The 72089-nt window shown below is 34.4% G+C and overlaps 1 pseudogene; it reads right to left on the bottom strand.

Moving 5' to 3' along the window:
- Positions 1-20882: 20882 nt before the first annotated feature.
- Positions 20883-21259, bottom strand: LOC112908922 (small ribosomal subunit protein eS25 pseudogene; annotated as a pseudogene).
- Positions 21260-72089: the final 50830 nt, after the last annotated feature.

The raw sequence follows: 72089 nt of genomic DNA, 5'->3' as shown, positions 1-72089 counted from the left end.
AAATCCTTCAGGTTAGGAAAAAAAAACAAAGTCTCCCTCAGCATTTAGGTTTAGAATTTTAGTCATAGCATTTATTAATACTTGAAATGATTGCATGTATTTGTTTATTTTATTGCTTGGTAGTTAGGTTTCGGCTCATCTGTCTCTCTTTCTAGAATAAAAGCTGCTTGAGTCTTTGTCTTATCCTTGTACATGAAAGAGCGCCTAGTACAAAGTGCCTGTTCCAAGTGAGTAAGTTTCGGCTGTGACTGAATTATTTTTTTGATGTTGGAAAATTGCCTTTGAAAATATACTTTGTTTTGAAGCAAAGCTAGGAGTTTATTATTTGGGCCTCAAAGTGTAGAAAAGTAATAGTAACCGCCAGAAAAGAGATTCCCCAAAGAATATAAATTAAGGCAGTGCTTTCTACGTACATGTGAAAACTTAGGAAGCATTTTCAGGGTTTCAGCTACTCTATTTGACGAACTCTGTTAAGTACTCTTCCCCCATTAAGCAAACCTGGTAACCACTATAACTCAATATGCTCATCTGTTAAATAAAGGGATTGAATTAGATGATCTTACTGCTCTAAAATTTTATCTTTGTAGGACCAGCTGGACAATAATCTGAGCTTGCAATCAGGTATTTATGTTCTTGTTCAAGTTTTCTCTTTAGGTTTATGACTTTGGGCCCAGTGTTTATATTTGGGAGGGGGGTCTTTAATTCCCTCATGTAAAGTGTGAGAGGGTTTAAATAGATGATTCATTTCAAATATCTATGAAATTCTGTAACATTTCTATTTCTTGAGTTCTAGCACGGTTTAAAGCTACGAAAATTAATTAATTGCACCGTCTTGTATTTTAGTTTTTGTGGTCTGGAAAAGTTAGGGAGTTACAGAAAAAGAAAGCTTTTTCAATGCACACGTTCTCAGGATCATTGTAAATGTGGTTCATGATTGCAGAAAAATGGTAGTTTATGAGGTAGAAGGGTGGTCTGACAATAAGTTTAATTCAGAAGCCTAGAAGCCCTAAAGATGTTGGAAACCAAAGATTAGTACTCTTAAACCTGGGGTTCTTTTGTTTCTGTTCCAGATACTCTGGCTTTCTCATTTTGACACAATTAACAAAAGCACTTGTATTGATTTTTTTTTTTTTTTTAGCACTGGTATTGATTTTTATTTGTCATATAAATTGCAGGAGTCAAGACTTGAGAAGTTTTGCTCTGAAAGCCAGGAATTTAATCCAGTGTAAAACCCTATTGATAAACTATTTAGAAAAGACGGTGACGGACACCAGGACTACTTTATTATAAGCCACAGATGGTTAACTTGATCTTGATTAATGTTATACTAGGACCAAAACCCACAAATCTTTATCAGGGAACCCTTGGGATTATGAGAAGGTATGGATCACAAAAGCTTTTGAAAACTCAAAGCTCTAAGTTATTATTGTTGAAACACAAAGATAAGAAAGCACGTATTTACTTCCCAGTTACAACAAATTATTTCCTCATAGTATTTAAGACAAATTTATACTTCTATCTTGTCATTCTAAAGTTGAGTTTCTGGTTAAGTCTGTTCACCAAAATGGACAATGGACCTTTCTCTTACAGTCAAACGTTTGTTGTTATAATGGCTATGGAAATATAAACTGGAAGATATGAAAGTTTATCATCAGAAACAGCATTTTAAAATAATGGCTTTCTATAAAAGCCTAGAAAACTGTTTTCATACTTTTTTATGTAATACCTGCCATTGAAATTGCTTATAATCTCAGAAATTGAGGTAACTAACTCACCAATTATTGTGTTGTTATCTTAGCTCTGGTAATCTAGTATAGGACTGTATAGAGTCCCTAAAATATAAAGGCATCTCCCTTAAAAAAAAAAAAACTGTCATTGAAGTAAGACAAGTAGCTCGTGATTAAATTTAGAATATAATGCAGAATTTTGATTATCTGTAACACTCAATTTTAAGAACAGATTTTTGCATCAAAATAGCACAAAGAATGTGGACATAAAAAGTTGGAAGAAAGGTTGAAATTTTAAAAAGAAAAAGAAATTTGAATCTGAATACAGAGTCAAGACATGTTTTGTACTGGTTATGGTCCTCATAATTCTTTTTCTCTAGGAGTTGGAATAGTATTTATTTCTATAGAAATATTTTATTTTACTTTATTTACTTATTTTATTTTATTTTAGGTTTTATTTATTTATTCATGAGATAGAGAGAGAGAGAGAGAGAGAGAGAGAGGCAGAGACACAAGAGGGAGAAGCAGGACTGGATCCCAGGACTGTGGGATCACGGCCTGGGCTGAAGGTGGCGCTAAACTGCTGAGCCACCCAGGCTGCCCTATAGAAATATTTTAAAATTTATTGAAATTAGAAATTCATATATTCCTCATTTTACCAGTGCTAAACAATATTTCCTTACATTGTAATGTTAGAAGTTGATCATTTATTAATGAATGTCTGTATAGCATAGTGCCAGAATACTTGGTAATTACAATGTTGATCCAAATACTGAATTCAATATTTGAAGTTTATATGTTGTTACCAATAGTTTAACTCAACTATATTCTATCATTTAATTTTTCAAGTTGTATTTATGTTTTCCTCAGATCAATAAGGTCTTTAGTCCCAAGAAATCTTCTGTGGTATCTGTAAAGAATAAAGTGCTATATGGGGAAAAAATGTAATGATTACAGTACAATTATAGGTGTTACTTGCTTTTATTCCCCTCACCAGACACCATGAGAAAAATCACCAGCTATTGTTGCCTTCCTTTCCTTAGAGGATTCCTCTAGGCTGTACCTCTCACCTTCAAATTTATAAATTTATTTTCATTCCTTGGTCCTCCTTTTCAATTCCTTTGTTTCACTGGTGATCTATTCTCTTTAACACCTTTAGATTGCCTTGGATACTGGATTCCCTGGTTAGATACTGTTTCTCAGGTCGATCCTTTGCACAAGTACTCTATTGCTGATAGATGACATTTAAATCTGCCCCAGATTCTCTGGTTATTTCATCCCTGTTGATGGCATCACTTTTCTGGGAGGGAGCACCAAGCATTATTATGAATTATGCTTCCCATCAGTGATAAATTTAACCCCGAGTAAAGGTCAATAGAGAGAAAGCACATAGGTGTTAAGCATACATTTTGAAGAAATGGTGAATTTCATGTATTATTTTGTCCTTAAATAAATGTATCAGGAAAAGAAGGTAAAGTCAATGTGTTTTTCATTGTTGATGACATAGTAAACTACTACTTGCTAGAGATTGTGTTATTTTCTTCATTTCATAATGAGCTGGACAGTCAAGGTTCAATCAAAGGAATAGGATGCTATGACTGATATGCATAGAAGACACTTAATTTAAGAATTTGACCTTGTGCTTTTGTGGAAGCTGCTTTAACAGTCTTTTAAAGCTAATGTTTTGTGTTTGGTATTGGAGTTTAAGGTCAACGTGGCAGGTAGTCAGGAAGAGATGGTATTACATAGGATAGAGAATGGACGGGCAGAGACCCATGGGGACAAACTAAACCCTTGTCTTTTTTGCCTCTAGGTCTACACATTTGATGATGAGCATATCTTCTGGAAGAACATGGTGTTCTTCCACACAGGGCTCATGAGTACCCAGCCCAATGAGAATCCTGCAAGAGTCAGAAGAGCCATTGGAGGTGTGGGCTGACTAGTGCCTCACACCACCCAGGTGAGTCAGCTGATAAGTGACAGTATGTGTAAGCTGTATCAGTGCTCGGTATTCTGAACTGATCTTTCAAGCATGAAGAACATAGCTACTGCTTTACTTCTGCCTACCAGCCTTTTATAAACTGTTTCTGGTGGCCTACATTAACTTGTAACTGTGCACGGGGACAATGTTGGGAAACATAATTCCAGTTTAGCTAAGTCAACAATACACATCCACCCAACTGCATACACAGTTTGCCATATAAATTTACATGGCCACAGACTGTGTATGATAATTTTTATTGTGCTCCCCATTCTTACCAATATTTGGTATTATCCAGCTTTGGTTTTATATTTTTTGCTATTCTCTTCAGTGTAAAATTGTATTTCATTATTCATTTTGGTTTTGACTTGTGTTTTTCTAATTAGTGAGAAGTTGTATATGTATTCATATATTTACTCATCATCTGTATTTCTTCTGTAAAAATGCCTGCTTATATCTCTTGCCTCATCTTTTATTGGATGATCTGTTTATTGATATGGTGAAGAACTTCATGTATTCTTATAATTAATTCTTTGTTGATATTTAATTGGCAAGTATCTTTTCCTAAATGTGTTTTATCTTTTCATTTTTAAAAAGTCCTTTAATGAATGCATTTCTTTTCAATTATACAGTGGTGAATTTTTGAGTTCTTAATATGATAATTATTTTCTGTTTTCTTTAGGAAATCCCTATACCAGGGCTATGAAAACATTCTAAAAGTTTCACACATTTGTTTCATACTTCTTTGTTTAAATGCATGTTGTGAGAGTGCCTGGGCTCAGTTGGTTAAGCATCCAACTTTTGATTTAGGCTTTGTAATATGTTTTAAAATCCAGAGGTGTGAGGAGGTTTTCAGTTTTTTTTTCCTTAAGAGGGTTGTTTGTTTGTTTGTTTTCTGGCTATTCAAGGTCTTTTGTGGTTCTATATGAATTTTAGAGTTGTTTAGAATTCAGTTTCTACCAAAAGAAGCGATCCGGTTTTGATAGGGGTTGCATTGAATATGTAGATCATTTTGAATGGTGTAGATATTTTAATAATATCAAGTGTTCTGATCCATGAACTTGGAATGTCATTCCATTTATTTGTGTATTTAATTTCTTTGAGCCATGTTTTATAGTTTTCAATGTACAGGTCTTTCATCTCCTTGGTTGAGTTCATACCTAAGTACAGTAAGTGCTACTGTAAATGAATTTAAAAACAATTTCCTTTGTAGATTGTCTTTGGTGTGTAGAAATACATTTGGTTTTTGTATGAATTTGTTCATTAGTTCTAACAGTTTGTGTGTGTGTGTGTTTAATCTAGGATTTTCTACATATGGAAGATCATCTGTGAACGCAAATTTTGCTTCTTCCTCCTAATTTGGATTCTTCTGTTCCTTTTATTGTCTAATTTCTTAAGCTAGAACTTCCATTACTATGTTGAATAGAAGTAGTAATTTGTTTAAGAAATAAATTCCACTTGTTTCTGGTGATTAATACTTTTAATGTGTTTTAAATTGAGTTTGCTAGTATTTTGTTGAAGATTTTTGTGTCAATATTCATCAGGGATATTGTAGTTATCTTTTTTTATTGTAGAATCTGTGTCTGATTTTGGTATCAGGGTAATTCTGGCCTAGTAAAATGATTTTTGAAGTGTTGCATTCTCTGTAATTTTTTAAAGGATTGATATTAATTCTTCTTTAAATGTTTGATGGAATTCTCCAATGAATCCATTTGGTCCTGGGCTTTTCATTCTTTTTTTTTTTCTCTCCCCTTTGATTTAAATGAACATCTGTAACTGGAAAAAAAAAAAAGTGTCTCTGTAGAGCATACCAAGACGCCTGAGAGATTTGTTCATCTGTGTACTTACAAGTGAATGGATGGGACGATGGAGGAGGTGGCAGAGCTAGAAACAGCAGAGACAGTGATGGCAGAGAAAGTACAGGTTAGTCTAGCAGTAAGTCAGCACAACTTTTCTGGCGGAGGAGGTGAGGGTAAAGGTAGTGAGTGGGGGTCTTCCTGGCCATATGTGCTGCAGCTGGAGGGACCATTTGCTCTCTTTGAAGAGAGACCAGAGTGACTGAGGGGAAGGAAAGGAAAGAGAAGTAGATAGACAAAGAAAATTAAAGAGAAAAAAAAAAAAGAAAATTGAAGAAAAGCATCTGCTGTCTTCCCTGGGAGACAAGATGAATCATGGACTTTTGTTCCCTTCCTGCTTGAGGGTACCTTTCCTGGGCCTTGGGAACAGCCAGCGCCATAGGCCATAAATACACATACCTCCCCCATTCTGCCACCATGCTTTTTTTTTTTTTTTTTTAATGTGTTAAACTCTGTAAGCTCAGGTAAGAGAAAGCAAAGACTTATGTTATAGGGTCACCTTTTGGAAAACAAAAGGAAGATTCCTATCAACTGGTTGAACAGTTGGAATCCAAATAAACAAAATTTTGCCTAAATAAGAAAGGTGTTTACTACTTCAAATGCAGTGAAAAAGGCACTTCTCAGCAAATACCATGAAAAATCATAATAATATGATATCACAAAAATAAAATTAATTTTCAGCAACTGATCCCAAAGACATGAAATATTGTGATATAACTGATAAAAAACTTAAAATAGTTGTATTTAAAAATTCAACCAGCTGTAAGAAAGCTTGGAAAGCAATACAGTGACCCCAGGAATAAAATTAATGAAGAAAAGGAGTACTTTATAAAAAAGATTAAAATTCTAAGAAAGATTCTAGAGCTGAAGAACTCCATAAATAAGATGAAGGTTATATTAGAATGCATTGGAAATAGAGAAAATCATATGGAAGAGAGATTAGTAAGGCCAAGGATAGAAACAGAAATAATTCAGGTGAAAGAGGGGCAAATTATGACTTTTAAAAAGTAAAGGAAAAAAAGATAAAAAAGTAAAGGAGCACTAGGAGAACTTTCTGGTTCCATTAGAAAGGCCAACATAGGGATAATGGGTATCCCAGAAGAAAATGAGAGGGAGAAGGGAATTGATCATATTTAAAGAAATAAGAGGTGAGAACTTCCCAAACCTGGAGAAGATATGTAAGTCCATGAAGCTTATTGAACACCTTGTTATCTCAACAAAAAAGGCCTTCTTCAAGACATTATATTAAAACTGTCAGAAGTCAATGGTAAGTAATTTTAAAGTCATCGTAGGATAAAAGGCAGGAACCTACAAAGTTATGCCCACCCATTAGGCTGTTAGCAGATTTCTGAGCCAAAATTCTACAATCCAGGAGAGAATGGAATGACATATTCAGAATATTAAAAGATGAAAATTTCTAGCCAAGAATACTCTATTTGGTAAAGTTATCTTTCAGGTATGGAATAGTAATAAAGGCTTTTCCAGACAAAAAAAAAAAAAAAAAAAAGAGTTCACCATTACTAGACTTGCCTTCAACAAATGTTGAAAGGAATTCTGTAAGCTGAAATGAGAAGACAAAAGTACATAAAACTTTGATTAAGGTGAATTAGAATACTATAAGCCTTTTTTAGAATATGTATTAAAGAACATTAAAAATAACTTGGTAATAAAATCACATAAAAATAATTTGTGACATCAAAAATACAAAAAGAGAAGAGTAAAAGGCTAGACTCCTTATAGGTTAATGAAGACTAAATTTCTGTCAGAAGAAAAAGCCTGTTTTATCTATGAGATGTTTTGTGTAAAATTCGGAGTAACCATAAAGCAAAAATTTAGAGTGGAGATGTGAGACATTAAAAGAAGGAGGAGGGGCCTAAGCATATCACCATGGAAAACTGCCAACATATACATGTAGACAGAAATAGAAGGAAAATGACAATGAGAGACAAAATAAACCAAAAGGCAAAAGATAAAATGGCAGTAGTAAATCCTTACATATTAATAATCACCATAAATGTAAATGGTTTGAACTCACCAATCAAAAGGCACAGAGTGGCTGGATGGATTTTAAAAAATAATAATAAAGACCCAAATATATGCTGCCTATAGGAGAATCATTTCAGCTCTAAAGACTAACATAGGCTCAATGTGAAAGGATGGAAGATGAATTTCCAAGCAAATGGAGATGAAAAGAAAACAAGCAAAGTCAGACTTATGTTACATAAATTAGATATCAAGCCAAGAAGTATAAAAAGAAAGTCTTCATAGAAGGATAAAAGGAGTCAATACATCAAGAATATAACAATTATAAACATATGTACTCCCAACACCCAAGCACCAAAATATATTAAGCAATTAATAACAGATCTTAAGGGAGAAGTAGATAGCAACACAATAATTGTAAGAGATTTCAATATGCTACTATTGATGGATACATTGTCCAGGCAAAATTAACAAGGCAAGTTTGGAATTGAAACACATTTTAAAAATGGACACTCACTTCTAAATAATCTTTGGGTCAAAGAAAAATTAATAGGGGAAATAAAAATATTTTCTCAAAACCAATGAAAATGAAAATACAATATATCAAATATTGTGATGCAAGAAAAGCAGTTCTGAAAGGAAAGTTTATGGGAATGAGTACATATATTAAGAAATTAGAAGTCAAATAAATAACCTAACTACATTTCAAGGAACCAGAAAAAGCAGAATAAATTAAGTCCAAAGTTAGCAAAAGGATGGGAATAATAATGATCAAAGCAGAAACAAATAAAATTAAGACCAGAAAACAATAGAAAGTATCAATGAAAATAAGTTTGGTTCTTTGAAAAAATAAGCAAAATTGATAAACCTTTAGCTAGACAAAGAAAAGACTCAAATGAATAACATTAGTAATGATGGAAGAGACATTAGAACTGATATGAAATACATAGAACCATGTAGAAGAGATGGATACATTTCTAGAAACATACAACCTATGAAGACTGAATCAGGAAGAAAGAGAAAATATAAGCACAATGATTGAATCAATGATCAAAGATTGAAGCAATGATTAAAAAACAAAACAAAAACAAACAAAACCTCCCAACACAGATAAGTCTAGGACCAGATAATTTCACTGAAGAACTCTACTGAATACATTTAAAGAAGAATTAATGCCAGTTCATCCTTAAGCTCCTAAAATATTGAGGAGGAGGGAACATTCTCAAACTCATTCTGTGAAGCTAGCTTTACTTTGTTCTCAAAACCAGATAAAAGCAGCACAGGAAAATAAACTGTAGACCAATATCTCTGATGAATATGGATGCAAGATTTCTCAAAAAATATTAGCAAACTGAATTCAAGAACATATTAAAAGGATTATACACCGTGACCAAGTAATTTTTATCCCTGGAATGTAGGGATGGTTCAACATATGCAAATCAATAAATTTAATACATCACATCAATAAAATGAAAGATTAAAATCATGATCATCTGGGGCACCTGGGTGGCTGACTCAATTAAGCATCTGCCTTTGGCTCAGGTCATGATCCCAGGAGATCATGATCAATGGGGAGCCTGCGTCTCTCTCTCCCTTTGCCACTACCCCTGCTTGTGTTCTTGCTCATGATCTCTCAAATAAATAAAAATCTTTATTTAAAAGAATCACATGATCATCTTATTAAATGCAGAAAAAGCATTTGACAAAATACAACCTTTCATGCTACAACCCTTAACATGTATAGAGGGAACACACCTCAACATAAACATCCCATGTTTATAGGTTATAAGAATTACTATTGTTAAAATGGCCATATTACTCAAAGCCATCTACAGATTTTGTGCAGTCACCATCAGAATACCACACACATTCCTCACAGAACTAGAAGAAGAAATCTTAAATTTGTTTGGAGTCACAAAAGACTTTAAATTGTCAAAGCAATCCTGTGGAAAAAGAACAAAGCCAGAGTTATCACGCTTCAGATTTCAAACTATAATATAAAGCCATAGTACTAAACACAGTGTGATGCTAGCACAAAAATAGACACACTGACCAGTGGAACAGAAGGGGGAGCCTAGAATTAAACTGAAGCATATACAGTCAACTATTTGACAAGGGAGACAAGAATATCCAATGGGGAAAACATAATCTCTCAACAAATGGATTGGGAAAACTGGAGAAACATGCAGAACATGAAATTGGACTCTTCTTTTTTTACACCACTCACAAAAATTAACTTGAAATGTATCAAAGACTTAAACATAAGACCTGATACCATAAAACTAGAAAATATAAGGAGGAAGTTCATTGATACTGATTTTTTAGGCATGATGGCAAAAGCAAAGACAACAAAAGAAAAAAAATCAACTAATGGGACTATATATCACATTTAAAACTTCTGCACCGCAAAATAAACAACACAGTAAAAGGACAATATATAGAATAGGCGAACATTTTTGCAAACCATATAACACCTAAGGGTCTAATATCCAAAATATATAAAGAAGTCATGCAACTCAATAACAAAAACAATAATCCAATTAGAAATTGGGCAGGAGAACTTAATAGACATTTCTCCAAAGAGGACATCATAATGGCTGACAGACACATGAGAAGATGCTCAACTTACTAATCACAATAGAAATCAAATCAAAACCACAATGAGACATCACCTCAGACCTGTTAGAATAGCTATCATTATAAGACAAGATACAGCAAGTATTGATGAGGATGTGGTATAAAGAGAATCCTTATACCTTGTTGGTAGGAATGTAAATTGGTATAACCAAATGGAAAACAATATTGAATGTCCTCAAAAAATTAAAAATATATTACTATATGATCCAGTAATTACACTTCTGGGTATATACTCAAAGGAAATGGGAATGTGATTTTGATGAGATATCTGCACTCTCATGTTTCTCTCATGTTTACTGCACAATGCCCAAGATATGGAAACACTCCAAATGCCTATTACTGGTTGAATGAATGAAAAGTATATGAAATATATATACAATGGAATATTATTCAGCCATGAGAAAGATATTTTCTTATTTGCAACAACATAGGTGGACCTTGAGTATATTATGCTACATGATTAGATAATTCAGACAGAAAAAGACAATTACTGTATGATATCACTTATATGTGCAATCTAAAAAAAAAAAAAAAACATGTGGGCAGCTCAGGTGGCTTAGCGGTTTAGTGCCGCCTTCAGCCCAGGGCCTGATCCTGGAGACCTGGGATCAAGTCCCACGTCAGTCTCCCTTCATGGAGCCTGCTTCTCCTTCTGCCTGTGTCTCTGCCCCCCTCCCCCTGTGTCTCTCATGAATAAATGAATAAAATCTTAAAAACAAATTTTTTTTTAAAAGCATGTAAAAAAAATGGTGGTTACCAGGTGACGGTGGGGCAAGGGAGGGTGCGGATCAAAGTGATGGTGTTTCAGGGTATACACTTAGAACAAATAGTAAAGAAACCATAGATATCTAATACACAGTATACTGAATGTAGAAAATAATGATTGTACTGTAATTATATGATAAATATTGTGACATCAACCATAGTATGGTATATAAATGTATCAAAGTAACACTCTCTGTACTTTAAACGTACACAACATTACATATCAAGTTTATTCAATAAAAAAGAAAAAAAAAACAATGGATTACCAAAGTGTATAAATCTGTTGAACTCAATTTAGTTTATCATATGTCCAGATGAACTACAGGTTGGTTATAATTACATTTACTTGATTAACATAGCTACCCTAAAAATTAGATAATACTATCTTCATTTTGAAAATGGGAGAAATAATCTCATAATGTTTAAGTAGTTTTCCCAAGGTTATACATTAGGAAACTGGAGGCATGAAGAATAGGTACTTGAAGTTAAAGCAAGACTCTCATTGTATTTGGAGTCTGAGCTCTGCCTGAAGGAGAAGCTGTAACATCACGAAAGGAGTGAACTCCTTCTTTACTGGTCAGGACTGAACCTTCTGTTCGCCTAGATTGAATGTGTGGAATTAATTTAACAAATAATTTTGAAAAGCTTCTTTGTAACAGACTGCTAAGTCTCAGAAATAAGGCAGTAGGTATGAATGATGAGTCTGCCGATACAGTTCTGGCCCACTCAGCACCAGATCTGGGGATTGTCAAGGGTTAGCTTTCTAATCAGAAGGAAAACAATACGCTTTCACATTGTACTTCCTTTTAAAAATCATCTTAGCAATTTTTTGGTCAATATACAGAACAAAGTATTCTATAACTTTATTCTGATTATAAAAACAACACATGCTGTTTGAAGAACTATAGGCAAAAGCAAAGAAATATGATCAAATAATGTAACCATATAATCTTAACTTTTTTAGGTTCGCATTTTGCCTCTCAAATTAACATAATTCTGAGTTTGTGTTTTGCTACTTTTTCCATTTGGTATTACATTTAAATAAATATAAAATTATTAAATACCTACTGTGGAAAAACTTCAAATATCCACAAGTATAAAGAAGAAAGACCCATTAGTTACAATGTTACCATCCAGAGTTTAGCACTGTTAAAAGTCTTATCAGTTTTTTCAGTAATATTTATATACATGCGGTATTTTCAAAATTTGCTTTATATAAAAGTTGACATCCTTATTTTCTCATTTAAGTTTACATCATTTGGTTTTTCTTTTATGCATTTTCCTAATTGAGGTTGACAAAATTTATAAAGTGGCTTGTATATGCTTTATATGTATATCCTGCTCCATAGTTCTATTTTTTGAATGATAAATTTGTTGAATTGGAATATGTTTAGGTGAATGAATCTAAATTTTCAGTGCACAGGCACACAATGTCTAGTGGCTTTTCAGAATATTCTTAAAATAACCAAAAGTAGTGTCTTGAGAGATTTGCTGCCCTATATTTTGCTAATATTGGGTTGTAAAATCTTTTAGAAATATCATGATATTTTAGGGAAATTGATATCTTTTTCTTATACTAAATGTCATGTTTCTTTTTTTTTAAATGTCATGTTTCTATTTGTAATCTCCTTAAATCTTTTTCCATATCTTAAATAACTATTAGAATTATTCATGTGGATGACACTCTAAAGGAGTCTTCTTAGTGTAAACTTCTACTTTTGGGATTGGCCAGTACAGGTGATGTAACCAGTGGGCTCTTATGTACAGTCAGGTTGACAGGACAGATAGACCATGAACCTTATGCAGGTTCAAATTCTGGCTCTCTGTCCTAGCAGATATGTAAACTTGGCTCTCTGTGCATCAGTTTACTCATAGGACATTTCAGTTATTATACTTTTCAGGTCCAGAATTTCTACTTGATTCTTTTTTATATTTTTTCTTTATTCACATTGTCTATTTTTTGAGACATTGTTCTCCTGGTTTCCTTTGGTTCTTTGTCCATAGTGTCCTTTAGCTCTTTGAGCAAATTCATAGGTCATTAGGAGATAATTTAAAGATTACATTAAGGGAAAAATGATAATACATGTGCAGCATTTAGAGTAATATTTGGCCCATTCATAGTAAGCCCTTAACAAATATCAGCTTATTATTATGGAAGACCAGCTCTGAGCCAGCCTTAGGGGCATTGGTAATGTAAAACTTTCATGTAATCCCTGAGGAATGTTCTTCCAAAATTCCTGTCAATCAGTTTGCCATTGTTATGTCTATTGTTATGTGTTTATCCTTCACTGATACATACAAAATGAATCAATAGTGTATAAAACCCATTACAGAAACCACTAAAAACTGTTCTCAGTATTGGTTAGGCAAGGTTAGTCTTTTTACAGTGCCACGGTTGGTATTGGTGGACGATGAAAGAGATGGAGTAACAACAACAACAGCAAAACTAGAATCACTTAGAGAGTCATAAATTAATGGAGAAGAGAATCCTTACTCAGTAACTTCTCTGAAATATTTGTTAACCAAGTGGCAAAAACCCCCCAAAAAAGCAAAAACAAAAAAACAGCCCATTCAGAACCACTTAAATTCTTACCTTGAAATTATAAATTTATATTTCTTTATGATTGAAGAATTATATTTTTAAGCCTGCAAAAATTAAGAAGAAAGGTAAAGCAAATTTTTATCAAACATTTCAAATGAATGCCTCCTTAAAAATATGTATTTCAGTCTACATTTAACATAAACAAAAAGCTTAACATTGAAAAACAATTACTGCAGCTGTGACATGATTAATATAATAAGCAAAATAATAAAGTAAATAAATAGTAATAAAGTAAGTAAAGCATTTCTCTATGATCAGCCAATTTTCAAAAAGAACACACTCTAAGTGGAGAAGAGAAAGTTGAAAAGGAGATGAATTAGCCTCTAGATGTTGGGGTCCACACAGAGTCCAAGCTTCACAAAATCCACGTGAAGTAAAAACATGTTTCCATGTAATTGGTAAAGAGACTGAAACTAAGGGAGGTTCAGTACCTTGCTCAAATCTACACTTTGGTAATAATAGGGAAGTCACAGCTCTTCTTTATAAATATATGTCAAATTGAATCTCACTAAAAATCTTATTAAAACAAAATAAAATAATAGTATGATACTCTGCTTATTAAAAAGTCTCAAAATATCAAAGCTTCTATAGGTATTATAGTGTCATTTATAAATTAAAAAAGGAATACAAATATAAATAAACATGGAATATACCTTTGATTAATTATTTTGCATTGTTAAATTAGTCATTGTGAAGTTGGCAGCATGGAAAATTATTTGATAAGAATGTTAAGTTAAAAATAAGATATTATATAGAATTAACTTCATCTAGCTTCCAAAAGAGTAATAAACAAAAAATAATATAAAATAAATCATGTGCAGATGGTGATTCTTTATCCCATTTCCCCAATTTCCTGTATTATGCATTTTTTTCTGAAGTGAAACTCTAAGTGTCAATTTAAAAAAAGAATGTAAAAGCATGGCATGAATCTCTTAGGTTAAAAAAAAATCTGTTAGTATTAATTTCTTTCCATCCCTTCCTTACCAAGGCAACACACTTTCTTTTCCAACTTGAAATGTAATAAGGGCCACTTGGGTTATATTCATATTCTCTGCCAGCTGGCACAATGGGAACATAGATTCATATTTACACAGGGGGTTTGGGGACAAGTGGTGACAGATACTGCTTTCCACAGAAACAGTTTACTGCTATGACTCCTTATGATTGTTAAAATTACTTCAACAGTGTAAATTATGACAACTTAGAATTCTTTGATATATATTCACTGGCCAGTGAGTATAAATGATATATTAATAATAAGATCCTCAGTTTTACTAATTTACTCACACCTATGCTAAGTGGAAACTTGACACTTCAACCCTAAGTCTTCAAATGATTCTGAGCATGTTCAAGGGTGCCCAGTGACATGTGTGACCAATTAAAGTGCTCTTGGAAGATATATGAGAATTAAATATTTATGTATAGATTAATGTAGAATACTAATAGCTTACACTTTATTGGGTCATACAGATGACTGCCTCATCCTTTTCATTCCTCACTTGTTAAATCGGCTAGCCAGTAAGGAAAATATAATCATAAATTCTTTCTGGACATTTTTATAACTTATAATTATCTTCTTTGTTTTTGCTAGCTACTTTTTCTAGAAGGGATTTGTCATTTTTAAAGGATGTTTCATCTGCAGTCTTATGTTGTCATATTGCCAGTTGTCACCTTTTATGAATGCTATTCCATGACAGTAATGTCTTTCTAGACACATACTTGGCCATTGAATTTTGATTATCAAAGTTTAGAGCACAAAGGTGAAACTTGCAACTGAGTCCCAAGATTTATAAAAAGAAAAACTTGAAACTCACTTTATCACAAAAATGATTTAGATTATAATCAGTTCTACCTATTGAATATGTGAAAATAAGTGCCAGTCCAAAATAAAAGTGTTATTTTAAAAGAACAGATAAAAATAGTGCCTTACTATATTTTTTTAAAATTTTGACACTCAAATGATAGCCTCCCCCAAAAATGTGACTACTTACAGGAAGTTTTTGATGCAACTATCATTTTTTGTAAAGGAGAGGTATTCAATCATATTTGGAATGAGGACCATTTTAGAGTTTGTCATGAGTTTTAGTATAAAGAACTATAATAGGGATAATAAACAGTGTATTTATGCAATTATACAAGTGGAAAAAAACGATCTATTTTCAAAATTGTATTTTGGGTCCCAGCTATTTATTCAATGGAGAATGTGGGCATTTTAATAAATAAAAATAATACTAATAACTGTGTATTGAAGGTATATTATAGGACAGACTTTTTAAGACAGAGGACTTCTAGTTTTCATAAAAACTCTATGAATAAGAAAACTGAAATTGAGGCGGGATTCAAAAAATTGACCCAAGGTAAAAAGAATAAATATGGTATGATCCAATTCAAGATGCATTGATTCAAAGATGCACCATTATCTTACATACCACTAAATTGATGCTATTAATTATGCTGTGGCACAATACTTTCTTCTGACTTGAAATTGTGTGCATACTGAAGGATCTTCTTTAGGCTTAATTTGACATATATTTGCTCATATATGTATGTTTTACATATTTAAAAGGAAAATATGAGTGAAATGGATTGGGTAAGACATTCTTAAATTTTCTTTGTATTCACAGTCTGATTTTTCTGAATCAACATATTGATGCAGAATAAGCCACATTTGTGTTTCCATATGTATCATAGTCCTCAGTAGCTCTATAATACTCTGTAATTCCATAAAGTTAATGGAACAGCATTTTTTTAAGGAATACATAAAGGAATTCAAAGTTTTTTTATTATGAACTCTAAAGCTAGCTTTGTAAGTATGTACAACTGTTCTATTCCATCATTATTATTAAACGTATCAAGTCACCACTGATCCCACCTCTTCCTCACAATCACTTGCTTCTAGAATTAAAATGTATTTAACCATTGTGTTTATTAGGTTCCCAGCCACAGACATCCGTTCTGCTATTTTTGACTAAAACTTCTGATGCTTACTCATGTTCAAGCAATAACAACTACATCATGACTGGATGACAGTAATTGCTGAATTTTTTCTTCAGAAATCATGAAATATGAAAAAAATATGCATCATAGATTATATATAGTATAATTGAACAATTTAAACTTCAATCCATGTTATTTCAAAGTCTACTATACTTTTCTCCACTATGTTGACCCTTTAAAATGGCAGTCTACATAATTAAAGACTGGCAGATTATAGTGTAGGGCTCTTTTAGATGTATTGGGTACTTTTCTCCCTCCCAACAGTAAAAACTAAAAACTTAAAAATGTGTTATTTTCATATCTTACAGTCTAAGGAACATGTTCTTTCTCAAGACAAACTTATTTTTGTAGTTTATATTTAGGAGACTATAAAGGTGTTCTTCAGTCAGTGCTATCTTATCTCCAAAAGTGCCTTTGATTGCATATTTCTTTCAAGTTATAGGATTTAATAATAATAAAAAAGAACAACCAAAACAAATACAAAACTGCTGTTTGTGAGAAAATCAGTTCTGAATATTGAAGCTTTTTGTTAAGACCTTTCCCAAATTTGAATTTCCAATTTTAAAAAAGTCCCACCCTTGTTATTGTGTATTTTATTCATAGATTATAAATGATGGATTGCTATTATAAAAATTCTAGATCTAACATAATAGATTAACACATTACAGTATATTAATATTTGCAATAATTTAATATTTATGTGATTATCTGCTATAAGGTGAAGTACCTGTATTATCTTAAAATAGAGTTTAGATAATTGAAGAAAAATGTGGACCCTTCAAAAAGGAAATATTTCATTTAAATAGGAAAAAGAATATGAATGAAAATTTAAACATCATGGTGGGAGAAATATCAATGTAACTATAGCAGTAATTCAAGTCCCAAAGTCTTTATGATTAAATAAATTAGTAGATCTTCCATTTTTAATGAATATTCTAGAGTGAAATTCAGGAACATTGGACAAGAGTGCATATATTCCAGGTGATAAATACATTAAGCTATGTAAAAGGACTTCAGGTGGTTATAACTGTCACTGAATTAAGTCGATAGTACTATATTTAAAGAATAAAATCATGAATATTTTTATCAGTTAAGAATATGTGATTGTGGCAACTGAACTTGATTCTGGTTAAGTGGAAATATATTCCACATTTAATGGTATGGGGAAGGAAAGACAGTGGAAATAAGGTAAGAAGCCACACCCTGGTCATCTGCTGGTATGGAATAGATGAGCTGGTTTTCATGACCCTATATAGTGAAATTACATGTTGCTTTGACAGAGCCCATGGGTAGCTCATCAAGTAGTTCATTGCATTCACAGGGCAGTAAACAGCTAAACTCCAGTGCCTGACTCGCTGCACATGGCCACACTGGGTTACCTAGTTTATTTGATGTGGGCATGCTCTCTCTCTCTCTCTCTCTTTTTTTTTTTTTTGGTGGTGGTTTCGGTGGTTGTCATTAATGCTGCAATAAAAATGGGGGTGCAGATATCTCTTTGAGATAGTGATTTCATTTCCTTGGATATGTACCTAGAAGTAGGATTGCTGAATCACATGATACTGCTATTTTTATTTTTTTGAGGAACTTCCATGCTGTTTTCCATAGTGGCTACAGCAATTTACATTCCTGCCAACTGTACATAAGGGATTCCTTTTCTCCATATTCATGCCAGCATTTGTTTTCTCTTGTCTTTTTTTAAAAAAATAAAATAAAACTTATTTATTTATTCATGAGAATGACAGAGAGAGGCAGAGACACAGGCAGAGGGAAGAGTAGGCTCCCTGTGGGGAGCTTGATCCATTCTAACAGGTGTGAGGTGATGTCTCATGGTAGTTTTTTAAAAGAATTAATTAATTTCACAAGAGCAAGGAGAGGGACAGGGAGAGGGACAGAGAGGGAGAGGGAGAGAGAGAGAGTCTCAAGCAGACTCTGCACTGAGCACAGAGCCTAATAATGCAGGGCTCCATCTAAGACCCTGAGATCATGACCTGAGCTGAAATCAAGAGACTATCTTTTAACAGACTGAGCCACCGAGGCACCCCTCTCATTGTGGTTTTGATTTGTATTTTGCTGATGATTGGTGATGCTGAGCATTTTTTTTAAAGATTTTATTTATTTATTCATGAGAGACAGAGAGAGGCAGAGACACAGGCAGAGGGAGAAGCAGGCTCCTCGTAGGGAGCCCAATGTGGGACTTGATCCTGAGCCGAAGGCAGATGCTTAACCGCTGAGCCACCCAGGCATCCCCTGAACATCTTTTCATATACAGTTGGTCATTTGTATGTCTTTTTTGGAAAACTATTCAGAATTTCTGCACATTTTAAAATCAGGTTACTTGGGTTTTTTAAATTGAGTTGCATGAGTTTTTTATATATATTTGGGTATTAATCCCTCATCAGATAGATGATTTACAAATATGTTTCCTATTCTATAGTTTTCCCTTTCATTTTGTTGATTATTTCTTTTGTTATGCAGAAGGTTTTTAGTTTGATATAGTCCTACTTATTTATTTCGTTTTTGTTGCCTGTGCTTTGGTGTCATATGCAAAAGATTATTGCCAAAACTAATATCAAGGAGCTTTTTTCCCTATGTTTTCTTCTAGGAGTTTTATTGTTTTAGGTCTTATATCTAAGTCTTCAATTCATGTTGTGTTAATTTTTGTTACTTGTCCAATTTCTTTGCATATGAATATCTATTTTCTTAGCAACATTTATTGAACACTATTCTTTCCCCTCTGAGTATTTTTAGTACCTTAGTGAAAATTAGTTGACGACATGTGGTAGATTTATTTCTAGGTTGTCAGTTCTGTTCCATTTGTCTGTACTATTTAGATTATCAAAGCTTTGTAATATAGTCAGAACTTTGGAAGCATGGTGCCTCTAATTTGTTTATCTTTCTTAAGATTGTTTTGCCAGTTCAGGGTCGTTGAAGTTCCACATAAATTTTAGGATTGTTTATTCAATTTCTGTGATAAATGTTATTGAAATTTTGATTAGGATTCCATTGAAACTATAGGTGGTTTTGAGTAGTATGGACATTTTAACAATACTAATATTTTCATCCATGAACACAGAATATATTTCCATTGATTTGTTTCTTTTTTAATTTCTTTCATCAATGTCTTAGAGTTCAGTGTACAGATCTTTCACTTCCTGATTAATGTATTCCTTAGTATTTGATTATTTTTGATGTTATTAAAAATGGGATTTTCTTTATTTTGTTTTTTAGGTAGTTTATTGTTAATGTATAGAAATGCAGCTGATAGTTGTATATCAATTTTATTTATTGAATTAGCTTATTAGTCCTAACAATTTTTAGTGGAGTATATATTATTTTCTATATAAAAGAACATATCATTTAGAGAGTCAATTTTACTTTTTTCTTTCTGACTTGGATGCTTTTTTGTTTCTTTTTTCTTGTCAAATTGATTTGGTTAGTACTTCCAGTATTATGTTGAGCAGAAATGGTTAGAGTGGGCACTCTTGCTTTGTTCCTGGTTCCTTGCTTTGTTCCTCATCCCTTCACCTTTGAATATTATGTTAACTAAGGGCCTCTCATATGTGGCCTTTATTATGTTGATGTACATTACTTATATACCTAATTTGCTGAGAGTTTTTAACATGAAAGGATGTTGAATTTTGTTAAATACTTTTCCTGCCTGTATTGAGATAATCATATGATTTTTATCCTTTATTCTATGAACGTGGTGTATCATATTTATTCATTTGTGTATGTTGAACCATGTAGCATCTCGGGAATATTTCCCACTTGAATGTGAAGTATGATTCTTTTTTTTAAATGGTCTGATGGTTTCAGTTTGGTAGTATTTTGTTGAGAATTTTTGCATCTAATATGTACTTTAGTCCTTTAATTTAGCAATGTCCTTATCTGGTTTGGTATTAGGCTAATACTAGTGTCATAAAATGATTTTGAAAGTACTTTTTTATTTTTAATTTTTTGGGGAGAGTTTAAGAAATATTGCTGTTCATTCTTTAAATATTTGGTAGAGTTCACCTGTAAAACCATCTGATCAACAACAAAAAAAAAAAAATAAAAAAAAAAATAAAACCATCTGATCCTAAACTTTTCTTTGTTGGGAGATTTTTGATTAATGCTTCAATTTCAGTCTTAACTAATCTGTTCAGATTTTCTATTTCTTCATCCTTCACTCCTGGGACCTCATATATATTGAAGTCTTCATCCATTTCTACTAGGTTATCCAATTTTTTGCGTATAATTGTTCATAGTAGTCTCTTACCAGCCTTTGAATGTTTTTATTTAATAAATATTGTTTTATTTTTTATTTTATAAAATGTACAGTTGATGGGATCTGTTCATGCATCTTCACTATCAGCTGGGAGATCTCCACCCTTCATTTTCCTGGTGTATATTACTTGAGCTCTGTGCTCTGAACCAGTTTAATAATTCCTTTACTAGGGAGCTCCTGAAGGACTGCCCTGGCCAGGGAACCTCAAATCTTCTGTCTCGGAGACAATAGCTGGAGTTATAAGCTTATAGTTGGGAACTTCCTTACCGAGTTTGTCACATGTTGCTTTGTCAAAGAAGACCAGGTTATGGAGCTTGTGCCGAACTTTGCCTTTGGACCACTTTTTCTTTTTGGGATTGCCCCAGATTTGTTCACTGGGTCTCTATCTTTTTTTTTGACTGACTTTCCAGCATCTTTCTTTTTCTTGTCATCCTTGAGTGGCATTACAAAGCTAGGAGATTAATCAGCGCCCACCTCTGCAGCCTCTCTAAGATGTCAGACGAAAAGCTATCCTTCAATTTTTGTAGTACTGAAATTGATACTCTTTCTATCTCATTTTTTATTTGATTATATACAATCATCTTTTATGCCTCATTTATTTGATTATATAAAATCATCCTTTATGCCTCATTTTATTTATTTGAATCTTCTTTCTCTCCTTCTGAGTCTAGATAAAGGTTTGCCAGTATTTGCTTATTTTTTCAAAAATCAGGTCTTAGTTTCATTGATATTTTCTATATTGGTTTTATGGTCTCTATTTCATTTGTTTCTGCTCTGATCATTATTATTTCCTTCCTTCTGCTAAATTGAACTTAGTTTGTCATGATTTTTCTAGTTCCTTGAGGTATAACGTTGAGTTGTCTATTTGAGATCTTTCTTTTTTCTTAATATAGACACTTATCTGTATGAAATTCCCTCTTAAACTATTTTTGCTGCATTCTGTAAGTTGTGGCATGTTATGTTCCACTTTTGTTTGTTTCAAGACATTTTCCCTATTCATTTCATCTTTGACTTTTTCCACATATTTGTAATTTTTAAAATTTTCCTACTGTTATTGATGTCTAGTTTCATACTATTGTAAGATAAAGTTGTTATTATATTTTCTATAACTTATTTTGTGACATAACATATGATCTATTCTGGAGAATGTTTCATGTACACTTGAGGTGAATGTGTATTCTCTTGCTGTTGGATGGAATTTCTGTATATGTCTGGTAGGTCCATTTGGCTTAATCATAATTCAAGTCCAACGTTTCCCTATTGATTTTCTGTCTGGATTACTTGCCTTTTTAAAAAAAAATATTTTATTTATTCATGAGAGACATATAGAGAGGCAGAGACCCAGCCAGAAGGAGAAGCAGGCTCCATGCAGGGAACCCAATGTGGGACTCGATCCCAGGACTCCAGGATCATGTCCTGGGCTGAAGGCAGGTGCTAAACCTCTAAGCCACCCAGGGATCCCCTGGACTACTTGCCTTTTGTTGAAAATGCTATATTGACATCCTTTACTGTTATTGTGTTGTCTATTTCCTCTTTCAGATCTCTTCGTATATGCTTTTAATGTATTTAGGAACTTCAAAGTTGTGTGCAGGTATATTTGTGATTGTATATCCTCTTGATAAACTGACCCCTTCATCATCGTATAATAATCTTTGTCTCATTAGAACTTTGTGTTAAAGTCTGTTTTTTTTTTTTCTGATATATAAAGTTTAGCTACCTCTGCTCTCTTTTGGTTTTTCCTTGCATGGAATATCTTTTTCTATCCCTTACTCTCAGTCTTCATGTGTCCTTAAAGCTGAAGTGAGTATTTTGTAGGCAGCATATAGTTGGGTCTTGTTTTTGTATCCACTTAACCACCTAATGACTTTAGATGGAGAATTCAGTCTATGTACATTTAAGTAATTATTCATAGGTAAGGACTTACTAATACTGTCTTATTAATTAGTTTTGGCTATCTTGTAGTTCCATTATTACTTTCCTTCTTTCTTAGTGTCTTCCTTTGTGAATTGATAATTTTCCACAATTGTATTGATTTTCTTCTTTGTATATTTTGCATATCTACCATAGGTTTTTGCTTTGTAGTTACCATGAGTCTAACATAAATCACCTTATAGATATAACAGCCTATTTTGCCCTAATAATCACTTTAATTGCATACAAAATCTTACTTTTTTTCTTTCCACATATTATATTTTTGATGTCACAATTCTTATACTGTGTATCCTTTAACAAATTATATGGCTATTTTTTAATACTTTTGCCTTTTAACTTATACTAGAATTAAGTTATTAACATACCTCCTTATTACATTATTAGAGTGTTCTGATTCTTAATTTCACTATATACCTATCTTTACCAATGTATTGTATATTTAATATGCTTTAATGTTACAAAAAAGCATCCTTTGATTTCTTCTTGAAGAACTCCTTATGGCTTTTCTTGTAAGCCAGGTTAGTGATACTGATATATCTCTACTTTTATTTGTTTGGGACAACCTGTCTTATCTTCATTTCTGAGAGACTTTACTGGGTAAAGTATTGTTGGTAGACTGTTCCCATCCCCACCACAACTTTGGTTATATTATCCAAATATAACCTTTTAGGGGTTCGCATGTATGTGATATTTTCTTTTCTTATTTTTAAAATTATGTCCTTGATTTTAGACAATATTATTATAATAAGTTTCTAGGAAATAATTTTCTGTTTTATTTTTTGGGTGACCTGTTTTATGAACTTGAGTGTCCAAATGTCTCCACTAGTTTGGGAAGTTCTCAGCCATATTTATCCTTTAAATAAGATTTCTCTTCCTTTCTCTGTCTCTATCCGGCTTCTGAGACTGCAGTAATGAATAGATTGTTTCTCTTAATGATATACTATAATTCATGTAGGTTTTCCCCATTCTTTTTCCTTTGTTCTCCTGTGACTGGATAATTTAATAAGTCCTGCCTTCCACTTTATATCCTTTATTCTGTTTAATGCATCGGCTGTTGATGCTCTTTGTTATATTTTTCATTTCATTCATTGTATCCTTCAGCTCCAGAATTTCTGTTGGGCTCTTTTATATGATTTCCGCATCTTGGCAAACTTCTAATTTTGTTACGGACTGTTTTTCTAATTTATTGAAGTATTTATTTAACTATTTATTTATTAATTATTTATTTATTGTTTAAATTCCTGTAGCTTACTGAGCTTCTTTAAAACAGTTACTTTGAATTCTTTATAAGGTAAATTGTAGATTTTCATCTTTGTTTTTTTTTTCTTTCTTTGTGTTCAGTTACTAGGAAATTATTATGATCCTATGAATACTCATTAACTCTGTCACAGTTCACTCCCTCTCCCATGGAGAGCTCACACAGGGAGCTTGCCACAGGGTAAGGTATGTTGTCTGTGGGCCATTTGGGGGATCTACAGGTGAGGCATTCCTATGGCTCGCGGGTGAGCTTCTTTATGGAGTCTGCAATGTAGTAAATAGGATTCATGTTTCTTCAGTTCCACTTTCGCAACTGCTCCACATTCCTCAGTCTTGAAGCCCACCTAAGTATTCTGGATCAGGGCAAGAAAGAAGTGGATCTCTGGCAGAATTCTGCACAGCTGGAGAAGGCTGGTGCTTATTCACCTGCTCTCAGTTTCCCTAGTAGAATGAGTAATTGGTCAAAAAAGTCTCTTTAGACACTGAGCTGTGCCACATTGAGGAGGGATGATGTGGGTAACATGAAACTGTTCCATTTACCCTTCTTAATACATCTAATTTCAAATTTTCTCTGCTCCAGTAGTTTGCTAGAACTTCTCCACTGGACTCCTGGAATTCCACAGAGGATCTGTTATCCATGAGTAATTGTTTAAACCAGAGTTATTTTAGGGGAAGATAGTAGAAAATTCTTATTCTCCCATGATGATGCCATCACCATTCATTCATTCATTCATTCATTCATTCATTCATCTTTGTGAATAGGTATGTGCACATGTGTGTGTGTATATTTTGTTTTTTTTCTTACCACAACAAATTCCTTTTGCAAATCAGAACCTGGGAATTATCTTTGAGATGATCTACCTCACCATCCAATTATAAACCTCTACTAAATCCAATAAATTTTACCTCTCAAATATTGCTCTACTCTATCACTACTTACTCAAATTCTGTATTACATCTTGCTTTTCATAGAATATTATCTCTTTTCTGCACTACACCAGGTGACTTCACAATGTCTAGTGTTATTTAATTTGTCATATCCTCTTATCTCTAGACAAATTGACTATTTCTAAATAAAAATACTATGCCATTCTCTCTACTCCAAATTCTTTAGTTGACCTTCCCTAAAGATCTTTACATGACTTATAATGGGCCACAAGGTCTGGTCTCTACCTACTTCGTTAGCTTTATTTCATATAATAACTTCCTTTATTCTTTCCAGTTGCCTTATAAGTTGCCTTATAAGTTGCCTTATAAGTTCTTATAAGAACTTAGGTTCCCTCTCATCCCAGGGCTTTGCACAGGATCACTTCTCTTGCTTAAAATGTTCTTGTAACACTTAGTTCACTTGGTTTTCTCTCATTCATTCTTTAATTCTGAGCTCAAACATAATTTTCTCTGCATTGGATCATAGATTATTTTGTAGGATAAGTAGTTTTTTTATAACACTTATTATAGCAACAGTTATAATTTTACATTTGTTTGCAAGATTTTTTTTCTCTTTGTATACCTCACCTTCTTCATGTGGGCTGGATTTGTGTCTGATTGACTCATAGTTATATCCACAGTACTTAATGCTGTGCTAAATAGTATCTCTAATTTCAAAATTTTTCTTATCTTGGAAGCAAGTAGGATATTCTCTTTTCCATATATCTAAGCTCAAAATTTAGTCAATAGCTCCCCTTGAGATAGTATTACAATTTTTTTTTTTTTAACTAGAGGGTATATCTTCTGCTGAGCATCAGTTCAACCATGTATCTCAAACGAGGTGGTTAAATAAGTTTGAAAAGCATCACATAATATAGCACATCTTAAAGACTTTTTCAGTGCTCGTCCATAAGGACTTTTCCTATATATATATCTTTTAAAAAGGCTATTTAACTTCATTTATTCTACTGTAGAATTCTATTTGCTAAATTCACGTATGCATATTATAGGATTAATATTTTGTGTACATTCTTGGAAAGGCATTAATATAAATTAAATAAAAATCTGTATGGGGAAAGGTGAATACCAAGAGATTAAAAAGGAAAATTTTTGAGTCAGGCTAGGATATCTGGATTTAAGTTTTACCTACTTTCTATGTGAACTCAGACAAATTGTCACTTCATGGACCACTTCTGTCCACTATTATATGACTCTTAAAGATCTCTTTATGAATTCAAGAGCTGTGGAAGCTGCTGAAGCCACTTGAGATTTTCCTTTCATCATGGACAAAGATATCACACATTACCCTTAAATATGGGGGGTTAGAGTTTGCTGCAGAAAACCATTGTCTTGTTACAGAATGATAATGGCAATAAGCATGAGGTAATTTAATTTTTCCCTAGTTTGGGTTCAATAATAAAACTCTATTTTGGTCTTTTTTTTTTTTTTAGATTTTATTTATTTATTCATGATAGACATAGAAAGAGAGAGGGGCAGAGACACAGGCGGAAGGAGAAGCAGGCTCATGCCGGGAGCCCGATGTGGGGCTCGATCTCGGAGCTCCAGGATCATGCCCTGAGCCAAAGGCAGGCACTAAACCACTGAGCCACCCAGGGATCCCCTATTTTGGTCTTTTTATATAAATCTATGTCCCTGAACTATATTGCAGGTACATGAATTAATTATAAAAACAAAATCATTACCATATTTCTTTACCTCTTCTTTTATCCTTTCTGCTTAATTTATAGATTTTAAATAGCGTATATTACATTAAGATCTTTCTAAGACAATTACTTGAATCCTATGTACTAACTCTTCTTTTCCTCTTTTTCACTGTGTTCCTTCATTTCCTTTTTTTCTCTCTGAGAATTAATGAGCTTATTTTTACATCCTTGTAGAATTTTCCCTTGATTTAATATAATCTAATTTTTAATCTCTCACATTATTTCAGTGCCACACTTAAAAATTTCCATTTTAACATTTGCATGTAATGACAGAGAAAAGAAGTAGAAAAAATGCATTTTACATGTCATTTCTCAATTACTATAAAATAACCATAGGAATTTAAACATCAGGATAATCCTGTGGTATGTATATCAGCTTAAAGGCTATCCAAAGGATAACATTGAACAAACTTTCTGTTACATATAATGCTATGGTCTGAATGTTTGTGTCCCCCCAGATTCGTAAATCGAAATCCTAAACCACAAAGATAATGGTAATAAGAAGTGGCACACTTAGGGAGTGCTAGGTCATTAGAGTGGAATCTGCATGAATGGGATTAGTGCCTTATAAAGAATGCTCCAGAGAGATTCTTATCCCTTCTGCTATGTAAGGATACAATTAAAAGTCTTACCTGGAACAGGACCCTCATCTGGCCAAGCTGGTACCCTGTTCTTAAACTTCCAGCCACCAGAACTGTGAGAAATATGTATATTTAACTATTGAAATATATCTCTTGAACTATTCAGTGTGTGTGTGTGTGTGTGTGTGTGTGTGTGTGTGTATTTTGAATTTCTTTCCAATGGATCTAGCACTTCCAAAGGACGAATAGGAATTTCAAATTCAAGATATGGCAGAAACCCTTTGATTCTTAAAGTCTGAAGAGTGAGAGCTAAGGATAAGGGCAGATTTGGCAAAATTGGGAGCCCACCAGGTAGATTCTTTGTCCTCATAGAATGGTATTTAAGAGCAACAGCACTGAGGAGAGGCATAGTAGCTATACTTAGGGATCTGGCAAGGGAATGACATTACTCCTTGACACAAAATAGATTTTGGAGAGAGGCAGAGTTGCACCTGGAATGGAGGTTAAACTTTTGATGAAATAAAAAAACTTAAATGTAATATATTCCCCTCTTGCCTAACACACCTGATAACTACAAGTAAACAAACAGGTAACTATGTATTTACATTTTAGCCAACTGAGAAGATTTTTAAAGGTCAAATAGCAAAATCAGAAATCAACTAAAATTTTGTATGTTCATAAATATATAAATTTAAATATTTAAGTACCACACAAATATAAATAAGTGCCTCCTTAGAAAGGAGAGAAATGGAAAGTCAACAAACTTTTACAACCTACATAAAAATTTAATAATATTCCTCAAATATAAATTCATTAAGAGATTTTAAAAAAGATGAATAACAAATGAAAATGGGTAAAGGACATGACAAGGTCATTCATGAAATAAATAAACAAAATGAAACTTCAACTGTTTTAGTATCAAAGAACTTGCTCATTTCAAATTTTTCTCTGATACATACATATGTCAAATCCTATAATGTCATGAGTATTACAAAGTAAAGCAGTATTAACAAGGAAAGATTAAAATAGACATCCTAACAATATTTTCCTTTTAACTGATTTTTGAGAGACAAAATATATGGATAGAAAAAAGTCTGGAAGCTCATGCAGCAACATGTTTCTTGATGTATTTAGAGGATATAATTCCAGATGGGATGATTATGGCTGGTTTCTTTCTTTGTTTCTTTCTTTTTTAACTTAATTTTTCTAGTTTTTAAAAAATAATGCATGTGAACCAATGTACTATGCAGATTTATAATGTGAATGAAATTAATGTATACTTTTAGATGGATTCTATAAGAAATATAAATCAGAGTTGACATATGAGCATAAATTGCCTTATCAAAAGTCATCTGAGATATATCATAAAAAATTATACAGAGACTAGATAGCTTTCCAAATTTATCTTCTTCAAAGAATAAAAATAATCCACCCAAATGGCAATTGGCAAGCAAATGGATAAATGCATTTCAGTATGCTCACATGATTGAATATTATATAGTGGTCAAATTGAATGAATAGAGCTGTATTAAAGAACACATAAATATTTTCATTACATTACTGATTGAAGAAAGTAAATTACAGAGAGCTATATAAAACATGAAACTTTTTCTAAAGAGAAAACAAATTAAAGCTAAGCAGTCAGTTTTTAGAAATACAATAACATGATTTTAAAACTGTAGTATAGAAGCAAATCACAAACAAAGAATGCAGAAGAGTGGGTATCTCCTGTGTGTGGGGCAGGGATTATCTAGGTTGAGGGAGGAATAGAGAAATGGAAGTAGGGATCCCTGGGTGGCACAGCGGTTTAGCACCTGCCTTTGGCCCAGGGCGCGATCCTGGAGACCCGGGATCGAATCCCATGTCAGGCTCCCGGTGCATGGAGCCTGCTTCTCCCTCTGCCTGTGTCTCTGCCTCTCTCTCTCTCTCTCTCTCTGTGCGACTATCATAAAAAAAAAAAAAAAAAAAAAAAAAGAAAGAAATGGATGTAATTTCTTGTTAGCTCTTATCTTGGGTGATGAGTGCAAGGAAGTTTGTCAATTGCTGGTCAATAAAGCAAAGAGAGACCTATATTTTATCAGTTTGGGACTGTGTCATGAAACATGAATATGATAAATACAAGTTCATATAAGTTAAGTTAAATAAAAGTTAAGCGGTAAGTTAAATATAAGTTAAGCAGCAAGAAGGACGCTTAAAATCAAATTTTAAACAAAGAATAATTTCCAGAATGAATATTCACTCATTACATTATAAATTATTGGATATTTGTTGCAGGTTAGAAAGATGAGGAGGTATTTTTACTTCATTTTACAAAGACATCATCATTCTATCAATATAGGTAGAAATGTAAGAGGAGAAACACATAGATCATTGTCGCTTAATCTAGCTATATGTGAAAGGATGATGCCAGCTTTACTGAGAATTTATATACAATAATTGAAGATAGTCTAATTTTAGGTAGTCTAAAATATAATCAAGAGGCAAAAGAAACTAAATCATCTCATTGAATACTAAAGGGACATTTGATACTGTTTAATATATATTTCAGGTAAACAAATTTATTTTTAAGCTGAAACAATGAAATATTTGTACATAAGGGCAAATGTCAATGTATTCACTGAGTATAAATTGGAAATGTTTACTTTTATTATGTATCTTAAAAGTATTCTAGATTATGTAAAAATACAAAAGATAAAGACTGGTATAACTTGTATACAGTATACACTATATAGTTCAAGAAATAAAATGTTACCAGCATTCTGGAGGCCCAGGTACCACTCTTAGATTGTATTGCTCCCTCCGTCATGAATTTGATGTTCAATATTTCCATGTATTTATTTATCCTTTTATTACATAGATATAATAGTGTCTGCTTGTTTGAATCTTATATTTCAACTTTATGTAAATGATAATGACACTTAAAGTATCATAAATGATTAGAAAACAACACATATGTATTTCTATAAATATTTATCTCTTGCTCTCTATATGTATATTTCAGTTTTTTCTACTGAACATTATTTTTCTGACAATAATTCATGCTGATAACTAAACACGTATCCATTATTTTTCAGTGTCTAGTGGGACTTTGTTACATATTCAGTTCATTTCCCTGTTGTTAAAATTTACAAAAAGTTGCTATTCTTGAAAACATTTTTTAAGTATCGTATATATCTAACATAAAGGTCTTTAACATGTATATCTGAGTACAAGTCCTAAACTATAAGATAAATATAGTTTCAGCTACATATCAGTCTTTTTTCTTCCAAGTGGTTATTATAATTTATACCCAAATCACTACTGTAAGAGTTCCTGTTGTTCTGGGTTTTTATGTCAACACTTAACTACTATGAGAATTTTTAGCTTCTAACAATATAACAAAGTTATTAAATTGTATCTCAATATGGTTTTAATGAACATATAATGATTAAACAAAAATTTATGTATTTTTACACTGAAAAATAGAAATTTCCTTCTAAACTCTGTTTTAGCTGCATTCCATAAGTTATGTGTTATGTATTCATTCAGCTTAAAAATATACCTAATTACTATTATGAAATATTCTTTACATGTGACTTATTTAGAAGTACCTGGCTTACTTTCAAATAATTTGTTGAAGATCTGGTTATCTTTCTATTATTGATTTCTTGTTTAATTCCACAATGGTCACATAAAATACTCTGTATAATTTTAGTTCTTTGAAATTTGTTGAAACTTTCTCTATGGCATAGCATATTATCTGTGCTAGTGGAGGGTTAATCTGGTAAAAGGTCTATTTTCTCAAATCTTCCACATGCATTTATAAGGAATGTGCATTGTGTAAATGTGGGGCATAGGGTCCTACATATGTTCATCTGGCCAAGTTGGTTAATGATATTTTTTAGATATTTTATACCCTTACAGATATTTACTTGTTTTATTAGTTACTGACAGCGATATATTAAAATATGCAGCTATGGCACTGAACTTGTCTACTTCTTATTTTATTTCTGTAAACATTTGTTTTATATAATTTGAGGCCCTGATGTTAGGTACATACAGTGTTAGCATTGATGATCTTCTATTTTAAGTGGTTTGACTTACAGCTTTTCAACCTTACCCTGGTGTGAAAATGACACACATTCACTAGAAACCACTTCAAATTTTTAATTTTGATCTTTCCCTGGACTAGTATATATGGCACAATACTCTGTCTTGATGCTGGCCAATGACACAACAGCAGTGCCCAGTCAGCCACGCAAACACAAAGGTAAACAGCTGATACACTTAGAACTGTTTTGTACCCATACATCCATTCTGTTGTTCACTTTTAGTACATTATTTAGTAAATTACATGAGATAGGCAACACTTTTCTTATAAAATAGACTTTATGTTAGATGATTTTGCCCAACTGTAGGCTAATGTAAGTGTCCTGAATACATTTAAAGTAGGCTAGGCTAAGCTATAATGTTTGGTCGGTTAGATGTATTAAATGAATTTTAAATTTACTATATTTTGACTTAAGATGGGTTTATAGGGATGTAGCCCCATTACAAGTTGAGGAAAATCTGTATTATTATGTCTTGCTGTGACATTAACTCCTTCATTATAAAAACAAAGCAAAACAAAAACCTTTCTTTACATCCAATAGTACTGGTTGTCTTAAATTCTTGTGTGCCTAACAAAGCAGCTTTGCAATATTTTTTTGCATGACATAATCATTTTCTGTCTTTTTCCTTTTAACTCTTCTCTGGCCATATTTATAAAGTCTGTCTCTTATAGGCTGTAAATATGTTGGTCTCATTTTTGGTCTTATTTTTAAATTCTAGACTAAAAATCTTTTATTTGGAGCATGTGTTTCATTTACATTTAATAAAATTACAATTAGTGTGTCGAAGCCTAAAAATTAATTATTTTATTTTCTTTTTGTTATATCTGCTCTTTCTTCCTTGATTTATCCTTTCTTTTTTAAAAGTTTTTATTTAAATCTCAGTTAACATACAGTGTAATATTAGTTTTAGGTGAACAATATAATGATTCAACACTTTCATACATTATCTGGTGCTCATCAGGACAAGTTCATCATCTGTTTAACCTATCCCCTACCCCACGTCCTCCTGGTAACCATCAGTTTGTTCTCTATTGTTAAAAATCTGTTTCTCCATTTCTCTTTCTCTCTCTTTTATTCCTCCTATGCTTGTTTGTTTTGTTTCTTAAATTCCATATATGAGTGAAATAATAAGGTATCTTTCTTTCTCTAATTGACTTCTTTTAGCATAATACTCTTCTTTTTTTTATCCTTCCTTGCTGTCTTTTGAATTAATCAAGTGTGGTTTTATTATTTTACCTTAACTTTTCTGTAATCTTTTAAGTTATACATATTTAAATAATGTTTTTAGTGACTACCCTATAGATTTCAATGTGGGTACTCATTGTAATACAGGCTACTTGAATTAGTACTTTTACAACTAACTGAAATAAGCAAACATCCTGTAACAAAGCAAACCTATCCCCTCTCACCCATGGTGGTATTACTATTTTTGACAGTTAATTTTCATTTGCATATGTTATAAAATAATTCCTTTGGAGGTATTATTATTTTTGTTGTATTCTGTCAGTAATTGTTTATATTTACTCATTTAAAAAATTCTTTACTAGTTCACTTCCTTGCTGCACCTGCGGACTTGCTTCTGGGGTCCTTTGCCTTCAATCTGAAGAACTTCCATCAGTCTTTTCCTATAGCACATCCGCTAGCACCACATAGGCATATCTTGTTTTTAAAAGTTTCTGAGCAGATGATTCAAATATTGAAGATTATCTTTCTTTCTTCACTTAAAAATATTATTTTCTTTCTTTTTCAGATGAAAAGTCCGTCATCAATTTTCATATTCCTTCTTTGAAGAAAACATATCTATTATCTCTAACTGCTTTTATGATTGTTTTTGTCTTTATTTTATCTGTTTGATGATACACATAGATGTAGTTGTTTGCTTATGTTTTGGTTTAAAAATTATTTCTAGAGATATGATAAGCTTCTAGAATCTGTAAGTTGATATATTTGATCAGATTCAGGAAATTTTGATCCGTTGTTTTTAAGCTGTTGCTTTTGTCTCATTTGCTTTTCTTCTCAGATTTAGTTACACTTTTGCTAAAACATTTGACAGCATTCCACATCTCTTTTACTCTGTCATTTGTTTCTTTAACTCTCTTATTATTTTTTTAAGATTTTATTTATATTTTGAAAGAGAGAGAGAGCAAGCACTAGTAGAGCAGCAGGCAGAGGGAGAGGGAGAAGCAGACTTCCCACTGAGCAGAGAGCCTACTGGGAGCTCTATTCCAGGAATTTGGGATCATGACCTGAGCTGAAGGCAGATGCTTAAGGGACTAAGCTACCGGTGCACTCCTTCCATTAATTTTTACCTTTACCTCATTTGGATTATTTTCTACTGCCTTTCTTAGTTTACTACTTTTCTACTATATTTTCAACATTTCCAGTGAGTACTTATTTCAGATCTTTTGTTTTTTTGCTTGTAGAATGACATTTTGATTCTTTTTTGTCAATTTCAATTCTCTTTTGATATTCTTTATTTATTCATCTACCTTGTACTTTTTTTCTGTTATCTTAATTATATAAAACATATTTATTTAAAATTTCCCATCTGTGAAAACCTGTGGGTTTTTCAAAAATACCTGCTTTTCTTCCTTGATTCTTCCATCATTTTGAGTTTTAGCATGATTCATCTATTTTTATTCATTTATACATTTTATATTATTTATACCTTTTTTTTTAAATTCTTCTTTATTTATGATAGGCACACAGTGAGAGACAGAGGCAGAGACACAGGCAGAGGGAGAAGCAGGCTCCATGCACTGGGAGCCCGACGTGGGATTTGATCCCGGGTCCCCAGGATCGCGCCCTGGGCCAAAGGCAGGCGCCAAACCGCTGCGCCACCCAGGGATCCCTATTTATACCTTTTTATCTTATTCACAGATATTGCCAGTTAGAAATTTTAGAGTCTCTGCACAGCATTATATTCCCACTTGAAAATGTGATTTATTTTTATTTTATTTTTTTATGGCAGGCTGATAGAGCACCATATGTCAGCATGATCCTGTCACAGCTTGGTTATAGGTGTCATGAGAACTCCATTATAATTTTGCCCTTATTCTTCAGTTGTGGCTGATAATATTAGGACATGGCCCTGTCTCCAGGATCATGGTCCTTCTTGTAGCTCACATAAAAGCTGAGTATATTTGCAAGATATCTGCATCTACATAAGGCTTGAACTTCGGGCTTCTTTCTTTCAGATCATGTGGCTGTTATAAACAATGTAATGTAAACAATGTTCATCTCTCTAACTTCCAGGTGCTATTAAACATTTGGCTTCTTAAGAATTTCATTCATAAGAATGTATGTGCAGCTTCTAAGTCAGTCAACGATTTGAAGAGTTTTCTGTCCTTCAAATCTGGCAGGCCACTTTCCTAGTCTTTTGACCCTTTTCTCTGCAGCCCAGTAAGACTGACACTTTAAGGGGTGCTTCCCTTAAGCTCCAGTTGGAAAATACTCTTAGGGAAAAAGTAGAGGTGAACATGTCAATCTCTTTTCATGCTTCCCTTTTCTCAAGGATCATACCCTCAAATTCTACCTGGTTTGGTTGCTCTCCAGTGATTTCAGTGATTCCAACCTTTATTGTTGCTGTTTTTACAACATTTTCCCCTGGCTTTATACTTCAATGCATGAGTTATCCAATACAAGCTGTTCCCTCCTGGTCTAATTGGACTTCTCCAAATTTAAGTTTTTCCAGTTACACTAAAAATATTTTAGGGTTTTCTCTGTTTAGAATCCCATCCAGATTTCTGCATTGCAATTTGTTGCTATATATCTTAATATCTTTTCATCTACAAGAGTTTCTCCAATTTTTTTTCTTTCCGAAACACTGATCTTTTCAGGAAGTCCAGGACATTAATCTTACAGAATGCTCACAGTCTAGAAGTGTCTGGGTTGTTTGCTCATGACGTCTTTAAACATGCCATTATCCCTGCTATTCCCTATAAATTGTAAATTTTTTTTCTAAAACCTTGGTTATGTACCTATTTAATTGTTTTGGCAAGAGGAGTTCATAGCTGACATTGTATATTTCCATTTGTCCCATACCAATTGATGCTATTTGAATGCTTGGTTAAGGTAGTATTGCCAGATCCTTCCATTATAAAACTACATCCTTCTCTTTGCTGTTTTCTTTGCAGGATTTGAGTTGATGTTTCAGTATTTCTGATTTAGAATTTATTCTAAGTAAACTTAAAAAACAAAAACCTTAAGTGTATTTATGTGCAAGTAAGTTGCACAAGTTATGGTTGTACAGAAATTATCTTTTTAAATATGCAAACATGCCTATTTAATCACCATCAAAATCAAGACCTAGAACATTACCAGCACATCAGAACATTCTTCATGTCTCCCAGTTATTAATCCTAAACATAACCATATTCATATTTCTATCACTATTGATTGTTTATACCTGCTTTGAGTTTTTTACAAAGGGAATGAAACTTTGTCTTGCTTTTACTCTATGTCTTGTTTGTGAAATTCATCTGTATTGTTGCTTTAAGTGATAGTCATACTTTTTTTTTCACTTCATAGAGTATTTTTTTTAAAAGGATTTTATTTATTCATGAGAGAGACAGAGCACAAGAGAGAGGCAAAGACACAGGCAGAGGGAGAAGCAGGCTCCATGCAGGGAGCCAGATGTGGGACTTGATCCTGGCTCTCCAGGATCACAACCCAGGCTGAAGGCGATGCTAAATCACTGAGCCACCCGAGCTGCCCCATAGAGTACTTGAGAGTGTGAATTATGCAGTTTATTTATTCTGTCTTTAAGTATTTGTGGGGTGTTTTCTTTTTTTACTAATTATAAATAGCACTGCTGTGAAATTCTTGTATGTGTCTTTTGTTGACTTACGTTTGTACTTCATTCAGGCATATACTTAGGAAGGAAATTGCTAGTTAATTGGCTATGTATGTATTTAAATTAGTAGATATTGGAAAATAATTTTTCAAAGTGGTTTAGCTAGTAAATATTTACTCTTACAAGGATAAAAGTTCCAGCTGTTCCACATCTTTTTAAATTTTGCATACTACAATGCAATTTTATTCTTGGAACTTCTGACCAAATGAAAAACTAGATACATATTAATTACTTTGAAAACTAAAAGTTGTCCCACACATTTCAAAACTCACTTTGGTTGATAACTACTAGACTATGCTTATGTTGGGATGCCAAGTAAAGCTAAGTGGGTACCGAGGGAACTTGCCAAAGTTTAAAGCAGCAGTGTAGGGGCTCCTGTGGCCTGTAATGCTATTTGATTGTACTCATTATATTGTATTGTTATTATTTGTCTGTCTCCACATTTGAGTCTAAACTTCTTGAGTTGGCTTTGTTTGCCACTCTGGCTGGTACAAAGTGACATTCAATAAATATTTGTGGATTGAAAGAATTTCTGAATGCTTATTGCTTTAATTAATCAGAACCCTGGCATGGCAGAGAAAGAGAGAGATTAATAGTAGGATTCTAGATGGGAAAATAAGGAGGTTAAAACTTTTGCTGTCAGGAGGTAGATAAAAGTTTGCAAAGTAAGAGAAGCCATCCTCAGAAATAGAAATTGAGTTCAGAGACCTCGAGTACCCAAAATGTTCTATCTTGAATAAAATGTTCTGTACTGAATGGAAGTCTCTGTTTCACTTTGCATATTAAAGCCAGTTTTGTGACCGTTACTAAGATCGTGTTTCAAAAAGTTTATATTGGTTTCTACGTTACCTATTTTGAACAATAATAACAATAACACAATAAAACCATGAAGTAGGGGATCCCTGGGTGGCTCAGCAGTTTTAGTGCTTGGCTTCGGCCCAGGGTGTGATCCTGGAGTCCCAGTATCGAGTCCCACATCAGGTTCCCTGCATGGAGCCTGCTTCTCCCTCTGCTTGTGTCTCTGCCTCCTCTCTCTCTCTCAGACTCTCATGAATAAATAAATAAAATCTTTAAAAAAATAAAAATAAAACCATGAAGTAATCTTATAGATTCTGATGGTTCATTATTCTTCTCAGGACCCCTATATGATAAGCTTTATAATTTCCTTTTTATAGGTAAGGAAAATCACTTTTTGAGCTAGCACACTTTTGTAGATGTTTTGAAAATGTCTTTGCCCTTTTTAAAGAAAAGAATATTACCCACTTGGTCATATGACAGCTTAATTGACACCACATCCACATGAAATTTATGTTTTATTGCTCCCCCTTTTACCTATGGATTAACCAATCACTAAGGTTACTTGAACCAGACAGAGTCCTAAACCAGTTTCACTAAATTGTTTGACCTTTACTCTGGTAGTGAAAAAAATAGCAGTCTATCTACCACTGCCACAGAAAGCATCTTGGTATTTGTGATGGTAACTTTAGAAAAACAAAATATGAAATGTTGGGGAATAATCATATGCTAAAATACAGCAGTCTTTATTTATTACCATATAAGCAACCAAAGTTTTGGTTAAGTCTGTTTTCATCTATTATGCTGCAGTTCTTTCCTAAATAAGGAAATCTGGGCAATCAATTAAGGCTTCAAGCTTCTCTCTTGAGTTAATTTTGATATTTGCAAATGGTGTTAGTCTCATATCCTATATTTGATGATCCTTTTGCATAAATCTTACGTGTAGTATTTTGTGTTTAGCATCCCAAATTACTTTTTTTCAAACATCTCTAATGTTAATAACTGTATACTTCTAAAAGGTATATGATTTTTGAGATGTATATATCATTGTTATCTTGTTATACTAGTTGATTGGTTGGGTTTAATTATTTTACTGCAAGAGAACAGATTGGGATTTTTGAGATCAATATATTTGGAACACAATTGGGTAAGAAGATGATGATACAAACCCTTGGTTACATACCATATATTTATACTAAAAGTAAGATAATTTGTATTTGGGAGCTCTGCCCAAACAGGAAAAGTCAAATTTAGGATCTCATAAATAGAGGATATGGCACAGTTGTTTCCCATCCATCATATGATGGCTGAGTTTTCAAGGATTTGACTACCTGAGAGGAGTTTTGAGATCAAGAAGAAAAAAAGAAAAAAAAAAAGTCCTGGCACCATAACATGTGAGGTCCCAAGAATGCCAGGGAAAAATAATATTGTCTCTACATTAAATTTTTTAGAGTGAATTGGATTCAAAGTTGTTATATCCAGATATAATACTGTGTAGAGATAGGCTTCTTAGGGACTCCTCTGGACAATTATTTAATGAACTGTATAAATGTACTACATAATTGTGATTATGAACAGTCAAGAAAAAGTCAACAACTGATATAATGACACATTTGCCTCAATTTTATGTTACAAACCTTTTGAAAATGCATATAAGTATAGTCTTAATCATAGTGTAGATAGAGTTTAGCATGCTGGCCTCTTAAAATAACATATAATTAGCATTATAGTACTGTTTCCATTTTAAATGAACCTTGTAATGATATCATCAACTCTTTCTTCTCCAAGAAAGACAGTATATAAACTCAAATAGGAGCTTTTGTTTTAATTTTCTTCTGTATTACTCTAAGTCATTTGCACAATTTGCATTATCCTCATTAATGTAGATGGAAGAACAATGGTAATGAGAATCCAGCAGATTCTCATACAATGTGGTCTGTATGTGTATGGAGTATGTGTCACATTGTATGGAGTTATATGTAACACAGAATGATAAATGTAGGAGATCAAGAAAAGTTGGCCCTGATGTTTTGAAATTTGGAATTTAATGGCAAAGAGATATAAACCATATTACAAAGAAGAAACCAATATGCTACAAAGAAGCCCAATTAATATGAAATAAGCATGTACTAGATGGAGCTGCTAAAATCAGGGAAAATGGAGGAAGAAATAGAGAAGACTTCAAGAAAGAGGGGTTATGTAAATTGAATCTTGAACAAAAATTGATAGGATTTCTAACAGGGGATGTGAGAAAATGGGCTATCCAGGTTGGCAGAAGAAAACTTTCCTTTTTCATTTTCTTAGATTATTTTCTTACTATTTCAGAAAGAAAATAAAAATTAAGTAGTAAGATTCCACAGGTTCATGGCATTGTCATAGATGGATAGTCATATCTCTGGATAGGAGTATATTGTAATACTCTCAGCAAATAGGAATTAGGATTTTGAAGAACACTGTACATAAAAAACATGAAAATACACTATTACTCTATAATTAATACTATTTACTTCCCATAATTTAAAATCATCTATGAATTAGAATGTCAGAAAAGTAATTAAGCATGAAAAGTTTGCTTTTTATTGACACAGTAAAAACTGGAAAATCTTTCTTGATATTCTATCCAGCTATAGTTATTACTTTCAAAATACATTAACTGTGCATTTAATCTGCAATTTGCCTTGTCCTTTAGAGAGTTTCATAAGTTTTAGTTTTCCTTCCATTATTATTTCCCCATTTATTATTTAGAAATAATTTATACATGAACTACATAATGCATAATTCTGGTATATATATATTTATAAATTAGTTAGACTTATATATAAAATTAAAAGTTTCATATTTGCTTTATGGCATTATAATGAGATTCATTAATAGTTACTCTAGGAACAAGTACTGGAATAAGAATTATGGCTTGAGCAAAGAAATGCAGTAGGAAAAAAAGAAGAAAATACTATTTGTTTGTTCATACTAATAAGGAAATGCCATACTGTAAAAAATATATAACAAATTATAAAAGTATATATTTGAATAATTCATACACAATGTATCTTAAACACTAGAAATGACTCAGTTGGTAATTCCTGGATAATTAACAACACTCTTCCTGAAACTTTAAAAATATTTACATATGCCTGTAAATTTGAGACTGCTGGTACCTACAACTTATTCTATTTATCCGTTTGTGTGGGTTTTTTGTAGATTTTTTTTGTTTGTTTTTTTGTTTTTTGTTTTTTTGTTTTTTTGGCCTGAAAACAGTCATCTTGAATTGATTGTGTTTATATCACCTCTAACTTTGATAAGTAGATGATTTATGAATCTTTTTAAGTCTACATTTTGTCAGTAATTCAAAGGCATAGAATGTGCTGTCATTTGCATTTAAGAAAATGTGCAAATATTATCCCTGTCATATTTATAAAACCTCTGTGAGAATATTTAATAGTTATATGATCTCTCTTCTCCAATTCTATATATTTGCACTGATTATATTGGATCTAAACTATCACCCACTTAAAACTTTCTGAAAATAAAGAAACATTACCAAATAAAAGAATATTATCAACTGTGGAAAGAATAATATGTGTAAAGAATATAAATTTATAAATAAGTATTTCTCTATAGAGATATTTGTGCCTATATTCTATAGCCATTTATTTATGTATTCACTGAACAGAAATATTGGATCCCTATTGTATATATGGAAAAGAATAGCTGTCAGCAATAGAATAAGTGAGAGGTAGTCCCTGCCTGAGAGTTTGCAGTCCCTTACCTGAGATAAACACATATACACAAACATTTATGGTAAAAGTGTATTCGGATTATAGAGGTTTGACTAAAACACTAAGCATACAGAGAAGAAACATTCAAAGTGCATGCTATTAAAACAATACTATTGCAAAAGTGGTCTGGGCAGTGAGATGCATGTTGTTTCTCTGGTGTGGCATCAGCTATCCAGATATTGAGGGAAATCCCAAGAGTTTCTTTAATCCAGTAAAGGGAAACCAAAGTGTTGTTTTCTTTGCAGCATGGTCACTGTCAGAGAGTTTTATAGTCTTACTGCTGAGAATCCCCAGGCTGTTCCTATCTCTCATGCAGAAATTAAGCTCACTTTATCTTAGAATCATAATGGACTTCATGGTCCCAAGCAAAGCCAGTTGATTCTGCATTTGACTCATTAGGGGATCAGGGATTTCTTTTGGAGATGGAGATCCAAGCAGAGAATGTCTCTTCTCTCCCACACTCCACCTTTTGTTCATCCTCAGGATTTACATGCAAGCTCTGCCTACCCTTAGAAGTTGGAGAAGTTTGACCTGCAGGGACATCATTCAAGAAAAAAGCTGGAGTCCAGCAGGTACATTGCCTTTACTGCAGACTTAATGCAACTTAATATATTCATTTTCAAGCCACTTTGGAGGACAGGGATAAATGTGCATATTTCCTACTTTGTCTAACCACACACATACCTGTATGCATGCTTGTGTGTGCATTTTTGTATGTGATTCCATAATCTTTTTTCTCAACTATCTTATTCAAGAGTATAAGATCCCTTACTTCATACATCTTGTTAAATTATATTTCAAGTAATATTAGAGGAGTGTGCGGTGCAAGGTGCTTGTTAATAAATTGTTTCTGCCCCATGTACTCTTTCCTATTTACCTTAATGTCAATTTCAATATTCCATATTGAGAATGAAATTGATGTAAATTATAAGATTCATGATTTAATTTTTTTTATTTATTTATGATAGTCACAGAGAGAGAGAGAGAGAGGCAGAGACACAGGCAGAGGGAGAAGCAGGCTCCATGCACCGGGAGCCCGACGTGGGATTCGATCCCGGGTCTTCAGGATCGTGCCCTGGGCCAAAGGCAGGCGCCAAACCGCTGCGCCACCCAGGGATCCCCTGATTTAATTTTTATAACCTAATTGCTGAATTGGAAGGCACTTGGCATTTATAATGGGCCAATTTTAAAAATAACTAAAGCATACTTTTTGTGTCATATCAATTATTCTTAGTAAAAATGTATATACTTACAGTACTTAACCCTTCCTTTGCAAAGAACATATTGTTGTTCTGGAAGATAACTCAGAATGAGTGAGAGGAGGCACACACTCTTGTGCAAGGTAATTTTTGGAAAATGTGCAGGTTCAGTGCCCGTGGGAAGCCAGAAATCACAATCACTACATAGCAAGGAGGGTGATTGGCTGGTCTTGGGGAGTTACTAAGCAGATAAAGGCAATGTTTCTCAGGACAGCCTTGGGCCAGTAACAACAAGATTGGATACTGTGATTAGGCAATTTGTTCAGCTGATAGAAAAGGTACAGTGTTATCTGTGGTTAATCTATGGGCCCAGGCATTTGGGACAGTGAAGGATCATGGAGGGCACAGAACATGTATACTAAATGGCTTCCAATTATGTGCAGAGAAAATACAAGTTGATGTCTCTAAAAGAAGGCTCAATGAGAGGGTAAATGTTCTTACAAAGAATCACATAGTTGTTTAAAAAGAAAACAGGGATGGAAAAAGAAGACAGAACTAAATGCAATGTCAGAGTAAAGGGAGAAAATCCTCAAAATTTATGCTAATAAATTAGCATTTATCCTCAAAAATTTATGCTAATAAATGATACACACACGTACACATAGAAGTATCTTAGAGTGTTTGTGCTGCCATAACAAAAATACCATAGACTTAGTGACTTCAACTACAGAAATTTATTTTGTGTGTGTGTTGGGGTAGGGAGATTTAAAAAGGGGGGGGGGGGGGTTATATAAAGCATATAACATTTGTGCTACATTTTGAAAATTGAGAAGGATTTAGAGTGAGAATGTAGGCATTAAGTAATAAACAAACTGGTTGCCCAGAACTGATCAGAGGAGACAAGATGTGAGGATGATCAATATAGAGATTGCAGGCAAGGAACAAGATTCAGAACAGCTTGCTTTCCTAGGGTCAGGTCTGGTGCCATGTAGAGTCTCAAGTGAGAAGAAGGGTGCATATTGGTCATTTGAAGCCTTGCTGCTAAAAATAATAAAGGAATGGTGATAATAGCCAGTCAGACCATTACAATTTTGGTGATTCACAAAGCAACACACTGTAGAGCAAACACACACCCTTGGGAGACAGGAACATACCTTTGAAAGGACCTAAATTTCTGTCACTTGTAATATTTCTGAGTCACTTTTTGTAGACTATCCAGTCACCCAATATGGTAATTAATATTTACTTATTATCTATTTTTTCCTATCAGTTTTGATCAAGTGACTAGGAAAAGAATGTGCTAAAAGAGAAATTCTTAAGTTATTTTCCAGGTATTTATTTAACTTATCCAGGTATGAGAAAGCACACTAATTCTCAAAATAAAATTAGCCTCTCTCTGCATATTTATAATAAATTAACAATAGAATAAAAAACCAATTAAGGTTGCACTAAAATTATTGAGATTAGCTAAACTTGAGTGTAAAGCAAATGAGCCAAGATTTACAAAAAGAAGAAGGATGAGGAGGAGGAGGAGGAGGAAAAGAAAAAGTAATCAGCTTTTTTTTCTTAAATATTTTATTTATTCATGAAAGACACAGAGAGAGGCAGGACATAGGAAGAGGGAGAAGCGGGTTCCCTGCGGGGAGGCCAAGGCAGGACTCAATCCCAGGACCCTGATTTCATGACCTGAGCCAAAGGCAGATGCTCAACCACTGAACCACTCCAGTTCCTCCCTCAGTAATCAGCTTTAAATGCCACATTCTCTTTATTTGGTTCAAAAAGAGCTGAATAAAACTGCTGAAGCTTCTTTCATACAAAATTAGACTTTGGTATTTGACACCATCACCTAGGAACTTAGGTTCCTTATGTGAGTGATTTGTCAAATCATGAGAATGAGGGTGTATTAGTTAACCTATTGTGTGTAACAAATCACTTCCAACCTTAGCAACTTAAAACAATAAACATTTAGTGTTTCACAATTTCTGTGGGTAAGGAATCTGCATATGGCTTTGTTGTACGCCTCTAGCTCAGGTTCTCTCACAGGGCTGAAGTCAAATTGATGATCATTTCAGGACCCAACTGGTGGGGGATTGCTTTCAAGATGATTCACCTGGATGGTGCCTGGCTGGCTCAGTCAGTAGAGCATGTGACTCTTTATCCCTGGGGTTGTGATTTCAAGCTCCACTTTGGGTGTAGAGATTACTTAAAAATAAAATCTAAAGAAAAAAGATGATGATTTACCTGGTTCTTGATGGGCCTCAGGAGATACATTTGCAAGGTCAATCACATGACTGCTGGTGGACATCAGGTCTTTGCTGTCCATTAGCTGGGGGCCTTCCTCAGTTAATTTGGTGCCATGTAGATCTGGATAGGTTAGCTGAAAATATGGCAGCTGGCCTCCTTCTGAGCAAGCAATTAAGAAAGTAAGAGAGATCACCTAAGAAGCAAAAGCCTAATCTCGAAATGATTTCCCATCTTTTTTGCTGCTTTCTATTCACTAGATGTGAATCACTAGGTTCAACCTATACTCAAGATTATACTCAAGAGAGAGGGATACTAGAAGTGGGATCGTTGAGAGACATTTTAGAGGCTACCTTAATATAGTCTGGCTCTGCTTTTTAATCTCTTTAAGGAAAATAACACACTCCAAAATCCCAGTAAATGGTCACGTAGCTCATAGAATAATCCTCTGTTTTATTTCCCCTCAAGTTTTTAATTCTCTGTATTCATCATGATGAACATGCAGTGTTTCTTATTTATAAAAATAAGGGCACTTAAAACACAAAGTATTACAGAATATGGGAAGTCTGTGCTCATTGAATGTATGAAAGAGAGATAACACAAAATCTCCTCAAATCCTTTTTTTTTCTTATGAAATTTATGACAGCAGAGAAAAATAGTGCTGTACTTAACAGCCTGTATGTAACAGCCTGTATGTAACAGCAAATAGCTAAAGTCAAAGCAATCCTGCTCTTCAGAGGGTATCTTCCCAGGGAATATACTGGAGTTGGAATTTTATGTTAAATAAATTTGATCTGTTCATTGTTTATCCTATTTGGATGGCCAAAGCAATATTTTTAATATTGCGAATGCTAAATTATGTAAGATACACAGTTAATGCTGTTCTTACCTATATTGGAAGAGTAATTAAGATATATAATAAGAAATCTGTTTTCAATATTTCAAAATCACTAATGGAAATTGCAGATTTACTGTGATAGGGCTGTATGGCCTATTAGTTTCCTTACTCTCCACAGTTACTCATTTAAATATGGAAATTGTCACATATCAGAGGCCTTCATTAATATATGTTTGTGTGTATCTTATATATATTCATTAATAGAAGTGGTCAAATAAATTATTGGTTAATAAATTCAGTGTGACAAACAACATAATTAAATATTGGGATTTTAAAACATTGTGAAAAACAACTAGCTCAATGCAGGGGCACTTTACAAATGAAGAAAATTTGACCTAGAAATAAAACTGGCTTCTTAGACAAACCTACTTAGTTGTAAATTTGCTTCTGTGACTAATTCTGAAACCTCAATAAGAAACTCCCACGTGCTCCATGAAATGATCTGTCCTTTTCAAATTATGTAGGTAGACATGTTTTCACCAGAATATCTCTTGTCTTTTCCTTTATGGTCTTTCAAAGGCAGAAGTTTTAGATTTTGATGAAATTCAATTTATATTTTTTCTTTTATGCTTTATTCATTTTAATCTTTTTAACCTAATGCTTTCAACATACAAAATCTTTCTCTAAGACAAAACAAAAAAAATTTTCCATGCTTTATCTATGATTTTGTTTTTAATTATCTTATCACATAATTCGCAAATTTGTGCTGATTATTTCTTCTACATTAATCCTTCTAATGAGTTGACAGAAGCACCATTACCAATCATACATGTACTAATTCTACAGTTGTGTTTTTGGATAGTTGTTTAGAAGACAACCTTGATTATAATTTAGTCTGACTTAAAGAATTAACAAGTTTGCTACTATAATCTTGTCATACTGAGTTTTAAAAGTATCTAACATTATAAGTCATCTAAAAATGTGGGAAGTGTTAAATATTCTTTATTTAATATTATGCATAAATCACACTAAAATGCCTTTCATTCAGCAAAAGGCAATATTTTAGATGCAGGGAATTTTAATTAGATTGGCATAGTTAAGACCAGAAGATAAGGTGGACATCACCAGCTTATCTTCAACCCTTGCCCTTAACAGACAAATGAACACAGTTTGAATCACAGCTGAGTCTTACTGTTCTATGAGGCAGGTGAAGGGGTTTCCTCAGTATTTAAATATATTATAGCTAGTTGTATAAATCTAAATACAAAACCAGTCTCCTACAGATTTAGAGATGGTATTTACCATCTCTGTGAAAATCTGAATATGCTGAACCAGAATTACTATCAAAGTTCAAAAAGCAGATCACTTAACCACAAGTCAATCTTATTTAAATTAAGACTGTCCAAGAGAAATATTCTATCAGCCGTTCATGATCTGAATTCTGGTGTACAAGATCAATTTAAATGCAGTATACATTAAAACAAGTCATGAGCCATTTTTATTTTGTAATAAATAAGGCAGTGGCCAACCAACTATTACTCCTTAGTACATTTTTTGAGATAAACTTCACACCTGTTCTTTGCCTTGTCTTCTCAATGCCAGGGAAGATCACTTTAGTTCCAGGGATGCACTTCTTGAGATTTTTCAAATGTTCCATCAGTGTCTCCTCTCCCCAGGTGATGCCTTTGTTGTTGGTGGTGTCTGTGTAAGAAAATCCAGAGGCCTGAGCTAACTTTTGACCAAATAAACCATAGAGATTTGGCCCAGTCTTAGGTAAGCATACTTTCTCCATAGTATAGTACTGGGCACAATTCTGGACAAAAATCTTCTTGACCTTTTCAATATCCCAATTTTTAAAAAAGTTTTTATTTAAATAACAGTTAGTGAACATACAGTGTTATATTAATTTCAGCACAGAATTTATGATTCAGCACTTCCATACATCACGTGCTCCTCATCACATGTGCCCTCCTTAATCCTCATCACCTTTTTTACTTATCCCCCCCACCCACCAGCCTTCTGGCAACCACCAGTTTGTTCTCTGTAGTTCCGAGTCTGATTCTTGGTCTGCTTTCCTTTTTTTCCCCCATGTTCATTTGTTTTATTTTAAATACCATATGAATTCACTCATATGTGGAAATTAAGAAACAAAATATCGCCCAGTTTTAGATTGCTCTTTGTGGAGCGAGAAATCAAGGCATTCGCTCACAAGCCGGAGGTCCTGCTAAATATTTCTGTTTTCTTTATAGAAGGCTTATAGTTTTAGTTTTTCTATATAGATTTCTGATCCATTTCAAATTAATTTTTAGCTTCTCTATTCTGTTTCTCTGTTTTATTTGTCTACCCATGTGCCAGTACTGCACTGGCTTTCTTATAGTTTATAATAAATTTTGAAATTAGTGTGTAAGAGTATTTCTAATTTGTTCTTAATTTTCAAAACCATTTTGACTATTTTGGGTTTTTTGCACTTTTGTGCAGTTCTTTCAGTTTATTAAAAAACAAAACAAAACCAAAAAAACCTCCCCTGACATTTGAATTTGGATTGAGTTGAATGTATGGATTCATTTAGGGAAAATTGATGTCTTACTGTTGTCTCCCAGTTTATAAGCAAGTTATGTATCTCTATTTATGTAGGCTTTATTTAGTTTGTCAGCAATGTTTTCTAATTGTGAGTATATAGATCTTAAACAGATTTTGTTACATATCAGTTATTTCATATTTTTTCATGTGATTGGAAACCATAGTTTTAATTTGAATGTCCGATTGCTTATTATCCATGTAAAAATAGTTTATTTTGAATATTGATCTTGTACTCTATTATCCTTCTAACTTAGTAGTTCAAATAGCTTTTTAGCAAATTCCTTATGGTGTTGTACTAAGAACATAATATCTTCTTCCAGAAAGACAAGTATACATTCTTTCCATTCTTTATAATATTTATTTCTTTTTCTTTATTGCATTGATGGGGGCCTCTAGTGTGACCTCATTTGTGTAGCTTTCCTGCCTTCATGTTTCATAGGTGTTTTCCCAATATCTCTCTTGCCCGTGTAATTCCATCTTGACATGTGCTTTTTAGAGGATTCAAACTAACACATAATCCGGTATAGAATGAGCAATCACAATAGACTTTGGATTAGACTTCACAGAGGAAAATATACAGATGGTCAAAGAATTACATGAAAAATAGCTCTACATTGTTAATTATGAGAGAAATATAAATTAAGTTATAGTTACATATTCCCTCACACCACTGGAAGGACTAAAGTTAGAAATATTGACAACACTAAATGTTGGTGGAGAAATATTGCAAGTAGAACTTTCATAGATTGCTGGTGATTGTATAACGTGGTATGACCACTTTGGAAAAAGAGTTTGGCATTTTTTTGTACAACTAATCATTCACTTACTAAACATCTACCCTTTGAAGTATCAATTCTGCTCATAGGTATTTATCCTGTAAAAATGAAAGTTTCTGTCTATATAAACCTTCTACAAGTATATCTGGGGTACCTTTTATTCATAATAGCAAAAATTTGGTAGTAATTTAATGTTTATCAAGAGAAGAATGTGTAAAAATGTTTATAAATTCATAAAATGGAATAGGACCCATTGATAAAATAGAATGAAATAGTGAATCACAAAACAACAATCTGTCTCAGAATAATTAAGACAGACACAAAGAGTACTTACTATATAATTTGCTTCATACAGGATTCCAAAAAAACACAAATTAATTTATAGTGACACAGAACTGAACAGTGGTTTTCTGGGTGGGTCAGGGTAGTGAAGGCACTGAGGGACTGCAAGGAGTCAGGTGGAAGCTTTTGGATATGAATGAAATATTCTGCCACTTGATTGAGGCATTAGTTTCATGAGAAGATCAATTGTTAAAATAAATTGAATTAATTTCTTTGGTATATAAATTACACCTCAGAATTGATAAAAAAATTTTTTTAAACAGGTAGATTCAGTAAACTTCCTTAAATGTTCCAACTTGATAGCAAGTATCTTTCATTATTTTGGTGTTATGTATCAGTAAAGAGAAATAAGCTCAGAGATCAAGCTATATAGAAAATTTCAAGTATTAAACTATATAATATAGAAAAAAATTGCCAATAACATCTCACTTTTCTCCCTCATCCTAAGACTGTGATCTGTGTTTTTAAATTGTGGAGGTTTTGTGATGTGTTGTATTAGTTTAGAATTGCAATTTCAAACGTTTGTCATGTTTCTAATTTTCTTCTATCCCATGATTTTATATAAATGCATTTTCTTGCATATGTATTTGAATTTATTATGAGTAAACAAACTTGAAAAATTACATCATTAGTAAATTGTTGAAAGTGCTGAGAACAAAGTTATTCTATATTCAGTAAATTTTTTAAAAAGCATCATTACAACTTATCTAAAAACCATTCCTGGACATAATTCTGATTATTATGCTCATAAGTAATGATTCCATCATTTAAAATGAAATATTATTAAAGTTTTAAATGGTGTATTAAAGCAGTATGTCATCTACCACGGTTCTATAATTCTTAATAAATGCTATAGGTTTAAAATGCAGTTACAATCTAGTTTGTACCTAGAACAGCATGATATCTAACATTTCAACAACACAGTGTTTGCTTTATAACATCATAGCTATATGGGTAGTTTATCTACAATGTTTTCTGTAGTAAGAATATAATTATGAAAAAAAGAATATAGTTATGTAATAGCATTATTATTTTTTATATGACATATTTTTACAGTAAGGTATTATTTTCAGTAGCTTTTGTTTAACAGGAAAGAGCAGGTGGTAAAGATACTGTGTTTAGGAACTAGAAATCCAGAGCACTTTTTCCTTCCCTACAAAATCAGTTTCTCATTCTATCATTTCTTTAATTACATTCATCTGTGTATATGTCTGTATTCTGTTATGATTTGTGTTAAGGGATGTGACATGAAGGGAAGAGAAAATGGGGTGAAAATTTTGAACTTCCAGGATTTTCATATAGATTCATTTTGCATTTCATAATTGAAGATTATGCAGTTTGACTTCTAGAAATGAGTGGAGTGAAAACAAGGAGGCATGAAAAAGAACAATGCTTTAGATAAGTTTGAGCTTGGAGGGGGGCAGTGGGTTGGAGAAAACAATTTTTTAAAATTTTTTATGAAGGAAGAAAAGATATGAATAGAAATGAGAAACAGCCGCTAAAGACAAATAGACTGATAATAGAGGGCAAGAAAGAGTGATCCACAGTGAGTGATTTTTCTGAAAAGTCAGGGGGAAATGGGACCCAAAAAACAGTGAGACAGAGTATATGTAGGATGCAGCAGGTACATTAATAGGAAGTGAAGGGAATTAGCATCTGGTAAAAGTTCTTATTTTAATATAGAGTAAAAATAAAGTCATCAACTGAATTAGCTGGTTGATAGGAGAGTTGGAGTTTTGGAGTTTGGAAAAGAATTTATTAACGACATTTAGAATAGATGCCTGCTGAACCCAGAGGTGTTGTGTTAGGCTTCGATGAGACCATGGAGGGTGTATTTCTGGGTAAACTGAAACATACTGAAATAGTACTTCATCTACCATGTTTCTGTAATTCTTAGAGGAAAATAAATGATACAATGTTAAAATGCAGTTATAAACTGACATGCAATCTTTTATGAAGTTTTCCATGAGTTGAAGTTCTATGTTTAACCAGTAGATTTGGTCAATTTGTAGAACAATCATTAATCAAAAGAAGTTAGGTGTTTTTTTTTTTTTTTTGAAATTTAATTTTTACGTGTATAAAAGGAGTTAGACAAAATTTCTTGTTCTGATTCTGAGCTGGCACATAGTAAAAATGGAACTTAGAAATTTTTATTTTCCAGCCCACTGATTCAGTTACATTGATGAGGAAAAAACAATTCTGTCTGGTAAAACTACTTTAAACATGGCAATAAATCAATCCAAAAGCAACTTAAAGATTCCTTTATTTCTTTTGCTGACAGATTCAGCTATTGGCATCATAACATTCTGAGTAACAAGAAACTATTTTGTACGTTCCATCGTGTCAATCTTGGTCACAAGTTTTAAATTGTTCCAAAGTGCAAATTCTTAAGTAAAGCTTTTAACAAATGTAGAACATACTGACTTAAGCTAGAGCCTTCAAAGTGATCTGGTTTTAATTTCCCATTCAGTTTTATTTCCTTTTATTTTATATCAAATTTACAACTACCTCTTCCTCCTTCAAATCCTACTACTAGTCATTTAACAAACGTTTTCCATGACTTAGCAAACATGTATGCTCTATCTGGTATACTTTTTTCCATAAACCTTGTGTCTGTAAAACTTCTAACCTCTCTAGTTCCAACTCTCAAGTACTGGCTTTGCCAAGAAACATTTCTAATTATTTCTACAAATTATTCTCTTTATGATGAGTATACATACCTACATATACATTCATATGTATATATACATATACACACAAATAATTATGATATATAGTATAGTGTAAAATTGGCATCCCATCCACTTCTGGGAAATTCACCTCTTACCTGTGTTAGTGATTTGAATGTGATTTTCTATATTTTATAAAACTTTGTCAATAATGATTAGACTAGTATTTGGCACGTTATGGAAATTGAGCCAAAACAGTAGCCTCTATCTTCCACTGTAGTTGTTTTATTTGGTCTAGGTATCTGCCTGAAAATAGACCAATCAAATAAACTTGCCCTGTAATGACCACCTGAATGGCTTTGTTCCAGGTGGCAAAACAGATCTGTAAAGCATGATCACATGGATACCATAGGTCTTTGCATTTCAGGTGATAATTATTGTCTCCAAGTTTGTATTGACTTGGTTTTTTTTATGATGAAAAAAATATTACTTTAAGAAGCCTGAAATAAAACATTAGTTTATTTTTGAGAACAAAAACACTCATGATGCGTGTGTGTGTGTGTGTGAAAGAGAGATAAAGAATGTTTGCATAGCAACACTAAAGCCTCATAGGCTAACTTGCTGTGAAGTCTGCCTCAGGTTAATCTTGTAGCCTCTAGAGCAGGACTAGCTCATTTTCATTTCAGCTATGCGTTTACCTTTGGTAAGTTCCTTAACCTCTCTCTACCCCTGTTTATTCATCTGTACAATGGGGATTATGATTGTATCTGCTCCTGAGGTTGCTTTGAAGATTAAAGGAGAATATATGTAGAGAGCTCCATAAAGAGACAGTAAGACCTCAGCAGATTTTAGCTATTATTTCCACAGGAGAAGCTCTCTTAACCTACCTTTACAGAATAACTCACTGTGAATGTACTCTGCAATACATGCTAATGTCTAATTCACCCTAAAATCTTAAGGTGAGTTGATTAGTCTCTGGTATACCTATATACTTCTGCTCTCACAAAATGGGTCTTTTCTTCCCAAGAGTCAGTTATGTTTGCTTTCAATAAGTGCCTTCTAAGTGCACTTTTTAGTATAATTTTGCAGTTTAATAAAATACCTTAAAATATGACTATGAAAAGAAATGCTAATCACTGAAAAAATATTTCAGACGTCAGATTTAGGCCAAATAACTATGAAACTTTTGAGGAAAGGTAAAAATTTAGATTTTGTGCTCCAAGTAGCCCTGTGAGTGTCTTTAATTTCTTCTCAACCAGAACTAGAGACCATAGGTTATAATTTCTATGGTGATTGCAAAAAAGACAATGTAACACTAGAAAGGTAAGGCCTTGACTCTTCGCGTAAAATGCTATGTAAGTTCAAATCTACATATTTATGATTCAAATGAAATATTTATAGTATATATGCACGTGTAAACATATATTGATATGCATATTTACACATATATATAATATACCTATTATATATGTGGTACCTTTCATAACTTTATATTTAGCAAAATTTTCTCATTAACCCATCAATTACAGATCTTAATAGCACCAGATAAATACACTTCTACTATATTTGCTTCTGGTTGGAATTACAGGTCTTAATAGCACCAGATAGATACATTTTTACTATATTTGCTTCTGGTTGGAATCATATTCATTTAGCATAGCTTTACTTTTTATCTTCCACTGATCTCCTCACACTGACAAATCTGGTATATATAATATCTGATTAATTTTAAGAGTAGAGGAGGAGGGGCAAGATGGCGGCAGAGCAGGGTCTCCAAGTCACTTGTCCTCAACAAATTACCTAGAAAACATTCAAATCATCCTGAAAATCTACGAATTCAGCCTGAGATTTAAAGAGAGACCAGCTGGAACGCTACAGTGAGAAGAGTTCGCGCTTCTATCAAGGTAGGAAGACGGGGAAAAAGAAATAAAGACACAAAAAGCCTCCAAGGGGGAGGGGCCCCGCGAGGAGCCGGGCTGAGGCCGGGGCGAGTGTCCCCAGGACAGGAGAGCCCCGTCCCGGAGGAGCAGGAGCTGCACCGACCTTCCCGGGGGAAAGGCCTCCCGGGGAATTGGAGCAGGATCCCCAGAAAGGCGGGGATGCCCTCGGGCTCCCGGGGACAGTAACAGAGGAACTGCGCCCCGGGAGATGCCCCGAGCTCCCTAAGGGCTGCAGCGCTCGGCGGGACCCGGAGCAGCTCGGAGGGGCTCGGGCGGCGGCTCCGCGGAGGGGGCTGCGCGGCTCCGGGAACAGCTCGGCGGCGGCTCGGGCGGAGGAAGAAGCTCCGCGGAGGGGGCGGCGCGGCTCCGGGAACAGCTCAGCGGCGGCGGCTCGGGAGGAGGAAGAAGCTCCGCGGAGGGGGCGGCGCGGCTCCGGGAACAGCTCGGCCGCGACGGCTCGGGCGGAGGAAGAACCTCAGCCCGGAGGGGGCGGCGCGACTCCGGGAACAGCTCGGAGGGGCTCGGGCGGCGGCTCCGCGGAGGAGGCTGCACCGCCGGGAGCGCGAATCCAACAGCGCAGGTTCCGGAGCACAGGGCGCCGGGACACAGCCCAGGATCCGGCCTCCCCCCGGGACAGGCAGAGGCCGGGAGGGCCCAGGACAGCGAGGACGCTCCTGCCTGGAACTGAGCAGATCAGCGGCCCCGCCTGGGAGCCTCCAGGCCCTGCAGACGGAGAGCCCCGGAGCTACTGCGGGGGCTGACTTCAGGGTCCCAGAGCTGCCCCCGCCACTGTGGCTTCCTCCCGGGGCCTCACGGGGTGAACAACCCCCACTGAGCCCTGCACCAGGCAGGGGCAGAGCAGCTCCCCCAAGTGCTAACACCTGAGAATCAGCACAGCAGGCCCCTCGCCCAGAAGACCAGCTAGAGGGACAAGTTCCAAGGGAAGTCAAGGGACTTAAAGAACACAGAATCGGAAGATACTCCCCCGTGTTTTTTTTGTTTTGTTTTTTTTGTTTTGTTTTGTTTTGTTTTGTGCTTTTTTTTTTCTTTTCTCTCTTTCTTCTTGATTTCTGATTGCGTCCCCCACCCCCCCCTTTTTTTTCTTTTTTCTCCTTTCTTTCTTTTTCTTCTCTTTCCCCCCCCTTTTTTTTCTTCTTTCTCTTTTTTCTTTTTCTCTTTTCTTTCCTTCTCTCTCTTTTTCTCCTTTTCCCAATACAACTTGGTTTTGGCCACTCTGCACTGAGCAAAATGACTAGAAGGAAAACCTCACCGCAAAAAAAAGAATCAGAAACAGCCCTCTCTCCCACAGAGTTACAAAATATGGATTACAATTCAATGTCAGAAAGCCAATTCAGAAGCACTATTATACAGCTACTGGTGGCTCTAGAAAAAAGCATAAAGGACTCAAGAGACTTCATGACTGCAGAATTGAGATCCAATCAGGCAGAAATTAAAAATCAATTAAATGAGATACAATCCAAGCTAGAAGTCCTAACGACGAGGCTTGACGAGGTGGAAGAACGAGTGAGTGACATAGAAGACAAGCTGATGGCAAAGAGGGAAACTGAGGAAAAAAGAGACAGGCAATTAAAAGACCATGAGGATAGATTAAGGGAAATAAATGACAGCCTGAGGAAGAAAAACCTACGTTTAATTGGGGTTCCCGAGGGCGCCGAAAGGGACAGAGGGCCAGAATATGTATTTGAACAAATCCTAGCTGAAAACTTTCCGAATCTGGGAAGGGAAAGAGGCATTCAGATCCAGGAAATAGAGAGATCCCCCCCTAAAATCAACAAAACCCGATCAACACCTCGACATTTAATAGTGAAGCTTGCAAATTCCAAAGATAAGGAGAAGATCCTTAAAGCAGCAAGAGAAAAAAAGTCCCTGACTTTTATGGGGAGGAATATTAGGGTAACAGCAGACCTCTCCACAGAGACCTGGCAGGCCAGAAAGGGCTGGCAGGATATATTCAGGGTCCTAAATGAGAAGAACATGCAACCAAGAATACTCTATCCAGCAAGGCTTTCATTCAAAATGGAAGGAGAGATAAAGAGCTTCCAAGACAGGCAGGAACTGAAAGAATATGTAACCTCCAAACCAGCTCTGCAAGACATTTTAAGGGGGACTCTTAAAACTCCCCTTTAAGAAGAAGTTCAGTGGAACAATCCACAAAAACAAGGACTGAATAGATATGATGACACTAAACTCATATCTATCAATAGTAACTCTGAACGTGAATGGGCTTAATGACCCCATCAAAAGGCGCAGGGTTTCAGACTGGATTAAAAAGCAGGACCCATCTATTTGCTGTCTACAAGAGACTCATTTTAGACAGAAGGACACCTACAACCTGAAAATAAAAGGTTGGAGAACCATTTACCATTCAAATGGTCCTCAAAAGAAAGCAGGGGTAGCCATCCTTATATCAGATAAATTAAAATTTACCCTGAAGACTATAGTGAGAGATGAAGAGGGACACTATCTCATACTCAAAGGATCTATCCAACAAGAAGACTTAACAATTCTCAATATATATGCCCCAAATGTGGGAGCTGCCAAATATTTAAACCAATTAATAACCAAACTGAAGAAATACTTTGATAATAATACACTTATACTTGGTGATTTCAATCTAGCTCTTTCTATACTAGATAGGTCTTCTAAGCACAACATATCCAAAGAAACGAGAGCTTTAAATGATACACTGGACCAGATGGATTTCACAGATATCTACAGAACTTTACATCCAAACTCAACTGAATACACATTCTTCTCAAGTGCACATGGAACTTTCTCCAGAATAGACCACATACTGGGTCACAAATCGGGTCTGAACCGATACCAAAAGATCGGGATAGTCCCCTGTATATTCTCAGACCATAATGCCTTGAAATTAGAACTTAATCACAACAAGAAGTTTGGAAGGACCACAAACACATGGAGGTTAAGGACCATCCTGCTAAAAGATGAAAAGGTCAACCAGGAAATTAAGGAAGAATTGAGAAGATTCATGGAAACTAATGAGAATGAAGATACAACCGTTCAAAATCTTTGGGATGCAGCAAAAGCAGTCCTGAGGGGGAAATACATCGCAATACAAGCATCCATTCAAAAACTGGAAAGAACTCAAATTCAAAAGCTCACCTTACACATAAAGGAACTAGAGAAAAAGCAACAAATGGACCCCACCCCCAGCAGAAGAAGACAGTTAATTAAAATTCGAGCAGAACTAAATGATATCGAGACCAAAAGAACTGTGGAACAGATCAACAGAACCAGGAGTTGGTTCTTTGAAAGAATTAATAAGATAGATAAACCATTAGCGAACCTTATTAAAAAGAAGAGAGAGAAGACTCAAATTAATAAAATCATGAATGAGAAAGGAGAGATCACTACCAACACCAAGGAAATACAAACGATTCTAAAAACATATTATGAACAGCTGTATGCCAATAAATTAGGAAATCTAGAAGAAATGGATGCATTCCTGGAAAGCCACAAACTACCAAAACTGGAGCAGGAAGAAATAGAAAACCTGAACAGGCCAATAACCAGGGAGGAAATTGAAGCAGTCATCAAAAACCTCCCGAGACACAAGACTCCAGGGCCAGATGGCTTCCCAGGGGAATTCTATCAAACGTTTAAAGAAGAAATCATACCTATTCTACTAAAGCTGTTTGGAAAGATAGAAAGAGATGGAGTACTGCCAAATTCGTTCTATGAGGCCAGCATCACCTTAATTCCGAAACCAGACAAAGACCCCACCAAAAAGGAGAATTACAGACCAATATCCCTGATGAACATGGATGCAAAAATTCTCAACAAGATACTAGCCAATAGGATCCAACAACACATTAAGAAAATTATTCACCATGACCAAGTAGGATTTATCCCTGGGACACAAGGCTGGTTCAACACTCGTAAAACCATCAATGTGATTCATCATATCAGCAAGAGAAAAACCAAGAACCATATGATCCTCTCATTGGATGCAGAGAAAGCATTTGACAAAATACAGCATCCATTCCTGATCAAAACACTTCAGAGTGTTGGGATAGAGGGAACTTTCCTTGACATCTTAAAAGCCATTTACGAAAAGCCCACAGCAAATATCATTCTCAATGGGGAAGCACTGGGAGCCTTTCCCCTAAGATCAGGAACAAGACAGGGATGTCCACTCTCACCACTGCTGTTCAACATAGTTCTGGAAGTCCTCGCCTCAGCAATCAGACAACAAAAAGACATTAAAGGCATTCAAATTGGCAAAGAAGAAGTCAAACTTTCCCTCTTCGCCGATGACATGATACTCTACATAGAAAACCCAAAAGCCTCCACCCCAAGATTGCTAGAACTCATACAGCAATTTGGTAGCGTGGCAGGATACAAAATCAATGCCCAGAAATCAATGGCATTTCTATACACTAACAATGAGACTGAAGAAAGAGAAATTAAGGAGTCAATCCCATTTACAATTGCACCCAAAAGCATAAGATACCTAGGAATAAACCTTACCAAGGAGGTGAAGGATCTATACCCTAAAAACTATAGAACACTTCTGAAAGAAATTGAGGAAGACACAAAGAGATGGAAAAATATTCCATACTCATGGATTGGCAGAATTAATATTGTGAAAATGTCAATGTTACCCAGGGCAATTTACACGTTTAATGCAATCCCTATCAAAATACCATGGACTTTCTTCAGAGAGTTAGAACAAATTATTTTAAGATTTGTGTGGAATCAGAAAAGACCCCGAATAGCCAGGGGAATTTTAAAAAAGAAAACCATAGCTGGGGGCATCACAATGCCAGATTTCAGGTTGTACTACAAAGCTGTGGTCATCAAGACAGTGTGGTACTGGCACAAAAATAGACACATAGATCAATGGAACAGAATAGAGAACCCAGAAGTGGACCCTGAAATGTATGGTCATCTAATATTCGATAAAGGAGGAAAGACTATTCATTGGAAGAAAGACAGTCTCTTCAATAAATGGTGTTGGGAAAATTGGACATCTACATGCAGAAGAATGAAACTGGACCACTCTCTTTCACCATACACAAAGATAAACTCAAAATGGATGAGAGATCTAAATGTGAGACAAGATTCCATCAAAATCCTAGAGGAGAACACAGGCAACACCCTTTTTGAACTTGGCCACAGTAACTTCTTGCAAGATACATCCACAAAGGCAAAAGAAACAAAAGCAAAAATGAACTATTGGGACTTCATCAAGATAAGAAGCTTTTGCACAGCAAAGGATACAGTCAAAAAAACTAAAAGACAACCTACAGAATGGGAGAGGATATTTGCAAACGACATATCAGATAAAGGGCTAGTTTCCAAAATCTATAAAGAACTTATTAAACTCAACACCAAAGAAACAAACAATCCAATCATGAAATGGGCAAAAGACATGAAGAGAAATCTCACAGAGGAAGACATGGACATGGCCAACATGCACATGAGAAAATGCTCTGCATCACTTGCCATCAGGGAAATACAAATCAAAACCACAATGAGATACCACCTCACACCAGTGAGAATGGGGAAAATTAACAAGGCAGGAAACAACAAATGTTGGAGAGGATGCGGAGAAAAGGGAACCCTCTTACACTGTTGGTGGGAATGTGAACTGGTGCAGCCACTCTGGAAAACTGTGTGGAGGTTCCTCAAAGAGTTAAAAATAGACCTGCCCTACGACCCAGCAATTGCACTGTTGGGGATTTACCCCAAAGATTCAGATGCAACGAAACGTCGGGACACCTGCACCCCGATGTTTCTATCAGCAATGGCCACAATAGCCAAACTGTGGAAGGAGCCTCGGTGTCCATCGAAAGATGAATGGATAAAGAAGATGTGGTTTATGTATACAATGGAATATTACTCAGCGATTAGAAACGACAAATACCCACCATTTGCTTCAACGTGGATGGAACTGGAGGGTATTATGCTGATTGAAATAAGTCAATCGGAGAAGGACAAGCAGTGTATGTTCTCATTCATTTGGGGAATATAAATAATAGTGAAAGGGAATATAAAGGAAGGGAGAAGAAATGTTGGGAAATATCAGGAAGGGAGACAGAACATAAAGACTCCTAACTCGGGGAAACGAACTAGGGGTGGTGGAAGGGGGGAGGAGGGCGGGTGTTGGAGGGGAATGGGTGACGGGCACTGAGGTGGACACTTGACGGGATGAGCACTGGGTGTTTTTCTGTATGTTGGTAAATTGAACACCAATAAAAATTAATTAAAAAAAAATTTTAAGAGTAGAAAAAATAGATTAATACCTAATAACTTCATTTGTTTAGTAGATCGCAGTCAAGCACAACTGAAATGACTTTTGTGAAATTAAAATCAGGATCCCTGATGAAGAAAATGTAGGCGTGATTATTTTTATCTGCAGATTCTACTGACTTTGTAGATACTCTGGGGTCAGACTGCCTTGTTTTATCATTCCTTCCACTGTCTCAAACTCTGTTCTTTCTCAAGTTCCAATTAAAATATAGTTCTAACTCAGCAATCAACCTCCATCCTTGGCAGATATTCACAGCGCCACTAAATCCTCTCAGGATTTACTAATTATCTGAACACTCCAGGGACTATGCCACTTGTTCCTATACTTTAGAGAGCCTTGAAATATCTTGAGCAGCTTGTGAAAAATGGAGATTCACCAGTACTTGCCCCTAAATTCTCTGTAGCAGAACCTCCAGTGTGCTTTCCAGTTTTATTCATGTACACACCAAATTTTTAGCAGGATTATAACACTATGTATTACGTAACATGTAGAAGTAAATGAAAAACTTCTATTCCTTATTTTCTATTCCATATTTTCTGTACTCTTTCCTCTTTAGTTGGTAAGAGCCATTTTTTAATAAGCAGTAGGGGTTATAGTCTTACCCACAAGTCTTTTTCTTTAATAATTGGAAAGGAGGAAAAATAGAATTATATAACATTTGTAACATGTACATGAAGCATGTCTTCCATAGGTGCTACAGCTCACAAGGACACTGCATGCTATTTGATTGGAAAGGTTACCAAACTGCAGTATCTAGAGATAATTACTACAGATCCAGAATTTCATTTTCATTGTAATTTTAAAAGGATGGTTAGTTGTCTTCATGTCATTGCCATTGGGTGCATTGTCTAAGAGAAAACCCCTATCTTAAATGCATACTCAGCTGTCACTGGCAGAAAACAAGTTGCAGAAAAGGAAACATTAATGCAAAAATTTATACATGCAGACCCTGAGGTCTCTGACTAGCTTTTTGAAATCCTATTTGACACAAGTGATTACAGGGGACGTTTCTGACACTGAAAGGCAACAGAGGGTATTTAAACATTCAAAGGCAGAATTCTCATAATCATTTTATTGGGTTTAAAGTAGTGCTCTAGAAAGTCATAGAGGATAAAGGGTTAGCATTCACTTAATTAAATGGTCAGGTATGAGTAGATTGGGGTAGATCATACAGTATAGGCAGGATTCTTTGGGAAAGAACCCAGACAGACACGACACCTGGTTCATCATTAGATTTAGCATGTGGCATAAGAACAAGAAAAAGGGTTGGAGACTACTGAAAATAAGGAAGTACAACACCCTTTTTAGGTTTTTAATAATGCTGTTAACAGTGTTTATATAAATCTCTATTCACATTTTTGATAATTTCCCTAGGATACATTGTATTTTAAAATGTTCCTGGCATTTAATGTCAGACTACAGTTTATCAAATTACCCTGGCTAGCAGCATTTTTTAGTTTTTGTCAATACTATTCCAATAATTCTTCCATCAATTCTTATACTAGTACTATCTTCTTAATTATTAGAACATTTTTTTATCTGTAAGACATGCTTCCTTTTGTTATTCTCTATTAAAAATTTGTCTTCATTTTTCTCATCATTATACTTTAAATCAGTACTTCCCAACCTTGGTGCTATTGACATTTGGAACTGGACAATTCCATGTTTTTGGCACTGTTCTGTGCCTTGTAGGATGTTAGCATCATCTTTGGTCTCTACCAACTCGACACCAGTAGCAACTTCCATGATTGTGGCATGAAAATATGTCTCTAGACATTATGAAATATTCCCTGGGGGAGGTGGGGATTGGGATGGTAAAATAGTCCTTGCTTGAGAATCACTGTTGTAAATAAACTGTGGCCTAATTTTTTTCATTAAAAATAAATCCCATTAACAATTACAGTTGGCATTGAATCAATCCTGTAAATATGGACATATAGAGTAGTTTTGACAATATTCGTTATTCTTAATTTCTCTTGGTACCAACAATTAATTTGTAACTACTTTCTTAGAGAAATATGTGTTATCTAATATTATTTCTATTTTCCACAATATGAGAGATTTATTCTGGACACTGGCCAATGGAATATTAGGAAGGTTAGCAATCTTAATTTGTGAAGTATTCTGTGAATATGTATGAGCATATATGTGTTTTTGTGTCTGTGTCCATGTGAGCATAAGATTGTAGATATTTTTCTGAGAATTTAGGAAAGACTAAATAAGACTCCATTTGTAACACAGGAAGAAGCTCAATCTTTTGAAAATTTGTGAGTAATAGGACATAGAGTCAGTTAGCTATGTAAAGTAAATTGTTGAGACTGGAAATGATAAGCCTATAGGAAAAATCAGTGGTTTTGTGGCTGCCAGGCATGATCAATAGCAGTAGATATTCTTCTTCTGAATAGCTATTTGGCAAAACAACAAATGTTTTATCTCACTCTGCTAGACCCTACATGAAGAAAGAGTTCTGTAGAGACTAATGTAATCAATTTCCCAGTTTTCATTCTTGCTATTGACCTTTGGTTGTGGAAAAGTTAAGGTAGCTACCAGAAAGAAAGTATATTTTAAGAAAAAGTAGGATTGAGATGAAATAAAACTTCCATGTACATTTCTATTCAAAATGTATCATGTTTTGCATATCATAGGCCTATAATTAATCCTGTCGATTATACGAATTTTAATGTACTGTTGTTGGGAATTTTTTCTTGACTGCTACAACTGTATGCGTGAGTTCAATATGAGTTTAGTTGCCATTCATATTCAGTAGAGGATTATTTTTAACTTTGCCTCAAAACCAGACAGAATGCATTCACCTACATGATGAACCATATAAACATGTGTTCTACTTTAAAATCCTCAGAATCTTTATTCTTATGTGTTTCTAATATAAATACCAGGATTTTTAAAGTTTGACCTGAGTTAAAATACTTAGTAAGATTCACTGAGATAGAATCTTAAATAACAAAGAAAACATGTCTTTAGAGGGAAAATTCACAGTGTTAGATAAGGAGCAAAAAACACACAGACATATCTTTGTAAAGAAGTAATTTTGTTAGCAACGATTTTTCATATTGATATAAGAATGTGCTTCCTGAAGCAGAAGTGAGTACCTGGGTATGGAAAATTGGTCCTGATGTAAAAGTTGTAAGAGTTATAGATAGTTGGATTCCGTAAACTAAAGTTATCTTTAAGTGTGAGAATTCTAGTTGCATCTTTACTACATTTAGGCAGATTGCTGCCATATATAAAGCAGTCCATGAATCCATAAAACTCACTTGCTCTGCTCTTGAGAGTGAAGGGAACACTTCAGTAGCAAAAGCAAATTGGTTTTGAGAGCAAAGGAAAGAAAGAAATCTCAGTCCCAGTTTTAACTCTTGCAAAAGAAATCCATTTTATTTTAGTGATAATAAACAAGAGACACATAATTTAAAGAGCAGTTCAATCCTGTCTTAAGCAACTTCAAAGAAATATGGCAAATCTTTAAATATCTTTTTCAAAATGCCATAGAGACCTCAATAATTTATTATAACTATTTTTGGTTTGTTTTAGAAGAGATGATTATACTTTCTGGAACTATTTGAATGGGAATGGGAATGTGATTAGTTTTTTATTTGACCTAAGACAAAATAGGGCACCCACATACCCAAGTTACAGTAAAGTCCTAACTAACCATACATTTAAATGATCTACCCCAAGGGGTCATGGCAAAATGCATTGTCTTTACTCCACAAGGTGATCACTCCTTGGGAAGTTCCTTATATGTATCATAAGTCTGAGACAGTGAGTATGCAGTGGATGGGGAAGCCCATATATTGAATAGTAATCATTGCTCCTCAGGTTTCTTTGAGAACATACAGTTACTTTCCTGAACTCATAAATGTTGCTAAAATTTTTTTGGGGGGGGTTCTTCATTAATTGTTTTTAACAAAATTACTAATAGCCTTTGGAATGAAACTAAACATTGTACTGACAATAAAAATGCTTTGAGCTGTATTTATCTGCCAGTTTGGTCATGTCTGGAGTACGCTATTTTACTTGAAGTTTTCTCTCCTTTTGTTTTAAATACAACTTTTGGTGTTAGAATCTGACTATACAGGTTTTCCTTAAGCATTAGGTGGACAGTTTCGTGCATGATGTCAGATCAGTGATTTTACAATGACTGAATTAGAGAGGTAATACTAATTGTCGCAAGTGTACGTTCAATATATCATGACATCCTACAAAGCAGAAGTGGGAAATCCTCACTTTTAATTTACTTCAGTGACTTATTTTGAGATTCATAGTCACATAAGTCAGAATACATCTTGTGTCATTCTGATAAGGAATTATTTGACATTTTGGAAAATGATCTCCATGTAATCACCATCGGAATATATAAGGATTTTTTAATGGAAAAAAACATAAATGGCTTTTTATTTAATCTGTTGGTTTTTTTTTTCTCTAATAAGCCATTAAATGAGCTACAAATTTCAGCAGATAAAGTTTAACTCAATTTGCTCACTGAATTTGTCTTCAGTTATTGCTTGGAATCGCAGGACTAGGGCAATCAGCCACTCAGAGCTCTTGCCTACTATCTAATGTAATATGAAAAACGTAGATATCATATTATAAATATGAAAAATGATTTCAAGGGTAAATTCAATTTTATTTTTCTTAGAAGTTAGTGGTTTAAAGAAGTATACTATTGGAGATGAAATACAGTATTGCACCATAAATTGAGGTATGAAAAATGATCAAAAGCAAAAAACAAATCTAGGCAGAAGGAAGATAGTTGGTCAGTGAAAACATACTGATATCTGCAACATTTAGTTGTTACAGTATTAATCATTTACTAACTTATAAATTCATGTTTATTATCTACCAATTAGAAAATGAATGTTTTTATTATTTATCAAATTAAAATTAAGATTAAATTTATTATAAAAGATTTATCAGTGTAGCCTGTTATGATCAGAGTGCTCACTACTGAGCAATGTTTCACAAGTGCGTATCAACAATAACTAATTAAATGCCTTGGTTTCTAAAAATACTGTCCAAGTTAAAGGTGTTTTAGAAAGAAAATTGCTCTAAAGTAGGCAATTTTTACTTCAAATGTTGTATGGAATTACAGGTGGCAGGAATTGAGTGAATTGGAAGTGGGAAAGTGATGACTTAGCTACCAGGTTATTTACTTGAGGGTAGAAGTAGTAATTATTCAATAAATACATAAGTAAATAGAAAGGAATGGCCATTTAAAAGCATAGAATAAAGCAATGGAGAGAATCTAAATTCAGTATAACTGATCAGTGTATATATATATCAATCATACATAGATTTATGTGTGTACATATCTGTACACATGCATATATATGTACAAAAAATGCATCAGTACATAAATTCTACACATATATTCATTCAACACATTTCTTTTTTTTGCACTTTCGTAGGTCTCATGTTCCAGACACTCTTTAAGGAGCTGAGGATAGATAAAGCAAGGAACAAAAAGGGCCAAAAATATCTGTTCTCATGCCCTTATGGAACTTACCTTCAGTAAGGACACAGAAAAAATAATATAAATGGGCAAAATATAATGTATATTAGCAAGGAACTAATGTAATAGAGAAAATAAAGTGGAAGAAATGGATAAAGAATGTTGGGAATGAGGTTAAACTTGACATGGTATATTAATTTTTAATTGTTGTTATAACAAATTGCTGCAAATTTAGTAGCTTCATAGCCTACAATCTAGATTTATTACTTTGCAGTTCTGCAAGATCATTCAGGGCTATATAGACTCTGTGTGAAATGGATCTCACTGGGCTAAAATCAAAATATTGGCTGGGCTGCATTCCCATCTGGATGCTCTAGGGGAAAATTCATTTCTTGCCTTATTTGGTTTCTATAGGTTTTTCTTATTATTTCGCTCATGGTTCTCTTCCTCTGTCTTCAAAATTAGCTATGTTGCATTTCTCTATGTCTTTATCCTATAGTCACATCTCTGTGACTCTGATTCTCTTCTCTGCCTTGCTCTTATACTTTTAAATACCTTTGTGATTATAATGGCCTCACTGGAACAACCCAGGAGAATCTCCTTATTTTAAAGTCAACTGATTAGCAACCTTAATTCCCCTTTGCTATGTAATCTAACATATTCATAAATTATGGCATTAGGATATGGACATGTTTCAGGGCCATTATTCTGCCTACCACAAATGATATCCAAGAAACACCTCACTCAATTTGAGTGAGGATCTAAATGAAATGAAAAAGTGGGACACCTGAGTGGCTCAGTGTTTGAGCATCTGCCTTTGGCTCAGGGCATGATCTTGGGGTCTGGGATCGGATCCTGCATCAGACTCCCCACAGAGAGCCTGCTTCTCCCTCTGCCATGTCTCTGCCTCTCTCTGTGTCTCTCATGAATAAATAAATAAAATCTTTTTTAAAAGATAAGATGAAAAAGCACCACTGAAGGAATAACATGCTAAGCAAAGAGGAAGTAAGTACAAAGACCAGGGTGTAGGAACATGTTTAGTATGTTCCAGGAAAAGTGAATGTGTTAAGTGTGGTTGGAGTAGGGAGCTCAGGATGGGAAGAGGAGTAGTATGAAGAGAATTCCAAGATTAATGACAAGATTTAGAGGTAGAATAGTTAACTGCCTTATAGGTCATAGCTACAAAAAATAAAATAGACTTTTATATTGAGATTTAAAAAAATACCTGTAGAATTTTAAACAAAACAGTAACATTCTGACACTTGTTAAGATTACTTTAGCAACTTGTATATAGAACCAAAGGAGAGATCAATCAGTAGGTTGTAGCAGGAATTTCTGTATAAGATGATGGTGTCCTAATACAAAATGTAGTAGAGGGAGAGATAGTTGGATTCTGGCTATATGTAGAAAGCAAAGCCAGTAAGGATTGCTAGAGGTTTCTAACTGGAACATAAGAAAAGTGGTCAAGGAAGTCTCCAAGGTATTTTTGCCTTTAGCATTTAGAATAACTGGAAGAGGAATAAAGTATAGTATTTTCAAGATGAGAGAAATAATTTCATATTCTGGGAATGAATCACTAGAGATGAAAAATTAAGAAAGGTAAAACAGGAAAATTTCTGGAATATTCCAGGTATAGATGTGAGGAGGATGAGATCTAGTACTCGAGAAGATAACTTGGCCTTGGGTAGAAGAACCTGTAATTTAAAAGAAAGAAAGTAAAATAACAGGTGTACAGGTGCAGAAACTGTGGGTGATGTTATCTTTTGAGGTTTTCGTCACGTCTTATTGTTCTCAGTGAAAGAAGAAATAACACCAGCTTATATAGAGAATGGGTTTAGTATTTAATGCTTGAAAATAAAAAAGAGTGGACGAATGAGTGAATTAAAGAAATACAATATGGGGATCCCTGGGTGGCACAGCGGTTTAGCGCCTGCCTTTGATTCAGGGCGCAATCCTGGAGACCCGGGATCGAATCCCACGTCGGGCTCCTGGTGCATGGAGCCTGCTTCTCCCTCTGCCTGTGTCTCTGCCTCTCTCTCTCTCTCTCACTGTGTGCCTATCATAAAAAAAAAAAAAAAATCCTAAGAAATACAATATGACTTTGTATCACCATTATGGGCCTATATGAGGTTAGTAACTGGAGATTTAATGAAAGATTTATCATGGTTCTGAGATTTTTTTTTTCCCAAGCCACATTCAGCTACATGAGAGCAGATAGACAGCATTTGGAAAACCAAATTTAACTGGGGATGTAGTTTAATCAATGATATCTGACAATGTGATAGGAGCAAGGAAATTGGCATACTATCTAAGGAATTGTCCCATTATATTTAACCATGTGTTAGGAGAGTATCAGGGAATTATGGGAATGAAGGACTAAAATTACCCTACTATTAATGGAGTAAACATGTTGGTAGAATTTGAGAATAGTTGATATATAATTACGAAAGGGAGGGAGGTAAAAAGATCAGGGTGGGTTCAGAACAGGGAATATTTGAAATCACACTTCTAGAAAGTTCTGTTATTGGTGATGGGTAGGTCTTGAGTGTGAACATGGAAGTGGTGAATGAGATCACTCCAGGCCAAGATCATTGGTTAAGAAATGATTTAATAGTTAGGATATGCTAGGGATGCCTGGGTGGCTCAGCATTTCAGTGTCTGCATTTGGCTCAAGGTGTGATCCCAGGGTCTGGGATCAAGTCCTGCATTGAGCTCCCTGTGGGGAGCCTGCTTCTTCCTTCTACCTATGTCTCTGCCCCTCTCTCTCTATGTCTCTCATGAATAAATAAATAAATTCTTAACAAAAATAATTAGGATATGCTAGACCTGTGGCAATAATTAGAGGAAAAAAAAAGAATCATGGCTCGGTTTTCAAGTTTGGTTTTTAGTTGGTTGATAATGCCTTGAAGAAATTATTCAAGACTCAGATTCCCTCAATATTTTCAATTCACCAGCCTCTTATTTTCATCGTATCCAAATGTAGAAGAGTAAAGGTAGTGATAGAGGAGGACAACTCACTTCTTAAAAGCCTTGGTCCTAAGGTGGCACACATTGATTTTGATCATACTTCATTAGTAAGAACTAGTAACATAGTTCTATCTGAATAAAAATTTGTAGATAGTACAAGTCTAAGAAGTGTGGTCCTTATTTCATCGGAAATTTTATACCATGGATAAAGACAATGAGCTTTTGTTGACATCACTTTTTGCTACTGGGGGTTATGGGACCAAGGGACCAGGGATTAAAAGAATTATTTATATTATATAGTTACTGATGAAAAATATGATAGAGGTAGCATTGGTAGCATTGGAGAAAAAGACAATGGTTCACAAGCTAAAGTAGATGAATGACCAGGGAAGGGGTAGATGAGAGCAACAAGGAGGGGTTTGTAGTTAGGATCTACCTGCCTACCATGATGGCATGGTAACCAAAGTGGATGTTCTGGGGAATTGAGAGGGAGAATCATCTGGGAATGAATACGAGGAACAATGAAGACCCATATCCATCATTTCAGCCTGGTGATGTAAGGAGCAGGAGAGAGAAAATGGTCACCATTTGAGGGCTGCAGGGGAAGCAATGTCATTAAAGGAGATTTGGGCTTTCTTGTGAATGAAAAAGCAAAGGGAGATTTCACATACAAATAATGATTTGTTTTTCCATAGAAAAATTCTTTTTTCAGCTATATATTTTTCTCTTGACTGATAGAGAATGCCAGAGGGCACAGTGGACGAGTTTCAGGAGATATAGTGAGTTGGAAGGTGGAATGAAAGAAAACATGTACTTCTGTATGTATATTAAGGTCCCAGGAGATCAAAGATGACTTCTGTTGGTGAAGACATAAAGGCATTTTGGTGATTTCGCACTCTCTTAAACCCTGCCAAAGGGGCCCTTAAAGATGTGTACTTTCCTATGGTGCATGGATTTCCTCTTGACTTCTGATGGAGACCCCTGGAATGCATAAGGGTGGACTCCCTCTGAGCCCAAGGGCTCCCTTTACATTCAAGCTCTTTCTTTTCCTTCCCATTTGAATTCTGTATAATTAGATTTTCATGTTCATTGTATCACTAAACAACACTTAGTATCTCCAATGGCTGCTATGTGGCTAAATCCAATGGGGAAAGCTCAGTTCTCATGTTAATTGAGCAATCTCCAGCATTTGAAAAACTGATTTTTCATTCTTTATTGAATGTTTTCTTCTCCCAGATTCATGAACATCATCTGTGACTGTTTTTCCCCCATGTCTCTGACTTTTCCTTCTAAGTCTCCTTTTTATATGCTGTTCATCTCCCTGACCTTTAAACATTGGGAAGTACTAGTTGTCTGTCCTCAGATCTCTTTTCCTCTCTAATTAAATTCATTAAGTGAGCTCAGTGCAGATTCATAACTTCAAATGCCAGCCATGATCTCTAGTCCAAATCCTTCCCCTCACTCCAGTTGCTTTTTTTTTTTTTTTGAAAGATTTTATTTATTTATTCATGAAAGACAGAGGGAGAGATGGAGACATAGACAGAGGGAGAAGCAGGCTCCATGCAGGGAGCTCAATGTAGACCTAATCCCTGAACTCCAGGATCATACCCTGAGCCAAAGGCAGCTACTCAACCTTTGAGCCATCCAGATGTCCCACCCCAGTTGCTTTTATTGAATGATCTATTGAACATCTCTATTTGATAGTATGTCAGGAATCTCACACTTAATATTTCTATTATTTTTTTTAAAAGTAGGCTCCTAAATAAATAAACAATAAATGAATGAATAAATGAATGAATGAAGGCTCTATGCATAGTGTAGAGCTCAACACAGGGCTCCATTTCTTGACCCTGAGATCAAGAGTCCGATACTTAACCAACTGAGCCACCCAGACGCCCATCACACTTCTAAAACAAGCATGATTTTTCTCTAAAGTCTGCTTTCCTTGTGACAATTCCTGTCTCAGTTACCATGGTCCAAAGCTTCAGAGTCATGCTCTAATTCTCCCTTTCACTCATACATCATATTACCAAAACATATCTAGGATTTAGCTGACTTAAATCCATCAACTTTGCCAACCCCAGCCAAGCCACAATCATCAGTGCTTGAATTATTGCTATAGCTTTCTAATCTGATACTATTGTAAAAACATAAGTTAGATTATGTCACTCCTTTGAGGGGAAAAATTTTTTACAATGGATACAGACACCTAAATGGACCTTGACTATTACTCTGATTTCTGTCTCCTCCTGGCACCCTCCCTGATCATTCAGCTCCTAGCCTTCTTTAGTTTTTCTAACACACTAATTCAGGGCCACTACACTTGCTGTCCTCTCCATGGAAAACACTTTCTCACAAATATGTGGCTTGCACTATAACTTCCATTAGGTGTCTCCTCAACTATAATTTTATTAATGAGGGTTTATTTACCAGCTCCATGAGGCCAATTACATGACCCTCTTTATTCCTATATTTTCTTTATTATTGTATTTCTTCTTAGCACTTGTCACTCTGTGACCTATTTACATACTTGTTTGTATAGGTCTCTTCACTAGAATATAATATTCATGAGGGTAGACTTTATATTTTTGTTCATTGCTGTTACTCCATACTCTATATAACAATGCCTGTACTTAGTTGTCACCCAAACTTTTTTATGAATGAATGAATAAAGCCAGGTAAAGTAAATCAGGGTTGATATAGATCAAGACAAAAAAAAAAAACAAGTTGGGGGGCACCTGGGTGGCTTAGTGGTTGAGCATCTGCCCTCAGCTAAGGTCATGATCCCAGGGTCCTGGGATGAGTCCCACATCAAACTCCCCGCAGGGAGTCTGCTTCTCCCTCTGCCTATGTCTCTGCCTCTCTCATTGTGTCTCTCATGAATAAATTAAAAAAAAAAATCTTTTACAAAAAAACCCAAGTTGGTAGCTGTATCAGCTCCAAGGTGAACATCAATTAGTTGTTCTGTTTTTTATATCGATTTATAGTAAATCAATTGTCCTATTGATTAAAGTAAGATTATATACAAAAAAATTGCAGATATTGGTCAGCCTGAAATTTTGAGGGAAAGGTTGATGGAAAAACTGATACAATTTCCTAGTTGGAGAATTTTTCTTCCATCATATTCCTCTAAAGAACATTGTTGAGTAGGAGAGTTTGTTAAGTTATTTAAAATTGAGCTTTTCAGGTGTTGGTTCATTGTAAATTTGATAGTGTGAAGATAAAGTATTTAACATCTGATGATTTCTCTCAGGTTGAGGAGAGAGGTATTATGAAATAATATTAGTGAACAGGACATCAAGTTTATTAGATAATCATAGAACTGTAAATATTGGGCAGCCCTGGTGGCGCAGCGGTTTGTCGCAGCTTGCAGCCTGGGGTGTGATCCTGGAGACCTGGGATCGAGTCCCACATCGGGCTCCCTGCATGGAGCCTGCTTCTCTCTCTGTCTGTGTCTCTGCCTCTCTCTCTATGTCTATGAATAAATAAATAAAATCTTTTAAAAAAAAAAGAACTCCTGTAAATATCAAGTGTACATTTGAAGTTTTTGGTCATTAAGAGTTAAAACCTGATTTTGGTTGGGAGAGTTCTCTCTTGCATTTTCCAGAATTACAGGAGGGGGCTCCTTGGGTTTATCTAGGGGTGGGATTTTTAAGTGGTGAGTACTATGGACAGAAGGAAGGGTAAAAAACATTGAGGCTCTGGAGGCAACTTGGTTATATAATAAGCCATGGAATCAGATATGAAAAAGGAAGAAAGTAAAAATAGAGAAAACTAATATATAGTAAGGATATGAACTTGAATCTGCCTCCAAGACCCATGCTTTATTGATCCTAAGTCATGATCTCAAAGAAAATATCTACTGGCAAGTATTGTGTTTTATCCCCTCACAAAATAATTTTAAAAATATTTTTATAAGGGTGTCTGGGTGGCTTAGTCAGTTAAGTGTCCAACTCTTGATTTCTGCTTAGGTCATGATCTCAGGGTGGTGAGATCAAGCTCCCATTATAGCT

Source organism: Vulpes vulpes, chromosome 7 (genome assembly GCF_048418805.1).
Source record: "Vulpes vulpes isolate BD-2025 chromosome 7, VulVul3, whole genome shotgun sequence".
Taxonomy (NCBI): domain Eukaryota; kingdom Metazoa; phylum Chordata; class Mammalia; order Carnivora; family Canidae; genus Vulpes; species Vulpes vulpes.
This window is presented reverse-complemented; position numbering and strand designations above follow the sequence as displayed.